This window comes from Peromyscus leucopus, chromosome 5, assembly GCF_004664715.2.
Source record: "Peromyscus leucopus breed LL Stock chromosome 5, UCI_PerLeu_2.1, whole genome shotgun sequence".
NCBI lineage: Eukaryota > Metazoa > Chordata > Mammalia > Rodentia > Cricetidae > Peromyscus > Peromyscus leucopus.
The window spans coordinates 85,753,398-85,824,082 of record NC_051067.1 but is presented as its reverse complement, the minus strand read 5'-3'; the positions used below and the strand labels follow the sequence as shown (position 1 = coordinate 85,824,082).

Sequence of the window (70,685 nt, the reverse complement as noted above, 5' to 3'; positions counted from 1 at the left end):
CTGGCCTTGAACTCACTATGGGGCTGAGGCTAGCCTTGGACTCCTAATCCCCCTAAGTGCTGGTATTGCAGGTATGCATCACCACGCAATCTGAGAGCTTTTAAAACTGAGAATTATAATTGTATTCAGATTAGGAAGCCTGCAGTCTAGCCAGCAATGTGAGCCAATGAGGGACCACTGTTTCAGAACCACGGAGAGCGACATGCGGTTTATACATTTGGCTATGCTGGTACCTCCGCAGTGTTGTCCATCCATCCATCCATGCATCTTTATCTACTTATTAAGCACCAGACCTGAGCAAGAGTCTAGATGTGAGTTAAGCTGACTCTGGCGTGCACACACAGACCTCTTACGCTAGGGACTTCCTCCTCACTCCCTGCCCCTTCCTTTTCCCCAAGACCTTGAAGAGCTAGCTGCTCACCTGACCTGCAGCTTTCTGACAGTAGGGCACGTGATGGCCACCTTCACCAAGGACAGTAGAGTTGACATGGAGAAGCTGTTTCTGCTCAGGCTGCACAATGGTGGCAAAGTGTCAGGGGTGGATGCCCTGGACCCAGTCGGCAGAGAAAAGTGACTTGGGCCAGGAGAGGGACTTGGCGGGAGTAAAGATCACTTACTCAAGCTTCTGGAGCTTTGGCAGGCAAGGGAGCAGCTCCGCAAGGCTCAGCACTTCTGGGTCCTTGAGCTGGTTGTCATGCAAACTGTAGGGAGACCAAGGCCCAATACCTCAGGTCGGGGGATGGGCACGAGGAAGCCCCAGGTGGTGGGTGACAGTCTTTTTTTTTTTTTTTTTTTTTTTTTTTTTTTTTTTTTTTTTTTTTTTTGGTTTTTTGAGACAGGGTTTCTCTGTGTAGCTTTGTGCCTTTCCTGGAACTTGCTTTGTAGCCCAGGCTAGCCTCAAACTCACAGAGATCCACCTGACTCTGCCTCCCGAGTGCTGGGATTAAAGGCGTGCGCCACCACTGCCTGGCAGGTGACAGTCTTATGAAGTGAGGTGAGGTGATCCTGAGGCCTGCTCCCAGGGCTTAGATGTACCATGTGCCTGCATCCGGAGTTCACTAATGTCCCAGGAGACTAGTGAAGTCTCTCTAGGGGGCTGAAGACTCTACTTCCGGTCTCAGCTCTGGTCACAGCTCCCCAGAGCCCAGGACAACCTCTCTGACCTCACTGTCTCTACCTGGAATCCCAGATGGAGGGACAGATGGATATATGGTGTGAGAATGGCTGAGAGCAACAGGGGAAATTAAAAATAAACAAATAAAGGGGGTGATGGGGGCCAAGATTAAATATTAAAGTTACTCAAATCATCGAGAAAGAGAGTTTTAATAAGATCAATGGTTTAAATCTTCATCTCAACCAGAGTGACCACTGCCCAAAGGCATGCATCAGTGGGAGACAGCGGGGGCTGGCAAGCTTGTGTTCCGTCCTGTAAGTGCTGTATCCTACTTCCTGGGTGAGCCTGCTTAGATTCAGTGGTTGCCTTTCTGGATCTCAGGAAGGAGCTATCTAAGACTGTAGCAGACCAAGGATTTTGTTGAGACTGTGTCTCCTAGTAATATCAGAAGCTGTACCCATAAAGTACACCAACATGACCGCCTAAACATGAGCTGAACAAGCACAGCATCAACAGACATGTTAAAGTGGATGGGAGAAAGCCCACGACACCTCAACCGTACACCATGAACTACAGGCAACTGAATGCTAAGAGTGGGAGAAATAGTCTTCCCCAGGGAAGAGCACATCAATTGGTTATCCAATACCAAATGGTCAGCCCTAGAAACATACATTAAAGTGACATTTACAGACTGAGTGGGTTATATTTAAGAATATATATGCATACACATATATACATATGTGTATACAGTAACAATTAATGAAGAAAGAGGCCATGAATCTGAAAGATATCAAGGAGGGGTGTAGGAGAGTTTGGAGGGACAGAAGGGAAGAGAGAAATGATGTAATTATGTTATAATCTCAAAAATAAAATAAAAAAAATATTTTTAAAAAGATTGTAGCAGAGGGTCCCTGGCTCCACCTTTCCCTGAAGCAATCAATTCCAGACACAAGCAAGAGGTATATTGTGCAGATGTGCTCAGCCAGTGTGTGCTGCATCTCAGTGTGCCTGTGTGAGCCACACATGTACCCATCTGTGAATAGGCATGTGACACACCCTTGAGTTAGATGAGTGTGTACTTCTGTGCAAGTGAATACCCAAGTGTAGGAATGTGAAGTTGTACATTGTATGCATTAATGTATCCCCATAATACCTGCTTTCTGCCTAGACACTAAATCCCTTTTCCTAGAGTTACAGAATGAGAGGAGGGAGCCCCAAACTCATGATCCTTGAAGATAACCCCAAATGTATGCCCTGCTGGAGTCTGGGAGGCATTCTTTTGGATTTGGCTCACCTCATCCTTGGACTGATTGGCTGTTTCTCTGGTAGTCCCCGAAGGAATATGCAGGCCCCAGGGGTGTCCTAAGAGCTGGGAACTGACCCTTCTTCCAGGCAAGGTAGCCCTCCCAGTGATCACTCACCTGACTTCCTCCAGCTGGGAACAGAGGGGCAAAGTCTGTACCAGGTGGCTGATGCCTTGGGCTGTGATCTTACTTCCTGTTAACCTACAGGACAAGCAAAGATGGTAGAGGAATGGGAATGGAGAAGAGGGCTGGCCAGGAATCTGTCTGTTCAGAACTAAGCAGGGAAAAGTGTGCCAGACATCCTTAGTTGCATATCTTGCTTGCAAGCCTTGGCTTACCCTAAGGTCTTCAGACTCCCCAGAGTAGGCAAGCTTCTGCCCAGGGCTTCTGCAAAGGCGTCCCCACACTTTCTGCTTTTAAAGCTGCAGGAGAGAAGCAAGTCAGTGCTGGGCAGGGCTTAGTGATTGGCAGGACATCATTGGCAGTGTCCATGGGGACAGACGGGGCATCATAGTAACACGAGTCATCATTGTGGTTGTTGGAGTAGCTGCTTACAGCGTTAGCTTCTTTATCTGCCAAATCATTCTCCACTTCACCCATAGAAATATAGTCATATATAGTTCAAATCATGGCAAGAAAGCATCGTGCATGTTTTTGCTCATGTGCACATGCAGCAGCCAGAGGTCCTTATCACTTTTTGTTTGTTTGTTTGTTTGTTCGTTTGTCTCCCACTGGTCCTGAAACTCACTCTAGCCTAGGGTGGGCTGCCTGACAGTGAGCTCTGGGGATCCACCTGTCTCTGCCCCTCAATTCTACTGCTCCAGACATGAGAAGATAGGCTCAGCCTTTACATGGGTGCTGGGGACTTGAACTCAGGTCCTGTTGTTTTAAAGCAATCCCTCTTAGACACTGAGCTATCTTCCCAGACCCAAGAAACTTTCCTTAGAAAAAGAAACAACCACAAAGAGTTAATTATCAAAATGGGTAGAGACTTTAGCAGAGGTACAATTTCACCTCACAAATGGGTAAAAAAAAAATTCAATTTTATATCATTTCAAAAATAAGATTGTGGCCGGGCGGTGGTGGCGCACGCCTTTAATCCCAGCACTCGGGAGGCAGAGCCAGGCGGATCTCTGTGAGTTCGAGGCCAGCCTGGGCTACCAAGTGAGCTCCAGGAAAGGCGCAAAGCTACACAGAGAAACCCTGTCTCGAAAAACAAAACAAAACAAAAAAAAAAAAAAATCAAAAATAAGATTGTCACCATACCTTAGCCTCTTTCTTTAAAAATGAATGTTACCTGGTGTGCTTTTTTAATTGGGGGGGGGTATTCCTTTTACTTGATTATTTTGTTTTCTATGCTGTTCATGTTTCTTTCTTGTGTTCAGTGTTTCAAATATGGTTTGTATTAAAAGATTTTAAGTGATAAAACTGTAACTCAGAGGGCTGGACTGCCTTGTTACAATGTTAATATTATATACTGAAATGTATAAAGTGTTTTCAGTCTATTGACACATATAACATGTTTGTAAATTAAACCTGGTGTTGATTTGAAGGAAGAGAACAAGAAATGGAGCTCTAGCAGGAAGTAGTTTACCAGTCAGAAGTGACATTTCCAGCTTATCTTGCAACCCAAAGTGGCTGTGTGGCCATGTTCTCAGTGATGCAATGTGACTGCAAGGGATGTGTCCTATTTCCATGGTGACTTTTAAACACATTCCTCCATGGTCACCCTTTCCCTTCCTCCAAGTCAGCACCCATGGTTTAGCATTGATCCTATAGCTAGGATGTCTGAGAGGATGCTGAAAGAAGGGCTGGGGTCTCTGCATGACCACATGAAATAGAGCAAGCTACCACCTTGGACCACCTACTTCTGACTTGTCCATCACAGAGACATACACTCCAACAGGACTGCCCCCATAGTATCCCAGGAGGCTTGCACTGGGACTACACCTTTGTTCTTTGCAGCTGATAGATACAGAGCCTTGGCTCTGGACCAGATGCCATATCGAGAAGCCTGTTGGGCATCATCCCATCTCATTCTCCCATATCCCCACGACTTGTGTACGCATTGCAAGTATGGAGAAACACCCTCAAGGGAGGTAATGCGTAACTTGTCCAAGGTGAAACAGCCTTGAACAGCATAACCCAGATCCAACACTCCAGTCCCTGACTGACAGAGAGATACGAGAGTCAAGGAGCCACAGGCAAGAGAAAGGTACACCTGGACTCCAGAGGCCTGATCAAGGCGCATGGTTACCCCGCCAGCGTTACACACTGGATGAAGATGGGACATTCTTTTCAGATAGTCAAGACTTGAACCCAGTCTCTCAGGACCAGTGGGGCTCCTGCTTTCCCAGAGCACAGTGCCCTCCCCCACCCTTCCCTCCCTCCCTTCTGATCTGACTCACCTGAGATTCTCAACCTGCCCACACCCTATCAGAGCCTCTGGGCAGTGGGGCTCCAGTGGGCAGCCATCAAAATCCAGGTGAATGGGGGCCGCCTTGTGTTCCAGAACATTGGCCAGCGCAGCCAGGTCTGCACGGGTCAGTGGGAAATTGTGGAAGGAAAGTCGGAAGGGGAGGCTTTGGGCCATGAACCTCGCCAGCTCCAGCTCCTGGGTCTCAGCCACACAGTGACACAATTCTATCATCTTTGGCCCTGTAAGCTTCCGGCTAGCCAACTTCCTCAGCACCTGAACAACAGCAGCCTGCCTGGAGCCCACCCAGGCTTCGTCCTGCCGAGCCAGGTGGCAGAGGAATGGACGGCAAGTGTGGGATGCCAAGCCTGCCAGGAAGGTAGGGAGATTGTCGGAGAGGTCCAGCCTAGCTTTGGTCCGCAGTACCCAGTGGGAATTGAGGGTGACATAGCAGATGAGCGTGTCTTTGTCCACTGTGTCACTGGCCATCAGATACAGAGCAGCAAAGAACTCTTGAAGGCTTAGGTGGGCAAAGGCATAGCCTATTTTTTGGTGCTCAGGATCGGTACGGATACAGAAGGAGGTCAGGAGGCCGTGGACAGCTCCAAAAGCCATCAGGGGAGGAGGGATGTCTGCCATAGAGAAGATGACCTTCCCAGTGTCCAGTCCCTTAAGGGCCACCTTTCCAAGGTCCAACAAAGATGTGGCAGGCAGAGTCCCATTGGGGTTAAAAGTCTCCACCATCTGCAGGTACAGCTGGGTTACCGTGGACAGCAGGACCGTAGATTGGCCTGGGGGGCTTCCTGGAAGCAGACGGCGGAGGCAGAAGCAGGCAACTCCGCACAGTGCAGGTACTGCACACATACCCCGGAGACGCTCATTGCTTCTCACTTCTGCCAGGGCCAGCTCCCGAGACAGCAGATCACTGAAGAAGTGGCTGACATACTTCTCTACCCGCAGCCCATCAAAGCCCCACATGTACACCATGGCTGCCTCTGTGGGCACACAGGCAGGCAGTTTCCCAGGACGAGAGGTGGCCATCACCCAGCAGCCTGGCAGAAGGGTCCCACGGCAGAGGTCAGAGAACAGGGAGAGGACCGAGCCTGCACTGTCAGGACCCATGGAACCAGCATGGAGTGCCTCATCCAGCCCATCAAAGATCAGTAGCACTTGATGGGCATTCTCCCCCAGGTACTGAAAAACAGCATCAGACTCTGACTCCGGGCTCAGGTACACATCAAAAAGGAGCTGGGGCAGTGTCAGCAAATGTGTGATTGTGTTGAGCTGGCGGAACTCAAAGAGGAACAGAGCCTGGAAGCGGTCCAGCTGGCCGTTAGCCCACTTCCAGCAGAGTCGATGGGCCAGAGTGGTCTTGCCCATCCCAGCCTTTCCCAGCAGTACTGTCACTCGAGGGCCCTTGTGGGCCCTGAAGTTGAAGAGATCTTCGATGCTCACATCGACGTCATCTGCTGCCTCCGGGTCTCCGATAGTGGCTCCCTCCTGAGCATCCAAGGGTGCTGCAGCCCGGCTCCACTGCAGAATTGGGGGGACATAGGCCAGTGGGGAGGCCTGAGGACGTCCTGCTCCCATGCACACACCACCGTGGTACTGTTGGGCAGAGGTCTTTAGGAGTTTCAGGTACTTCTTAGCCAGCTCTGCAAGGGGCACAGTAAGGGCATGAAGGCAGGATCTCTCACACTCGATACACGTCCTGGGACCCCGTGATCAGGCTGTTACGTGTGCATGGGGGCAAGTATCAAGGGCACAATGAAGGTTCTTAGGCCATCCATACTCCCGGAAGGAGTGGTCGTACAGCAACATGGGCTCTGAAGCCACTTACCCAGGGAGGTGAGGATGGGCCCTTGGGTTACAACTCTCTCTTCCAGGGCAATACAGGCGAGGTCTTTTTCAGTCAGCTAGGGGAGGTTGCTCGCTTTGCAACATCTATGGGGACCAGCTCTAAGACAGCAGAGGCAACTGCATCTTTCCCTTGAGAGTGAGTGGGCACCAACAAACTACAGACTTTGTACCTGTCAATCAGACCATGGGAACTGGGCTCCTCCTATGCCAAGTGTTGCTTTCTTCCTTCCTGGGTCATTGGGAAGACTCAGCCTCCACCCCTACTCCAAGGAGGACTGCAGTAGTGGCCTATTTTGCACAGATGTGAATTTTCCAGTTATGCCCACGATTGGTGGAGTGTATGTGCATGTGAGGGCTGGGCCAAGGACTGCTCCAGATCACTGATAGAAGATGAAGGAAGTTTCCCCTCTCCTCTTCCCCTTGGCCTAGCCTCAGTGCCCTGTGTCTCCATGGACCTCCTATCTGGGGGTTCTCCAAGGCACCTTCATCGCCTCTATCCTCACTCACCCCCAAGATGGCCACTGAGGGCTCAGGCCTGAGGTCACACTGGTTACCACCCTGGTGTTCCCACAACCTGGAGGACAGTCTGGAAAAGTCAAATGACGAACTTGTCCTTGAGATACCCTGTCTCCTCTCCTGTTCACTCAGGACCTTCAGTATTTCTCTCCTAGAGGCTTGGAAAACAAGCCACTGGGCCTCAGAAGCTTCTCATCCAGGGCCAAGGCCTAGAATCTGTCTGCGATCAACGTCAGGGCAACCCAGTCTTAGGTGGGGCTCCCTACTCCCGTGACCCACCTAGCTGCTCTTTCCTGCAGTGCTTCCGGCGGGGGGAGGACCCACAGCTCTGAGAAGGGCGCTTGACACCTGGAAAGAGAGAAGTTAGGGCATGGGGGAGAAAATGGGGACCCAGGCAACAACTTTGGGGTGCTCTATTCCACAAGTGGGCCCAGACAGAGAAGAACGAGACACCCTAGGATTATGAGAAGGCCATTTCCATAGCTTCACCAGCAAGCTTCAGGCCCTGGTCCAGGACAGAGCAAGTAGGCCCATAGCAGGGCATTCTAAGCCCCATGTCCACCAGGGAAGGGGCAGGCTCTGTGAGAGTGAAGCTTTCGATTACTTGGTTGAGCCTGCAGCTGGTCCTTGTTAATACACATCAACACCATGACATGATACCTGCCTTCCTATAATGTCACAAAGTGGGGACAGGGACATGAGAACAGGCTTCCTGGGTGATACCTGACAGTGGATCTATAGGGCTGAGACCAGCCACACAGTCTCTTCCAGGGCCCCAAACTAGATCTCTGGTAAAAGACAGTGGGGCAGGTCTTGAAAGTCACAGAGAAGGAGGAGGTGGGACTTGGTCCATGTGCTGAGGAAGAAATGGTGGTCACTAGCCAGCACTAGCTTAAGGTGAAGACTGAGCATATCAGCTGGCACCCCAAAGCCCTATCAGCCGGCACCCCAAGCCCTAGCCCCAGATCTCACCATGGTGCAGCGGAGGTCCAGGATGGCTGTCCTCACCAGCTCCTATCTGCTTAGAGAATTCTGTAAGACAGAGCAGAATGCATGCCACCAGGGATGTGGGATACAGTGTCATGGTGGTGCCTGGGTAGCGCTGAGTGGTGTCTGCTCTGGGGACAGCCGTAGGTTCCAGAAACTGACACCCAAGCCATCTGCCGGGGAAGCAGGCCATGCACTCTGCATGCAGCAATGTGCAGATGTATACATGTATGTATACAAGTGCACACGTCAGTGAGGATGTATGTCTGCACACACATCTGTGTGTGTATGTGTTCACGTGCGTGTATGTGCAGTCTGCTCATGTGTGCACGAGTCTGTGTCCCCACCTCCACACTGGTAGAGCTCATGGTTGAGTTTCCACTTTCTATCCAAGGGCTCCTCCTCAGTGCTACACTCAAGAAGGTGCCGAATGGAATACTCAACCCCCTGCTTATTAGTAGGGGCTGAGGTCTTCTGACTGAACCATAGAAGGAAGCCTCTTGGTCACTGCAGGCATTTGGAATGTATGGCTCTTCTATGTCCTCTCTGTGTGACCAGATGGGTCACTGGGCAGTGGGGGGGCGGGGGGCGGAGCTCTGCATGTCACAAGGCTGTGCTGGCAGCCTTGTACCTCCCATATGGGCCCTTACCATCTTTCTGGCCCCAGATGCTCAGCAGTGGTACTTCCAGGTCTAGAGGCACAGTAAGCTCCATGCACAGACTATAGATGAAAGACTGCCACGTTTCCAGGCCCTGGGTGTACAGCCTCCTGAGCTGATGACGAATGATCTCAGGATCGGGGACCTTGCTGCTGGAGTCCAGGTCCACGGTCGGGAGGTAGAACCTAACCTGGGCGTCCAGCCATGCTGAGTTTTCACTCAGCAGCCTCACAAGCCAGGCCCACAGGTTCTCAGTGCCCAGTTGAAGGCTCTCAGGGTCCATCAGAAGCTGGCCCTGTGGAGATGAGGGGAAATGGTGAACTTGAGGGTAGGAGAGTGGGGGGGCAGGCAGGCTGGAGTTGTGTTAATTGGCAACCTGACAGAATTGAGAATCGTCTGGGAGATGAGCCTCTGGCCGTACTTGAGAGGGATCATCTGCACTACATGAATTGATAGGAAGGATCCATCTCAACTGTGGATGGAACAATTCCCTGGGATCCTGGGCTGTAGGGAGTGAAGGGAGGGAGCCGAGCACTGGCATTGGTCACTCCCTGCTTCCTGACAGTGGATGCGACTGTAACCAACAACTTCACACTCCTGCCACCCTGACTTTCCCACGTGATGGACTGTACCCTTGGGCTGTGAGCGTATTTTATCTCTGTTGTCAGTTTATTTTATCACAGCAACAGAAAGTAACCTGGCCTCTCCACGTTGTGCTAATGTATCTGCTCACGATCAGCTTCAGAGACGGGCCTGCTTCCACACCCTCCCTCATCTGTAACTATACCCCGGCTAACCAGGTCTACCAGCTCTTCAAAGTGTATAGGGCTCTAAGGATGCTGTTTCCATGGACCATATGTGCTGTTTTCAGTCTGAATTAATTTCATGACGGAGACATCTAGCCACTGCTAATTCTGTTCTTTCTTTCTTAGTACTGGAACTCCCAGCTATTCCCTGATTATCCAGAATAGACTGGATCCCCCAGCCTCCCTAATAGTTAGACACAGCCACACCATGGGGGGTAGGGTTGGCCAGTGGGATGCAAGTGGAATGTGATCTGCCTTCTTTTGCTTCTTCCTGGTGGCTGGAATGTTAACAGGATGGCTAGACCTTGGGCAGCTATGTTGGGTCACAAGGTAGAAAAGCCAATGCTTTGAGGAATGTGTGGGTAAAGTTGCTCACCTTCCCGGGACTCTGTGCCTTTAGCCCTCTATTATATGACTGAGAAATAAATTTTTATTTGGTTCAAAATACTGTCACTTAAGGAATTCTGCGTATAGTGGGCCCACATCTTAGCTACTACAAACCATCTGCTCTCTCTCTCTCTCTCTCTCTCTCTCTCTCTCTCTCTCTCTCTCTCTCTCTCTCTCTCTCTCTTCTCTCTCTCTCTCAGCTAATTCTCTCTTTCCAAAGATTGAGTTTTATTATTTATGTGTCTGTGTCTGTGTGACTGTTTGCCACATGTGTGTGGGCGCCTGCACAGGCCAGAAGAGGTCATGGGGTTCCCTGGATTACAAGCAGTTCTAAGCTGCCTGATGTGGGTGCTGGGATCCTGACCTGGGACTTGTAGAAGAGCAGCAAGAACTCTTAACTGCTGAACCATCTCTCCAGCCCAATTTCCCCCCTCTAGATGGAAGCTTATGAAAGCCTGCTGGGAAGAGTTCCAATAGCAGGCAAAGGGCGTTTCCAAAGCAGAACCCTAAAATAATGAGCGATGGTTCCAATCTAGTAACTCCACATGCAGTAGGAAGCCATCATGGATACACAACTTTTTTTAAATTATAAAACTGTTCACTGCACAATTATTTATAATAATTAAAAATCAGAAGTAACATGAGTAGCAAACAGATGGGTTAATTAAATGGTGGTCTATATGTTGAAATAAGCTGTTGGGAAATATTTCTCCATCAACACTTACAAAATACATACTGTGTTAGGCATGGTATTCTCTGGGTGTACTACAGGTTAGCTAATCCTCACATCTGCAGAGATATCACCTCTAACTCTAGAAGGAGTGGGAGGCCCACCCAGGAGCTGGCCTTGCTACATCCACTGTATATCCTGGGCACTTGGGGGGGCGGCTGGCTGGGCATTCGTGCCAGCTCCTCGCAGGCTCCTTTCCTTCATTAGACCTGCATCACTTGTCCAGAGTTTAGAAGTGTGCTCACATTCATGATCCTTAGGCTGAGACAACTGTCCCTGGAGGAGACTGAATGACTCAGGCCAAAGAAGAGAGAAGGAGGTACCCAAGGCCAAATATCAAGTTCATGGCAGAGGCAGGATCAGAAAGAAGAGTTTTTGGCTCCCAGGTCAGTGAACTTCCAAAGCTTGGAGTTTCTGGTAGCAGGAGACAAGGGCTTTGTGTGATTTTTGTCCTAAGGACGTGTCCACACAAGAGCATGGCTTCCTTACTGGGCTATGCTGTCCGGCAGTCATGCTGCCTGGGAAAGGATCACCCAGGGCAGTGGGTGACAGATGAAAAGAAGGTCTGGACAGGTGGCGCTGGGGCAGTTCCTCATCCTCACACCAGCCTGACATGGAGCCTTTGTTTCACTACAGGGGTCCCAGCTCTTGAGATAAGACACCAAGCTCTTCAAGCAACCTCGATGGGAAACAGGGCACATCTCACCATTATAGACATGGTGACTTCTGTGGGAAATGGCCTCTGGGACACGATTTCAGCCCAAAGATCCATGGTCCAGAGCCAGGAGATGATTACTGGCCCAGCTTACAACTTATTCTCCATGGTAGGCCTTTACAGATGCCCTGCTCCCCTTTCTGGGCCCTTGATGGTATCATAGGAAACCATCCCTTTGCATTTGGGTGTGGCTGTGAAACTTGATTTGTCTGGTAAAACATGTCAAAAATGACACAGGTCACATTTTGTACAGATATTTCAAGAGCCAGTATGTGACTCACCTTGATGTCTGCTCCCCTGTTCCTTTTCAGATCATGGCTGTTCCTTTAACCTGAGTCTGGGCTAGAGGACAATGTGGACCAGAGCTCTTCTGTGAGACAGAAGTCAGTACTCAACTATCCCTAAGGGTACTTGGCCAGGTGTTACACTTTGTTAAGTATTGTAAGAATGTTAATGTTCAGCCTTTGGCGATTGCGCACATCTTTAATCCTAGCACTTGAGAGGCAGAGGCAGGTGGATCTCTGAGTTCAAGGCCAGCCTGGTCTACAGAGTGAGTTCCAGGACAGCCAGAGCTACACACCACAGAGAAACCCTGTCTTGGAAAACCAACCAAACAAAAAAAAAGAATGATAATGTTCCACAACTGAACAATGTGTAGAGAATGAGAGACTTGGAATACTTGGTCCTAGATAGAATGTTATCATCAAACCTCTCCCCTCAAGGCTCAGGGATCTATGCAAAAAGGGAGGGGGTGGAAAGATGGTAAGAGCCAGAGGTGGTGGATGACTCCAAGTAAACAGTGTCTTCCAGACACAACAGGACTGGTACTCATGAAATCACAGAGACTGTGGCGGCATGCACAGGGCCTGTGCCGGCTCAAGCCAGACAAGGTCCCAGCACTGAGAGGGGTAAATGGACACAGGCTCCCATCCCTAACCAAGAACTATCTCTAATTGGTGTCTGCTGGCAAAGGAAGACTCCCTTGTCTCCCATGGAGTGTCACTGAGTGTATCCACCACATCCCAGGGCAGTCCCAGGCCCCAGCGTAGTTGGCCAGCACAAAAGGAACTCTGTGTTTTTTTTTAAATGTGGGGTTTTGTTTTGGTTTTGCATTTTTTTTTTTTTTTTTTTGGTTTTTCGAGACAGGGTTTCTTGTGTAGCTTTGTGCCTTTCCTGGAACTCACTTGGTAGCCCAGGCTGGCCTTGAACTCACAGAGATCCGCCTGCCTCTGCCTCCCGAGTGCTGGGATTAAAGGCGTGCGCCACCAACGCCCGGCTTTTTTTTTTTTTTTTTAAACTTTTTTTTTTTTTTTTTTTGGTTTTTCGAGACAGGGTTTCTCTGTGTAGCTTTGCGCCTTTCCTGGAACTCACTTGGTAGCCCAGGCTGGCCTCGAACTCACAGAGATCCGCCTGCCTCTGCCTCCCAAGTGCTGGGATTAAAGGCGTGCGCCACCACCGCCCGGCGGTTTTGCATTTTTTTTATCTGATTGGTTTTTGCTTATTTTGATATTTTATTTGTGTGGACTTTTTTTTTTTCTTTTTGAGAAAGAACACAAAGTTGGGTGGGTAGGGAGGTGGGGAAGATTTGGTGGGAATTGGAGGAAGGTAAACATGATCAAAATATATTACATGAAAAAAATTAAATTAAAAAAAAGGAAGGGAAAAGGGATGTTAATGTTAAAAAAAAATAAGCTGAGTGGATGGGGAGCCTTGCTTGTCAGGTTCCTCCTCGGGCCTGGCTGCTTTGAGTGGGAACCTGTCTATTTTTTTTAAAGTCTTTTTTTTATTTTAGTTTTTAAATTTTATTTATTTTGTTTTACAATACCATTCAGTTCTACATATCAGCCATGGGTTCCCCTATTCTCCCCCTCCCACTCTCTCCCCTTACCCCCAGCCCACCCCCCATTCCCACCTCCTCCAGGGCAAGTCCTCCCCCGAGGACTGTGATCAACTTGGTAGACTCAGTCCAGGGAGGTCCAGTCCCTTCCTCCCAGACTGAGCCAAGTGTCCCTGCATAAGCCCCAGGTTTCAAACAGCCAACTCATGCAACGAGCACAGGACTTGGTCCCACTGCCTAGTTTCCTCCCAAACTGATCAAGCCAATCAACTGTCTCACCTATTCAGGGGGCCTGATCCAGTTGGGGGCCCCTCAGCCTTTGGTTCATAGTTCATGTGTTTCCATTCATTTGTCTATTTTTTTTTCCAATAATTGAGTAAAACCAAAATTTATTATAAGCCACAGTCATCCTAGGGACCTCCATGCTATATATATATAGCCTCCATGGTTCTATGGGCTGTGGTCTGATTATTCTTTATTTTATATCTAGAATCCACTTATGAGTGAGTACATACCATGACTGTCTTTCTGGGTTTGGGTTACCTCACTCAGGATGATTTTTTTCTAGTTCCATCCATTTGCCTGCAAATTTCATGCTTTCATTGTTTTTCTCTGCTGAGTAGTACTCCATTGTGTATATGTACCACATTTTTTTCATCCATTCTTCCGTTGATGGGCATCTAGGTTGTTTCCAGGTTCTGGCTATTACAAATAGTGCTGCTATGAACATAGCTGAGCATGTATCTTTATGGTATGAATCAGCATTCCTTGGGTATATGCCCAAGAGTGGGATGGCTGGGTCTTGAGGTAGTTTGATTCCTAATTTTCTGAGAAACCGCCATACTGATTTCCACAGTGGTTGTACAAGTTTACATTCCCACTAACAGTGGAGGAGTGGGGAACCTGTCTATTGAGCAACGCTTCTCTTGGCAACCAGCAGGATTGCCATCATGGAAGCCTGCTTGCTTGAAAACTCCCCAGACGCCTGGAGGACAGTGTAGTCCAGCTCCTGCTCCAGCCACAGCTGCCTCCACAGTCCTGTGTCATCTCTGCACCCTGCTGTCTCTGTCCCAGCCTCTGTCTGGGACTCTTCAGCAGCCTTCCCGACGGTCCCGCTGTCACTGGTGCCCGCCAAGCCTGCAGCTGCTGCCACCTCCAAGTCTACCTGGCTGCCATATCCCCTCTCCGTGCTGCCGGCTCAGATCTCTCTACCAATGATAATGACCACCGTAGGCAAGAAAGGGTCGCTCCGGGGAAGCCTTTATTGAAGCCTAACGTTATGCTGGGGGCAGCATGAGATAGTGTCTCCCCTCTGACTCAAGGTAAGTTTAACAAGCATCTCTAAATGGGTAGATTAGAAGCTGGAAGCTCCTCCGTATAGTCTGTGCCAATAATTTTCATTCTCATGCTGAGTAGTGGCCAAGGGCAAGTTTGTTGGGTCTGGATTAATTGGGAATGCTAACACTGGCTGCCACTAAAAGGCTGAGAGTCCTTATGTCTGAGGCTCAGGGGCTATATATAACATTACCGAAAGCCAGGTGACACTTTCAGAACTGTTAACACTGACACCAACTATACCTCAGCTGCTGCTGAGGGCTGAGGGCTACACCAGCTGCCTAGCACCCAGCGCCCACGCCCTGAGCCAAAGCCTCTACTCCGAATACATAGGACCCCAAGTCTCTGGCTCCTCCTGCTCTAGTTCTCGGGGCCTGGAGCTGTAAGCCCTATCTATGCCTGTCAGACCTGACCAGAGATCTCTGGCGCCCCAGGGCCTGGGACTGCCCCCCCCACCCCCCCTGCCCTCCCTATCAGAACTCCTAGCCCACTCTTGGCTACCACCCACGGCAGCCAAAGGGTACAGCTGACTGTTGATACAGGGATGTGGGACATGACACTCTTGGCCACAGGAAGGGAGAGAAGGAATGGATAGCAGGGGAAAGGGAAGGAGAGAAGAGGAGGAAAAACACCTACCTGACTTCCTGGATCATGATAGATGGTCTAGTGTCCCCACGCACAGGGTCTCCGGAGTGTCTGTGCCTTGTCCTCTGGCCTTCCATTTATAGCCTGTTTCCATAGTGCAGGTCCTAACGGGAGAGAAGACGTGGTGATCTCCTCCTCTTCCAAAGCCAAGAGGAACACTGCTGTGTCGAGGACTCCAGCCCCTGCCCCTGCCTTAGAGATATCTCTGAGGACACAGCCCACCAAGTCCCCAGGAGGGTCAGCATTTGTACCCTTCTTTCTTCCTACTTTAAAGCGTTACTTTCATGGTTTCAATCATCAGAAAGTTCTGAGCATGGTGATACGTGCATGTGTGTGGTCCTAGCACTAGCAAGGTGAAAGCAGCAAGGTGAAAGGTCAGGAGTTCAAGACTATCCTCAGATACAGAGTGAGTTTAAAGTCAGCTTGGGCTACGTAAGACCCTGTCTAAAAGAAGAGCGGGAGGGTGAAGCCTGAGCATGGTAACCTTACTGTGATCCAAAGTTAATGTTCTTCCCAATGCACAGGGTGCCAGCAAAACACCAGTGCGGAGACTCAGAGGGGCTACTGAGATGTAAGGAAGTTGTGAGGCGGATCTCCAAGTGTCCCTAGAAGAAGATGCAGGAAGCCACTGTCTCTTTCTTCCCCATGAAAACACAGCAGGGGGCTGGGAAGCCCTCACCACACAGCAGATGTGCTGGCATGCAGATCTGGGTCTTCCCAGCTTCGGAGAGTGTGAGCAACAGTTGACACCCAGGCTGTGCTATTCTGTTACAGCCACACAAAGTGACTAAGACACACCTGTCTGTAACCACAGAAAGTAGAAGGGAAAAAAAATCTCTACACGGACGTCAGGCAGAGGGCAACTTAAAGTCCATCTGGCCACCCCCGAGTCCTTGATGAGATGACAAGAACAGTCATTTGGGGAAAAAAAAGGCAAACAGGATGTGTGTTAAATGCAACAGTGCAAGGCATTTTCAGTTAGAACTGGACAGTTCAGGGCTCAGGCTGCAGCTCTGTGTACAGCATGTGTGCATGTATTTAGCAACCACAAGATCTTAGAGTCAATTCACAGGGACACACAAGACAGAAGAACTTAAGGCAATTTTACCCAAGGGCCATTTAGGGGATAGGCAGCCGGTATGTTGGGAAAGCTTCCAAATATAGTAAAACATCTTCTAGTGGTCACCACTGTAAGGAACTTGGGTTAAAAATAGAAAACAGTGACCAAAGGAATGGTATAGAACCCAAATGAGCCTCATATCCATGCAAAACTCACTAGTCAATGGTATTTGCCACCACAGTCCATTAAAGAACAATTATGAAAGATTTATTTTGCTTTTTATTTATGTGTGTGTGTGTGTGTGTGAGTGTGTGTGTGTGTGTGTGTGTATGTGTGTGCACATGCATGTAGGGTGCTCTTGGATGTCAGAAAAGGGCCTCAGATCCCCTGGAGCTGGAGTTACAGGCATTAGTGAGCTTCCAAACATAAATTTTGGAAACTTAACTCCGATCCTCTACAAGAGCAACAAATGTTTTTAAACACTGAGCCCATTGTTAGCTCCTAAATAATTATTTTTAATTAAGTGCATTTTAAATGTTTTGCTTAGGACTGGGGAGATGGCTCAGCAGGCAAAGGTGCTTGTCAAGTACCTGGGTTTGATTCCCAGAGCCCACATAAAGGTGGAAAGAGAGAGAGTGACTCTGAAAAGTTGTCCTCTGAGCTCCACGTGCTCGCCATGGCCCCCACATGTCAAATTCCCCCCCCCCCTAATAATAAACAATAATTTAAGAAACTGCTTGGAGCTCACAAACCTGGGAACACAGCATTTCACACCCTTTGGCTGTGAGGAAAAAGATGGACTCTGTTGATATGGATTTGGAGAAACTGGAGCTCTCTATATTGCTGTCAGGAATGATGCCACTACTTTGGAAACCAGTTTGGAAGTTTATCATAAACCCTGTTATGCCATTCCTAGGTCTAGACCCAAGAGATATGAAAATATTGCCCACACACAACTGGTCCCTGAATGCTCACACCAGGACTGATTATTTTCATAAGGAAGTGCCCTGCACCTGAATAAAGTTACTGAAAACAATGTATACAAAAAATGTGTTACAATGAAACATTCTTTATCATCCACTAATTTTCTATTGGGGGAAAAAGTCAATGATAAAATGAAAGCAACACTCTGGAAAAGGTGTTACATATGAGAATCAGCTGATTTTCCTAATAGACCAATGACTCTAACAAAACATGGAAAAGACTAACAACTACACCAAGAATACGGCCAAGGACAAGCAATGGCAGTATTTAGGGGAAAACAAATACAGGTATTGCTTTACATTTGTGGATAGAGACCTGTTAAAAGTACTCCAGGGAAAAGGTCTGTAAGTTATCATTACATGTAAATTACCCCAGTCACAAGGTCACAGGCCCCAGGGGTTATTGACCCTCTGAAGTGGATGGCTGAAGCAAGCTTGCTTGCCTGTCCTCCATTGATGGGTGAGTCTGTGGTTCCTTTCCTTGGAGGATGTCCTAAAATCCCTGTGGCCCCTCCCAGGCCCCCACCTTCACCTTCATGTACTTGGTTCACATCTGACTTCACACGTGCCTCAGCTGGAGGCCAAGGATTTAATTTGTTTCCTTAGGCAAAGGATGCTGAGAGTTGGTGTGTAAACACCCAGCTCCCTCTTCATTAGGCAGGCTCCCATTACCCATAGTGTGAACTTGACCTCCCCTGCCTCCACTTCCTGTCCCCAGAGTGCTTGCTGGGACCACCTCCTCAGTGAATGAGCTGTGTTTGTCTCCAGGTTTGCTCATGAAGGAATCCAAACCAGGACAGGAACTCGGCAACACAGACAGCCACACTCTCCTCCACTTAGCGTTTGCTTTGTCGCACTGTCAGTGTGTGTGGCAGAAAAATTAAAATGTCATTAGTGACTTACACTTATTAGGACGAAGTAGGGCACACAGGCTGTCCTGCAAAATGTTTGAACTATCCTTGGGACATAGCGACAGGACTCTCAGGGACAGGGGCAGGGATGCTCACCAGCTGGCCTTCACGGTGAGTATTCACAGCGTGTCGTTCAGCTGGGAACAGGGGAATAAGCTAAATAGCTTGCCCCAATTCGAAAGGATTGGAGTCCAGGTTGTGAGAATTCCAGTACGCACCGACAAGAATAGCGATTGCTCTCCTGCTACTGCATCTGAGAACTGAGGGAAAGGCCAGGGTCCATCAACAGGAGATGGGTTATGATGCACACATAGGAAGCAGCGACCCAAAAGGTATCGCTAGATGAGTCATGGTTGCTAAAGAAATACAAATTTTTAAAAAGCTTTGGCCTCATGTAGGCTCTACTAATACCAGCATAATTCCTACCTGCATTCTAAATACTCCTCCTTATACCCACAGATGAGTGTAGCTGTCACCCGGAAGAAGCTTCTCTTCACAGCAGACAGAGACCATTACATAACTGGTCAAAATGTATAGAACAACTGATTGTACAATGCTCAGACTTAATTGATACATCTGCAGCACAACTCTAAGGCTCTGGGAACGTTGTGGAGGAAGGCTGTGGTGGTTTGAATGAGAACAGCCCCCTGGAGGCTTGCATGTTTGAATGTTTGGTTGGTCCCTAGTTAGTGGAACTGTTTGGAAAGGATTACAAGGTGCAGCCTTGTTGGAGTATGTGTGCCATTGGGGTGGGGTGAGTTTTATGGTTTCAAAAGCCTATGCCAAACTCTCTCTCTCTCTCTCTCTCTCTCTCTCTCTCTCTCTCTCTCTATCTATCTATCTATCTATCTATCTATCTATCTATCTATCTCTGCCTGTAGATCAGGATATAAAGCTCTCAGCTCCCACTCCAGCACCAGCAGCATGCTGGTCTGCTTCCCACCATAATGATAATGGGCTAACTCTTGGAAACTGGAGTTGCCTTGGTGTGTTCTCACAGCAATAGAGCAGTAACTAAACGGGAAGAGAGATTGTAAGAGACTGTGTCTCCTAGAAATGACAGGGAAGCTACAGCCATGGTACCTCAACAACATGCCTGCTAAACAAGACCTGATCAAGTTATACCACCAACAGACATGCTAACATGGAAGGGGGAATCTCACAGGGACGGAGACAAAGAACTGCCGGCAATGAAGAAATGTGGGAGTCGGAGTGTGGTGGTTTGAATGAAAATGGCCTCCGTAGGTTCATAGGAAGTGGCATTATTAGGAGGTGTGGCCTTGTTGGGAGTAGGTGTGGCCTTGTTTGAGGAAGTGTGTCACGGGGGGTGGGCTTTAAGATTTCAAATGCTCAAGCCAGGCTCAGTGTCACTATCGCTGCCTGCTGCCTGAGGATCCAGATGTAGAACTCTCAGCTACCTCTCCAGCACCTTGTTTGCCTATATGCCACCATGCTTCCCACCATGATGATAATGGACTAAACCTCTGAACTGTAGCCTTAGCTATGTAGATCAGGCTGGCCTCAAACTCACAGAGGTCTGCCTGCCTTTGCCTCCCAAGTGCTGAGATTAAAGGCGTGCACCACCACTTCCACTGAGACCATGAATTTGAGAGGAAGCAAGTGCGCATGCGTGCACCCGTGTGTGTGTGTGTGTGTGTGTGTGTGTGTGTGTGTGTGTGTGTGTGTGTGTGTGTGTGTGTATGGGGAGGGGACGTGTTTGGAGAGCTTGGCAAGAGGAGGGAGGGGAAATAATGTAATTCTATTTAATTGAAATGTTTGGAAGAAAAAAGCTTTGACAATTGACTTATTGATTGAATTTGAAATAGAGTCCCCTTAAATAACTCAGGTTGCCTGGAACTTGCTATACAGCACAGATAAAGCTTTGAACTCACAACCTGCCTTCTGCATCCCAAGTGCTGGGATTACAGGTATGTGTATCATACCCATAACAACTATATTTTTCAAATGTGTCTGTATACATGGACAACAACTCTGGACAGCTACACAGGAAACTAGTGACAAATTATATCTGAAGATGGGACCTGAGGGACAACAGAGGGAGGACAGTCTTTTATTACGCTGTACTCTTTTTTGTTTGTTTTAAGACATGTAGCCCAGGCTGGCCTCTAACCCTCTGTGTTGTTGAGGATGACTTTGAACTCCAGATCCTCCTGCCTCCACTGCCCAGAAGCTGGGGTGACAGACTGCACCCCCTTGCCTGGCTTCCACTGTACTCTTCCGGTCACTTTGCACCATTTATTTTATTTTGTTTTATTATTTAATCGTGTGTGTGTGTGTGTGTGTGTGTGTGTGTGTGTGCCCAAGTGTTTGTCTGTACACCACATGCATGCAAGAAGCCACGGAGGTGAGAAGAGGGCATTAGATCCCCTGGAACTGGAGTTACAGGCAGTTGTCAGCCACTATGTGGGTGCTGGGAACCAAATCTTGATCTTCTGAAAGAGCAGTAAGAGATCTAAACCACTGAGGCGTTTTCTCCAGCCTAGCCCCGGCCCCCCACCATTTTGATATGTACCTCTTGATTTTAAAATCATATAATCATCAACATTAAAAAAAACTAGGGTATCAGCCAGGAGTGGCAGTTGACTGCTTTAATCCCAGCCCTCAAGAGGCAGAGGCAGGAGGATCTCTATGAGTTTGAGGCCAGCCTGGTCTCCAGAGTGAGTTCCAGGACAAAAACCAAACAACAAACAGAAACAAAAGCTAGAATACTCATTTCCTCAATGCATAAAGAAGGGAAATGATGGTAAGCACAGGAAATGATGGGTGATGCTTCTAAAAAATGAAAGTCCCCTAAACACTGAAGTCCTAAAATGTGTGCATGAAGGTAGTGATAGAGATAAGAATTTGGACTGACTAGGAAGGAATATTTAAACTAAAAAATAACTCAAACCTATTGAGAAAATACTTTATTCTACTTGTAGTAGTTATAGTAGTAGTAGTAGTGTGTGTGTGTGAGAGAGAGAGAGAGAGACAGAGACAGAGACAGAGAGACAGAGAGACAGGGAAATGAATGATATTACATTTCATTGAAAATGAGGTTAACAAATGTAAATAAACAACATGGGGAATATTTGCTGAACACCAGGCAAATGTCCTTTGGGATTACCTCTTTTAATTCTCAGTACTCCATTTCAAATATTTACTTCTCATGAAGGTAATTTATTTTGAGTCTGTCATGTACTTTGACCAGGAGATGAAGTTCAGATGGCCAATAAGCATGTGAAAAAATTGTTCAACATCCTTAACGAGCAAAGAAATGCTAATTAAAACTACCCTGAAGCCAGGTGGTGCACGCCTTTAATTCCAGCACTGGGGAGGCAGAGGCAGGTGAATCTCTCTGAGTTCGAGGCCAGCCTTGGCTATACAGCAAGTTCCAGGACACCCAGGGCTATACAGAGAAACCCTGTCTTGAAAAACAAAAAGACAAAACCAAACAAAAAACCTACACACTGGAGGCTGGAGAGATGGCTCAGTGGTTAAGAGCACTGGTTACTCTTCCATGGGACCTGGGTTCAATTCCCAGTATCCTCTGCATGTGGCTCACACTCACCTGCAACCCCAGTTTCTACTGACTCAGTACCCTCTTACCAGGATGCAGATGCACCACTCAGACACACACATATACACACAATTAAAATAAACACACGAATCTTTTAAAAAAGTCTCTCTTTGTATTGGTTGTCTTCCACTTACTTTTAATTAATGGCTAGCAATTTCTGTTTTTTTAATAATTGCTCATTTTTCAGGATATTTAAATTAGTATAGTACACAGTTGTGTGATATTTTCTTGAAATTTTGCTTTTTCTTTATTTAGTTAGCTTTTTTGTTTTGTTTTGTTTGAGACATTCTCATTAAGAAGCTCCTCACATTCACAATCCTCCTGCCTCAGCCTCCTAAGCTGATGGCTCCTGTGAGTCTGAATCACTTCAAGCCTTCATATTTAACGCAGTGAACTTTACTGTGTTCTTTTCTCATTATGGTGGTACTTGCTATTTCTTATGTATATAAAGATAATCTTTCATTGTTATTTTGATTATTCATATTATGCTATACGATTTGATCTTTTGATACTGGCCTGAACTTCCGGCTGGTGGGCACCAGCTGTGAGACTTCATGGGTTACTCAGCTTTTTGGAATCTCAATGTCTTATTCTGCAAATTGGGGGATGTTATAGGTCCGATTCCTAGAAGCAGAGCCCAAGACAGGTCCTTATGGAAGTTGTTTATGAAGGGCCGAGGTAAACAGGATGGGGTGGTCACAAAGGCTAGGCAAAAGAGTGGGAGAAAGCCTGACTCTATATCGGGGTGTGGGTGACTGCTCCTGCCAGGAGACACAGGCTCGTGGACATCCAGGTCAGCCACGGTTTCTGGCCAGGCTTATTAAGGGAAGGCAAGGCACCAGGTCTCTCTAGTGAGGTGAGACCATCAGCTAAGGGTCACCTTTTGGATACAGACGTGAGCAGCCCAGTGCCGTGGATGTGGCAGGCGTGCACAGTAGTTTCTATCACTGGATCACGATTCCAGGCTCTTGGTCAGGCTGCCATGAGGTATGTCCTGTCTGACATGGTGGTACCTGCTGTGTGAGAATAATTGCTCCTGCTAACTCTTCTCACCGCTGGCATTGTTGTTATTTCCTCGGTACCGCCCCACCCCCAGCCCGGTGCTGGGTTTGAAGAAGAAAGGGAGGGACGTGAGAGGAGACAGGTGTGCATTGCAGACTGCTGGCTACAATTCCACTGACTTCTCTCTCGCCTGGGGCCCTAGACTTGTGGAGGGATGTATGAGCTGGGAAACAGAACCTTGTGTCTTCATTTGATTAAGGGGGTTTCCACCTTCCTTCTTTCTGCTAAGGACCCGCTGAGAGGGCCAAGATGAGAAGCTCTGACCCTGTGGTGCCGGCTGGAAAGAGGACATAGGGTAGAAAGAGGAGGGTAGAAATAAAAGGGCATGGAATGCTAACCTCAGGAGCAGGAAGAATATGGCCCCGGGGAGACCAGAAAGCCACCTCTAGTCATGGCGACAGTCACTTGGACAGAAGTACCTCAGCAGAGGAAGTGTTGCTGGCGTTAGTTTCTCAAGATTGGGTAGACAAGTCAGGGTCCGGGGACCCGGACATGAACTCAAGTCACAGAGGCCAGACGGTCCCCTCAGAACCCCTCATATCAAGCTCAGCTCACAAAAAGTCAAGACAGAGAACCAGAGTTTCTGCCTTCCCCCAAGGGCGGCTAATGCTGTTGGACATTGGAGAATCAAAGGGGTGACAAAGCTGGAGGTGCCCTGGCTGCGAGGGGCACAGATGGGTAAGTGGGTCCTAAGAGGGGAAGGTAATGTTGGTACAATGGGGCCAGGCCTGGTCCACAAGACTCTCCCTCCTTCGTGGTCCCTTGGGGGGGGGGGCGATGCCAGCAATCCTTTCCCTTTATTCACAGAAGCTAGAAGAGCAGGTAAGAAACATCTGTGATCCATACACTTTAGTAGGTAATGATAATGTGTGCAGGTGTGTGAATGTTCGCTTTAGAAAAGTTACCTCAAGCCAGGCAAGGAGCCCGAGGCAGAAAAATGAGTTCGAAGACAGGCCTGGAGATGTAGCTGCCATTGAGTGCTTGCCTAGCATGCTTGAGGCCTTGGGATCAACCCCTAGGGGTTGGGAGGGAAGGAGGGAGGGAATGAAAGAGGGAGGGAGAGAGAGAGAAAGAACAACCTAAGCTACATAGTAATGCACTATATAAATAAAACCCAAACCCCCAAATCAACCTACCAAAAAAACCCTGCAGGTAAACCATGTGGTCACAGTGCTTTACAGAGGAGGGAATGGAAACCTCATCCCCAAAGAAAGGACCCCTTGTGCCTCAGAGCTGTAAGTAAGGGACATTTCTCACCTCACAATGCTCTGGATAGCTGTTGCCATCTAGAGATAGGTTCTGCACCCACTCCAGACCTGGGCTTCAACCTAACATTTCCATCAATAAAGGCCTGGGAATCTGACTCCCAGCTCAGCACATGTCATGGAGTTGCCTCCTTCTCAAGGATCAGACTCTCCACTGAGGCCCCTAGGGAATCCAAATGAGCCTTCCTTTGGGACCAGGGTGCTGGAGCAGCAGATAGCTGGGGAGGGAAGGTCTCTACCACTCAGCCCTGGGTTCTTGGGCCCATCATTCAGAGGAGAGGCCCCACATGTGTCTGGGTGCTGTAACCCTCTCCCTGGCCTCTCCAGACCAGAGGCCTGCACTTGTCTGTACATCTGAAATACGCAGGGGCGGGGTGAGCTATCTATTAGCATAGTCTCAAGGGTGGAGTTCATGCAGTGGAAAGTCCCCTGGTGGCTGCTACAGCAACTATCTAGGGACCATAGCCAGACCATGATGACACCAGTTCTCCATTCCTGGGAATAAACTGGTTCTTTATGCATATATCTAACGCTGTTCCTCCAGCAATCCAAGTCCTGGTTATGCCAACCTTCTGTGAGGCTCCAAAGGCCCCGGGGACTGGAAGGTCACATGGGCAGCTATGTCCGCGTAAAGACCCCGAGGGGGTGTCTCCAAGGGAGATGCCTACCTTAGCCTCTCTTCTTTCACACCTTAGGTCCTCACAGGGTGGCTCTGTCAGGTTCTCTATCCTGCAGGCAGGGCCCAGAATGCCACACACAAACAAGAACGAAACTAAAGTTTGAAAATCTTAGCTCCCAGGGCAGGGAGTCAGCTTGCCCAGAAGAATCCAGTCCTGCTGTGGGAGGCTAAGCAGAGAGCAAGGAACAGGTCAGATGTGAGAGGAAGAGGGGTAAATTCCCAGGTGAGGTTCATCCGCAGGATCGCTTGCTCACTTTAACATCTAGGCACACGTCCGTTCTAGGACCTCGCCACTTCACTTGGCGGAAAGCGAGACAATGCCAATGGCTAGAGCATGTGGGACTACGATCACAGTATTTCCGTCATCCCCCAAGTCATATGTTGAAACCCTAACCCCCAAGGGTTTGGGGTGGATGTGGGGGAGGAGTAGGGCTTGTTCCTTATTGAAATGCCCAGCATGCTCTACAGTACTCTTTCCATCATACAAGCATACAAAAATAAGTTGGCAGTATGCAGCTCAGAGAAGGGACCCCTGGAACATACCATGTTAGTATCATAACCTTAGACTTTAGCCTCTTGAACAGTGATAAATACATTCTTGTAGCATAGAAAGCCACTTGAGCTATGGAACCAACTCGGGCACCTGATTCTGGGGTAGGGAGATTCCTGCAGTCGTGTTTGAACAACCCAGACACCCACAATAAGTTGTTACCATACTGCGTCATTCTGGGTGTGAAGGTGGTGGATTATGGATGGACACAGCTATATTGGTAGAATGCTGCCCCACCACCAATGAGCTATGCTGTATAAAAACGCACATGGCATGCCGGCCAGCTCCTGGTTCAATCTCTAGCATCATATAATAATAATAATAATAATAATAATAATAATAATAATAATAAAGCCTAAGCCTCGGGATGAACCTGGGGCTGTGCCCAAATGGAAAGACAATGGTCTTCTCTTAAAACGAAATGCTTGTTTCAGCAGATTTATATTACTTTCTGCTTACAGACAAAGCCTCAGTCACTTGGAAGGTTCTAAGAACTGCAGAAATAAACTGCAGGACGTTCCCTCACAGCCTGCTCTTCAAGGATGTGTGCAATTTCCTAGATTTTTTTTTTTTACCCATTTGTCATATGAAGACTACCTGGTATGACAACCTGAGCGTCACTTCCCAAAGTTTTGGAGACCATCTCCCATTTAACCTTTTTTTTTTTTTTTTTTTTTTTTTTTTTTTTAAGTATTACTCACCAAACTGAAGAAATTCCCTAAAAGAAACCCCCAGAAGCAAACCAGATGAGGCTGTGGAACTGGAGCTGGTGTTGCTCCCAGCTCTGACCTGAGGTCTGGCCCCCCTCATGACTGTGCTGATCCTTCCTAATGTAGCGCTCCCCAGACACCTGACACCGGCTGAGAGGTTTCTCTGTGACTAAGAAGGGCATGGGACACAGGAACCGAAAAGAGAACAATGAACGTTTCCCTTTACGATTTGACTTAACCCAAAGCCCGGTCCCCGAGCCTCCTGAGCTCACTGGGTGGACACCTCCTGCGTGAGTCCTCAGCTAGAGGATCTCTGACCTCTCCATGTCAGCGAGAGGACGTAAAACAGTCAGTGGTTTCTTTCCCAGCACAAGACCTTGAGACCACTAATGCCGACTGCGGTGGGATCGGCTCATATTTCTGCCCATAAGATGGGCCTCTGGGCTACTCACAGCAGCCATCTATTAATACAGTTTTCAGGATTTAGCAACAGGGTTTCAAGCATTTTAAAAATAAAGGCGCCGACCGCCTTTAATCCCAGCACTCGGGAGGCAGAGCCAGGCGGATCTCTGTGAGTTCAAGGCCAGCCTGGTCTACAGCGCGAGATCCAGGACAGGCACCAAAACTACACAGAGAAACCTTGTCTTGAAAAACAAAAACAAAAAAAAAATAAAATAAAATAATAAATAAAGGCCAACCTCTTCCTTGAGAAGTCTACCTTTAGAACGAGCCTGAGGAAGCAATCCAGCATCGGAGCCAAGCTCTGGCTGCCAGGAAGAATGTTCACAGCAACCACATCCATGCCTGGATGTCAGCAGGGTGCATCTGCCGTTTCTGAGAGGGAGAATGCACTGGGACACCAAGCCACCGGCCACACCACCACTCTGAGGAAGCTGTGGCCTCCCCACAGGGCTCTGGAACTCCTGTGGGAGGGGTGGCAACATTACCCAGCCCTGCTTCCCTCTTCCTCCAGTCACCACGGTTCACAGCTCCTTGTCTCTCCTCTCCCAAACGTTACAAGTGTCCCTCATGAGAAGGTGATATCCAGCTTTTCTCCCAAACACAGACTTCCTCGGGTCTTTCAGTAATTAAAGAAATCAGATTCACCAGCCAACAGCGTAGGCAATAAACTCACAAAAATCGAACACTCTAGAAGCTGGGGAAGAAATGTCCAGATGAAAGCCCAAATTCAGATTAATGCTGCTGTCAGCCTGGGTCAAAGGAACTCCATCTTTACAGTGGTCAGTGGTGACCACAGAGCCTCGCTGGTCAAAGCACTGAGGACAAATGGATGGTGAGTGCCCGGCCATAAACAGGACATCTATACTTGTACTGGAAGGCTTAGGGAGCATTGTAAAAGCAGAGGTGGAAAGAATGTATGAGTCAGAGAAAGCAGGGGTGGGGAAGTGGTGTTGATGGGGCCCCGCCCCTCCCTGAGTCAATGGCAGATGGGGTGGGGAAGATGACACTGATCAGTGCTGCTGTGTAAAGCCTCACATGTGCTCCTGTAAACAACCCTAATGAAACTCACTGGGACATACACCAGTAGAAAGGCTAATTGGGAAGAAGAACGTGATTAATGGGTAGAAGGGAGATAAAGGATAACTTGTGTGTAGATATGACCACTATATAAATGTATGAATATGTCCTAATGAAACTCATTATTATGTATAATTACTATAGACTAATAAAAATATTTTTAAAAGAAATAGAGCCAGCAAGATGGCTGAAAAGGTACAAGTCTGATGAACTGAGTTTGATTTTCAAAATCCACATAACGATGGAAGGAAAGAACCAATTCCACAAAACTGTCCTCTGACTTGCACACACATGCTGTGGCATGCACCCACACATGCATCATATGCACACACAATTATAATAAATAAAGGGTTTTTTTTTAAAAAAAAATATCTCCCAAAAAAGTCAAAGCAGAAAATCTAGGAAGCTAGATGGTCATTCAGGTAGACACACCTCCCCACATCGTACTACAGTTAAAACAGTGAGTGTATATACCCAAACAAACAAACAAACAACCCAAAACAACACTGAAAGCCACAGAGAGTATCATCAAGTCATATAAAAAGGCAAACCATGAGAATAACAACAGATTTCTGAACAGAAACTCTAAACGCCAGGAGGATATGGAAAGATGCAGTTCCAGCTCTGCAAGACAATTCCTACCAATCCAGATTATTATATCCTGCAAAACTATCCTGCAAAATCGACGGAGAAACACAAAGAAAAACCTTGTATAACAAATACCAAAGGAATTTATGAACGCCATACAAGCACTACAGAAGACACTTGAGGGAATTCTATACACGTGGAGGGGAATAAACACATTGAGGAGACCACGGAAAAGAATAAACTATGTTAGAAAAGTGGACTAGGGGTCTGGAGAGATGGCTCCGTGGGTAAAAGCACCCAGTGCTCTTGCAGAGGACCTGGGTTCAGTTCCCAGCATTCTGTAGGCTGTCTCACACTTGGAACTCTAGCTCTGAGAGATCTGATGCCCTCTTCTGGATCCCAAGGGCACCTTTGCTCATGTGGTATGCACATGAATGCATATGCTTGCACATGCACCAACACACACAAATTATAACAACTATAATAACATTCTGTCCACCAAAGAATCATAAAAATCAAATACACAAAGCAAATATGAAATATATTTTTTAAAGTTGCTCAACTGAAAAAAAAAAAAGCCACAGACTCAGAGGGATTTACTGCTGAGTCTACCAGACCTTTAAAGAAGAACGAACATCAACACTCCTCAAAATACTCCATAATACAACAAGGGGAAGAGTAAACAAAATAATGCATGAGACTGTGATGTAGATCAGTGGCAGAGAACTTGCTCAGCATAGATGAAGACCTAGGTTCAATTCCCAGGACCCAAACAAAACAAACAGAAACCTTAGGCCCTGTCTCAAAATATAAAACCAAAAGCCAGTAGTGCTTAGACACCAAACCTATACAAACACAGAACTGTTGTAAAATATTATTTTTAGATGTGTTTATGCTGTGGAACACTTGTTTAATGGTGCAAAGATGTGTTGCATTCTTTTATGTTGCATTTGTTTAACTCTGCGAAGCTGTGTTACTGTGCCTGTCTAAAACACCTGATGGTCTAATAAAGAGCTGAACAGGGGAAAGGATAGGTGGGGCTGGCAGGCAGAGAGAATAAATAGGAGGAGAAATCTGGGAAGAAAAGATCGAGGAGCAAGAAAAGGAGGAGGACACCAGGGGCCAGCCACCCAGCTACACAGGAAGCCACAGAGTAAGAAGTAAAGAAAGGTGTACAGAAATAGAGAAAGGTAAAAGCCCAGAGGCAAAAGATAGATGAGATAATTTTTTAAAAGGGGGCCAGAAATAAGCCAAGCTAAGGCAGAACATTCATAATGTCTCCTCTGTGGTTATTTGGGAACTGGGTGGCGGGCCCACCAAAAAGAGCAAAAAGAGTTTTTTTTTTTTTTAAAAGCCAACAACATTTACTTCACAGAACAAAACAGAAAACTATGGGCTAATCTCTGTAATGAACATAGGTGCAAAAATTCTTAACAAATACTAGCAAACCACAGTTATTGACTCATCAAAAAGTACATTCACCATGATCAAGCTGTCTTCACTCGCGTACGCAGCAATGGCTCAGCAAACACAATCAACACATTTAATACAGCCATAGTCTCAAGGACAGAAATTGCAGGATTCTATCAACACATAGAGAAAAAGCCTTGGGCAGATCCAACATCTCTTCATGATAAAAACCACGAGGAAATTAAGAATAAGAGGAACATATCTCAGCATAATAAAGCCATAAATGACAAACCTACAGCAAACCTGATATGACAAATTAAAAATATTTCTGCTAAAGCCAGGAACAAAATAATGGCGTCTACTTTCTCCACTCAATCCACATAGTACTGGATGTCTTGGCTGGAACAATAACACAAGAGAAAGGGAAAAAAAGCATGCAGATCAGAAAGAAGTAAAGCTATCCCAATTTGAAGATGACATGATCTCATGTATGAGCCTTCCCGAATGCATCTGAAGCTCCCGAAAGCTCTTAGAACCCATAAATACTGGGCAGAGGGCAGGAGGCAAACGACACAGAAGTCAGCAGACTTTGTATCCAATAATGAACACCCTGAGAAAGAAAGTTTTTAAAAATCCATTCACAATAGCCTTAAAAAATAAAACTTTAGACTAAATTTAACCAAGACAGTGGAATAAGACTTCTACACTGCTAATTTTAAAATACCAAAGAAAGAAATCAAAGACACTAGAATATGGAAAAACTTCCTTTGCTCATGGATTGGTAGACTTAATATTGGAAACTGGCTATATTACTGAGAGTAATCTATAGCTTCAAGGCAATCCTCATCAAAATTCCGTTAACATTCTTCACAAAATTAAAAAAAAAAAATTATAAAATTTTGGAAGTACAAAAGATCCCTAAGAGCCAAAGCAACCCTGAGCAAAAAGAATGAGCTAAAAGCATCACAAACCTGATTTCAATATACACTATGGAGCCATAGTAGTAAAAACAACATGTTACTGGTATGTACATACACACACACACACACACACACACACACACACACACACACGGTGGATAAAATAGAGGATCCAGAAATAAACCCATACAACAACGGCTACCTGATTTCTGACAAAGACACATTCTATAAACATATGTTGGAATGAAAACAGCCTCATGAACAAATGGTGCTGGATATCCACATAGAGAAGAATGAAACTGGGTAGTTATCTCTTCCCTCGCACAGAAATCAATTAGCATTGGAATGAAGACTTTAATGAAAGACCTGAATTCTGAAATAAATGCCTAGAGAAAACACAAACCAAACACTTCAAGATACGGCTTTAGGCAAAGGCTTTCTGAAAAGAATTCTGCTAGCATGGGAATCAATACTAGCAAGTGAAAACTAGGCTCATCCGAAATGTAAAAGCCTCTGTGCAACCAAAGAAACAATTAAGTAAAAACAAACAAACAAACAAAACCAAAACCTGACAGGAGACAAGCTTTCTCACCTGTACGTGTGGCAGCAGATTAATAGCTAGAATATATAAAGAACTCAAAACACTAAATACTAGAAAACCAAACAACAGGATCAACAAACTAAGAAAATGAGCACAGCTCCAGAAGCTGAAGTACCAAAGACCAACGGGCATTCAAGGAAGGTTCGATTCCTTAGCCACCAGAATTCTCGCCGAAACAACAATGAATCCCATCTCACCGCAGTCAGAATAGCTCTCATTCAGAAAACATCAAGTCCTTTGAGGATTCAAGAATAAAGGAGTGTGTGTGTGTGTGTGTGTGTGTGTGTGTGTGTGTGTGTGTGTGTGTGTGTGTGTAGTCACTGGGAGTATAAAATTAGCTTAGCCAGTTAGAAATTAATACAGAGGCACTTCAGAAAACAAACAAACAAACACCAGAGTGAGATCCAGGAAAGGCGCAAAGCTACATAGAGAAACCCTGTCTTGAAAAACCAAAAAAAAAGAAAAAAGAAAGAAAACCAAAAAAAAAAAAAAAAAAATAGAATTACCATATGACCCAACTGTACCACTTCCTGAATACCTGAAGGACTCCAAACCCATATACCCCAGAGATACTTGGATATTCATGTTAGGGCAGCATCTCACAATAGTCAAGTTGTGGAATCAGCTTGGGTGTTCTGTCAACAGAGGAATGGATAAAGAAAATGTAGTATACACACACACACACACACACACATACGTACATACACACACATACAAACATACACACATACACATACAAAATGGTATTTTGTTCACCAATAAAGAAAAGTAAATGATGGTGTTTGCAAGAAAACAGACACAACTAGAGATCACCAGATTAAGTGAACACAAGACAGACTCAGAAAGACAGATATTGAATGTTTTCTTTCATTTGTGCATCCTGGATTTTTATATAGATGTATAAAATAATATACATATTACTTTATGCATTTATTATATGGTCAAAGTACAGGATATACTTGCATAAACAGGTCTCTCTATTCACAGAGTATACATCCATAAAGACTGCTGAAAACATGACTCAGTGGGAAACCACTCACTTGTCATGCCCCAGGCCCTGCATTTGATCCCTAGCAGCAAAATAATAAATATAGAGAGAAAATAAAGATTATTTATTGCATTAAACAAAAAAAACCTTGTGTGCCCACCATACAGTACATTCTCATCATAAGAGAGGGAATACATGTGTGTGTATGTGCATATGGGTATGGAACACATATGTACATGTCTGTTTATTTGTATACATATATATGTGCATAATCTAAAGTCTATTTAATGAAACTAACTATGCAGGGAAAACACTGGATACTCTTGTCTGTAAAGGCCTGGTTAGACTCTGGAAGAAGACACAGAAACCCAATGACACTGGGTGATTAGATGAATATATTAATTACTTAACTAAATTAAATGATTTATTTAAAAAAAAATTTGGAGACAGGGTCTCACCACATAGGTCAGTCTGGGCCCCACCTCTCATAAGCCTTCTGCCTCAGCCTCCTACGTACTGGGTGCATGCCACCGTGCCTGGGACTTGGTTTTGTTTTAATGTTGTCCATACTATTTCGTTTAACAAGTGAGATTTTTTTTTTTTAAACATCTGAGCCCATTAAAATACGGGTACACACATGGGACAACCTAGTGCTAGAGGCCTCCGCATATGCGCTCCATGTGGTTCCCTTCACCAGGGTAGGTGCCAGTGGAGGGTGGTCAAGCCCCTGTGGAGAAGAGCCCGTGGAGGAGCGACAGAGGAGTGATCCAAGCAGCACCTGGGATGTTGTTCAGTCTGGCTTCGACAGGAAGAACCAGTTAAATCAGGTTTCCCCCGGCCTCCAACCCAGAGACGCGGTTATGTCCTTGGCTCAGGACAATGACTGTGACAGAGAGGAGGAAGACTGCAGTCACAGGTGACCAGGAAAACCGAGCCTGCCACCCTCATCTCCAAGATCCATACAGCAGAAGACTCAGGGTTCCCCTCCAGAGAAGAATGGGGGCTACAACAACTCTCCCAGCTTTTGGGGACCTAGAGACTGAAGCTAACATGCCAGTTACACAATCACACCCATTTATGGGGGGCAAGTCCCACAAGTAGTCGGCGGCACCTGCTTCCCGCTTCTGCCTGTCTTACACAGGATTCTCTGAGGGCCTGTCAAGGCCAGAGATCCCATTCTCGGAGCCTCCTGCCCCAGCAGCCAGTAGGATCTATTCTGTTTTGCTTCTAAATTATGTTTCTTCCACAGAATTAGTTCCAGCCAAACAGGGTTTAGGCTATCAACTACACTCACAGGAACAGATCTGGCAAAGAGAAACCATGCTTTGCACCCCCAAGAACACCTACAAAGAGGTTTTGGCTTGTCTTCTGTGGTAAGGATAGAGCCCAAATCTTCTGCAACCAGGCAAACTCTTGACTTCTAAGCCACACCCCTCCCCTAAAATTTCTTAAGTGTGTGCACTTCCTCAGCCCAGTTCTCTGCAGGTGACTGAGGAGAGATGCTGAGATGATGTGGTAACAGTCCCAGCAAGAACTGACGGAAACAGTCGTGCTTGGCTCTCTGCTGGCTGCAGCCTGGAAGTCTGCACCCAGGAGTGGCCAGAGGCCCTCCACAGCACTAGGAAAGGAGCCCCCCTTCTTCCAGTTGGGGTGGTTGCTGGGATTTTGGACATTTCTCGGCTTGTGCCTGCCGTCCTTGCCTCCCCAAGATGGCTGCCTGCCCCAAGGTGTCTGTTTTGACATGCTGCTCTCCCCTATTACCAGGCAGAAGTTGTGCTGGGCCCCCACCACTACCTCCTCTTAACTGTCTGCAGCCACCTTATGTCCAAATAAGGTCACATTCAGAGGCAGTGGAGGTCAGGACTTCATGCCTTCCTTAAGGGACCCAACACACCGCCCAACACAGGGGAGAAGACATTCGCCAAAGTTTTGTTGGGTTCTCTTCAGAGGAGAGAGGGAGGTGTGCTAGGGTACAAGGACACTGGCCAAGCCCTGCCACTCTCCAGCTAGCCTGGGACAAGCCTAAGCAAACTTTGCCAACCAAGAGCTACCTAGGCCTGATCACACTTAGCTTCTGAGACCAGGCCAACCTGTGCCTTGGGGGCAGTCAGGACCTTAGGCCCAGCAGACTGGGGCATTCCCTAAGCTTCTGCATTTGTCCTATCAGGAACCAGAGCTCGTTGATCTTGTGGCCAAGCACTATTTCTGCTTTGTCTCATTGAATCCAGGAGACAAAATTTGAACTCTCCATTATGCCTATATTATAGATGGGAACTCAAGCTTCCAAGACATGTAATTGTTAGCTCATGGTCAACCAGCAAGTGCACAGTGCTGAGGGCCCCAGGGGGTCCCCACTCCAGGACAGGTGGGGGCTGGTTCTGGAGACAGGGCAGGCAGGCATAAACTCTGGAGACTGGTCTGAAGGAAGCACCCAGCAGGAGCCTTACGAACTTCAAGTCACCGGCTGCCACCCTGCTCTGTTCTCTGGTGGGAGAACAGGCCTGGTGCATTGTTTTTGTGGTGCTGAGAACTCAACCCAGGGTCTGACCTACCACTGGGATAGAAGCTGGTGGTTTTCCAGGTTTCCTTGTCCTTCGGAGAGAAAGAAAGTGACTCGGAACGAGGACGTTCCAGATATGGCTTGGCTACACCCATCTTTACCATTCCCTGGCCTTCTTCCCAATCATGGGAAGTCAGTTTTCAAAAGACCTTTTTATATACAAAGCCCCCCACTCCACCTTTTCGGAAGAATCCCAGCAACACACGCAAACAGGACTGAAGACCCAAGGCTCTGCAGGACGGTCCCAAATGGCCGCTCCCGCGACTCCCAGCTCCGGCTTTTCGGAGTGAGAAAATGGTTTGAAACCCACATGGCAACGTGGGAGGCCAGGAACAAAGGACTACCCCTTGTGATGGTGGGTTTCAATGATCATTAGAAATAGAAATGATGATGTTAAAGAATAGTTGGGTTTTTTTTAACGCAATATTCTCTCTCTCTCTCTATATATATATATTATATATTATATATTATATATTATATATTATATATTATATATTATATATTATATATTATATGTTATATATTATATGTTATATATTATATATTGTATATTATATATTATATATTATATATTAAGGATTCCTGTCTTTTCGTACACTCTGAGATGTTTCTGTTGAGATTCTCTACCTGGCATTTGTTTCAAAACAAAGCCGCTGGTGAAAAACCTGAGGTTGGCGACTGTTGGAGGCTGGCAGGAGGAGGCATTCTTCTATAAAAACAGCAAGTTGTCAAGGCTCAGCCAAACTCATCTCTTCTACTGTATAATGAAAGGGTTGTTGTTGTTGTTTGGGGCTGAAAATTCGGAGTCGTGTGTAACAAACAGGGGACTTCTGTGATCATTAATAAGGCAATGGAAGTTGAAAAGGAAAAGGGGAAAAAAAAAAGCAAGAAAGGCTGGCTCCAGAGGATGACTGGGGCGGCTCCAGGAGAAGGGGAGCGCAGACACATAGCACACTCCCCAAACTGAGTCGCTCCCCAACTTGCCACTTTCTGTGGCCCCCAAACTGCAGAGTGGCTGACTGCATTTTGCTAAGCCACCAGTGCCCACCCGCCCATCTGTCCATGTGTCCATACGCCCGGCCTCTGGCACCCCTCCTCCCTCTCGGCGCAGAATCCGAACCCATAATCTCCATCCGCGCCCCCACCTGGGCAGGTAACTCACCGACTCCGCTCCTGCTCCGCCGCCGTGCTCTGCATGAAACTGAAAGTGGCCACTGAGCGCTGTTGGCTTGTTCATGGAACCCGCCGCCGCTGCCGAGAAATCACGTGGATTCTAAGTGCCAGCCCCAAGGCACGCGGGGAGGGTGCCCGGAACCCGCAGCCGCTTGGCAAAGGCAGACGGAGACGCTGGGGTGTGCCTCTGTGCCTGCCAGTAAGGCAGGGTAAGGTGGGCATCTGCCGGGCGGAGGGTGGGGCCAGGGCGCCGCAGGACCCGCGCAGGTTTTCTTTCCCCGCCTCATCAGGAGGAAGGCAGGAGGAGCCACTGAGCAAAACTTCACGGAATTGGGTCCCGGGTCCTGACTCCCGGCTGGCTCCCGCGCTCTGCAGGATGACAACTGTTCATCACCTGAACCCTGACCTGGACAAGCACGGTCTCCAGCTGCCTCTCCTCCAGACACTGAGGAGCCCCAAGAACCAGGTGAAAGGGTTGCCTAGTTAGCCTACAGAAGAAAGCTGGGGCGCAGAGCTGAGGCGGCATGGGAAGAGGTGGGCGGTGAGGAAGGGATTCGAAGGCCAGGGTCCGTCCTGGAAACCACTGGCCTTGGTTCTGTTTCAAGTTCTACTTGCTGCCCTGCCCCTTGTCCTTGTCCCAGAACAGGAGGCCAGGCTCCTGCTGGGGATGGCTCTGGCTTCCATAGAGGGGATCCCTGTGACATCCCACAATGAAGCAACTCTCCCATGAGTGCTCTGGGGAGGAGGGGAGAGACAAGTCACGTGAGCACTGATGGCAGTCAGGAGCACAGCCATGACCCCCAACACCCCAGGCTCAAGTCCTCTTTAAGTGCTGGTTACATCACCCCAGACCAGTGGGTCTCAACCTTCCTGATGCTGCGACCCTCTAATACAGTTCTTCATGTTGTGGTGACTCCAAACTATAAAATTATTTTTGTTGCCACTTCATAACTGTATGTTTGCTACTGTTATGAATCAAATGCAAATATCTGATATGTAGGATATCTGATATGTGACCCCTGTGAAAGGACCGTTCAACCCCAATGGGTCAAGATCCATATGTTGAGAACCACTCTCCTAGACCAAAAACCCTGACTCCCCGAGTCTCTGCTCCAGCATCTGTCTTGTGGCAGACAATGACTGTAGCACCTTCCCATGCCTCCATGAGAAGGCAGGACCAGAAGTTACAGCAGATGTAGCCTGTGCCAGAAACGCTTAAGAAACCCTTCTACTTCTGTTCCCTTCTTTGGGTCTTGAATTCCTGTGACCTCTAACCTCCTCCCTCCCAGGACCAAACCAGGAATGTAGAAAGTTCTTGACAGGCAGACGCAGGTGGCATTATTTTTGCGGTGACTACTTGGCTGTGATTCCCAATTTTCCCACCCCTCCTGGTTCACCTCTTAACACACGCCTTGATTTTAGCCAGACTCCGTTTCCTGTAGTCAGGTGGTGGAGTCCCCGCCTGTGGTACATGGTGGGATGTCAGCTGTGTCTGTGAAAGGAATTACAGTCCAACAGTAGGACTCAGCTCACATTTCTCCAACCGTTATGTGTGGCTGGACCTCCACCTTTCGGTGCTGGCAGAGGGGTGTCAGTGGATACAAACAATTAGCCGCCACCCAGAAAGACAAGCACAGGCCATATTTAGATGCACTTAAACCCACAAAGCCCAATGAAGGGTCAGGACAGAGGTTAACATCTTATTAGGCACAAGGAGAAGATCCAGAGAGGTCGAGAGTCAAAGGTCCTGTGGCAATGAGAACTGGGTCTTGTGGAACCAGCCTGCCAAGAAGGGTTCTGGGAGACCTGTTTTCCCAGACTCACCATATGTTCTGCCTGTGTTATAAGCCATTATCCTATGAGCCAAAGTGCTACCATCTTCATGAGATCAGAAGGACACCGGGAGGGTCACTGGACCCTCACCCGAGTTCCTGGCCCCTCCTCCCAGGCAACTCTGCCCTAATTGCATAAGGTCTCTAGAAAGGGCAAGAGTGTACAGACTGTGGAGGACGAGGGAGGACGGCTTCCCTATGCAGCAGCGGGGGGGGGGGGGCATCCATGCTGGGTGAAGACGTTCCAGTGCAGCTGCTTTGGGGTCACCAGCACTCTGTAAGTAAGCCCAATAAGCTCACTGGTTTCCCAGGGTGAATTGTGCTGAAACAGTATTTCGGTTTGTGTCGGGACCTTGGGAGGAAAGGACAGATGTTCTCATCTCCCCAGGGAAAGACTTTTCACAACAGCCCAACCAATGGCCTGAGGCCTCCATCAACACCAGGTTCCTCTGGCCAAAGCGCACACAGTCCTTCTCTGGTGAAGCTTACATGGTTATCTGCTTTGGAAAGCCGGGTCCTTGTGTGTGAGAACTGGCCCAAGGTGCTAGGAGACTGAAGAAACAGTGAACAGACCCAGGTCTGGACAGAGTACAGTTTACTGGGGACTTATGGGTAAAAGTATTCCGGGGATAGGAGTGGGGGCTGGAGAGATGACTCTGCTCTCCCAGAGGTTCTGAGTTCAATTCCCAGAACCACATGGTGGCTCACAACCATCTATAGTGGGATCTGATGCCCTCCTCTGGCATAAAGTCGTATTGCAGATAGTGCACTCATATACATAAAATAAATAAATCCAAAAAAAAAAAAAAAAAAAGGCATCCCTTGGATGACTGTAAGACAAATGGTTCTCCACACCCCAAGGAGGTGGGAAGGGTTCCTTGTTTGGCAAAAACATCTCACTCATCTTCCTAAGGCCTAGTCCCTACTCAGCCTGGTGCCAACATCTGTGGTGGCAAGATACGCCCTCAGGGCCCTGGCCAGGGGAAGCACTGTTTGCTGTCTGGATAGAGCAGAAGGTACAGCCTCCAGGCAATGGATTCTAATCAGGTCTGCCAGCATCTGGCCTGGGCCATGATTGTCCTGATCTTTAGAGATCAGCCCACGCAGAGCTTCTGAACTGGGAGTTGGGGGGTGGGGGGGTGGGGAGTAGGTTTGTGAGAGAGTCTGGCTCTTTGCTTCTGTTCTAACAAGCCTCTGCTCTCTGAGCTGCCATAGGTCCTGCTACATGCTCTCCCGGCACCTTTTGGTGACCTGTAAGTGCCTCCCCCCACTGTCACAGGAGACCTGTTCTACAGTGACAGAGAAGGATGCTGGGGGGCTACATCTGCTTTCCATTATGGCTCAAGGATTCGCTCCCGGGTCCCAGCTAGGGTGGGATTGCAGGAGTGACACTCTAGAGGACTTCTCAGAATGCCCTTGGCGGTGCAAGAATTTCTGGGCAGGGGAGGGGAGCTGCCTGGGTGGCAAGATCTCCCGTTTTTGCTCTGTGGCATTAAGGGAAGGCCTTGGGTTTTGGGGGCCCCTTAAGGGAGAAGTTTCGGTCCACCGCGGCTTCTAACTTGGTTTCGCTGCCCTAGAAGACAACAGTGTAAATAAAGCCTGGAATTCCCTGTTGGACCTCTGGGGCTGGTGCACACTTTCCTTTTCTTAAGACATGTTTATTTTATGTGTAGGAGTGCTTTGCCTGTATGTATGTATGTATGTATGTATGTATGTATGTATGCTACATGCATGCCTGGTGCCCTCAGAGACCAGAAGATGGCATTGGATCCCCTGGAATTGGAGTTAGGGGCAGCTGTGAGCCACCATGAGGAAGCTTAGAGCCAAACCTGGGCCCTCTGCTGGAGCAGCAAGAGCTCTTCATGGCGGAGCCATCTCTCCAGCCCCTAGAAAGCGTTTTTGCGGGGGGCCTTTCAAGAACCCTCCCCACGTTCCTGGCTGCTTCTGGTCTCAGACTCTTGCTCTGAGATCGAAGGGCAGAAGAGAACAGGGATGCTGTGGACTCAGGCTGTGGAAAAGAGGGAGGATGCCTGGGCTTTACTGGCAAACAGTCTAGCCTAACTGGTGAGTTCCAGGCCAGTGAGAGACCCGGTCAAAGAGAGAGAGACAGCATTTCTGTAGACAAGCGAATTCACCCTCTGGCCTCTACATGCAGGCACACACACACACACACACACACACACCTGCACACAGATGAACACATAGATTCATGAATGCATGTACATGCATTTTAAAAATGTCAAATTTACTTTGCTCATGGTAAACTTAATAGCCTAAAGTCCTAGAGCAGTGGTTCTCAGCCTTCCTAAGGCTGCAGACCTTTAATACAGTATGTTGTGGTGACCCCAACCTTAAAATTATTTTGTTGTGCTGGGCAGCGGTGGTGCACACCTTTAATCTCAGCATTTGGGAGGCAGAGCCAGGTGGATCTCTGTGAGTTCGAGGCCAGCCTGGTCTAACAGTGAGATCTAGGACAGGTACCAAAACTACACAGAGAAACCCTGTCTCAAAAAACCAAAACCAAAACAAAAAAATTTATTTGTTGTTCCTTCATAATTGTAGTTTGCTACTGAGCAGTTTCTCAGTTCCTAAGACCACAAGAAAGATATATTTTCTGACGATCATGACCCCAGGTTGAGAGCCGCTGTCTTCGAGTACGGCTTTAAAGAAGGCATCACACTGCTTCAACTCCCAATAGGAAAAACAGGCATGGAGCCCCAGATGAGGGGGCAGAAGACAAGGGTGGCCCAGCTTTCTAACAGTCTGCTCTGGGAGTCCCCAGTGCACTCCTGATTGACAGGAGCTCACGACCCTTCAGCCGAGTCTCTGAAAAACGCATGAGTTCCTCTCAAACAGCCAATCACTTCTCAATACTGCCACAACGTGCGTTCTGAGGGGTGGGAGACGGCAGGACAAGCCACCCACTGGGCCAGTGGAGTGGTCATATGCCTGGAGAAAACCTTCCAAGACTGAGATGGAAGAACCTTTGTGCTGGAGCCTAGGGGCGGGGAGGACGGGAAGTCTGCCGAGAGGACCTTCTCTTCGGCGTTAAAGTTGAGTTGACTTGCCTATTCAGGGCCCTGTCTTTCTCTTCAGTGGAAAGCCAGACTCCTACAAGGCCCTTGTGCTCCCTACCCACCTCGGAGTCTCCCGTCCTCTTCACTTCCTGCCCCCCTCACCCTGCAGGGTGGGAACCACATGGGACGGGATGAATCAGATACTCCACTTGGACTCAGGCAGGAAGCTAGTCAGAGGAGGGGATGGAAACGTCAATGAACAAAATGATTAGTGTGTCACCAAGTTAGGGAGTGACATTTCCGGATCCCACATGTCCGCTCTGGCTCTAGCATCTTTTCTCATATGGCTACTTAGTAAATTCCTACTCAGCCTTTAAAATGTGACTCAAATAGCCCCTCCGTCCCTGGCTACTAGAAGATGAAGGTGTGTGTTCAGGTATGGCTTCCACCCTGGCTGTGATCTTCCCTGGTGTGAAAGCCTGCTGTCCATCAAAGTAGCTGAGTCAGGATTTGGGCATTTCACCCAGGCTTAGCCATTTAGGACTTCGTACCCTGTAGGGGGAGTGGACACCTGCTGGAATGGAGTGTTCCTTCTATGACATCTCATGTGTGTGGGGGGTTCCTGCTGCTTGGGCGGCACCCCAGGATATCACTGTGACAAGTCTGCCACTGGTATTCTGCTCAGCCAGTCTCTGAACTACTCACAGTCCCCAACACGTTGCCTTTTCTTCTCTGTATCCAGATTAGAGTGTGTGCCTTGCTCCTGAGGAAATGCATGGATGTGTTCTGTGTGTCTTGGCCACTTGGTGTCCCTCAGGCTTCCAGTCTGAATTAAGGCCCTTGAGTGGTGCACATACGCTATATGAGCTAGGAAAGCAGTTGCTAGAGGGTGGGGGTGACGTCCACAGATTCCACAGCAGATGGCCCTGGAGGGTCGTAAGTAGGGGTACCTACCAGAGGGGCATTGTTACAGATTGATTCAGCACATGGGCACGGTGGGTAAGACGTGTCCCTCCCATGCTCTGTCCCCTTGTTCCCCTTCCTAAGAAGGACATTCCCAGATCCTGGACAGAACATTTAATGGCAGCAGGACTTAAAAATTGGGAAGGCAGGGGCACCCCATCTCCTTGCCCCCACTCTGAGCCACACACAAGAGATGCCAGCATTCGGATGTTCCTGTTCCATTGTGAGTTGGATGCATGCCTTTGGTCCCAGCCCTACCGGCCTCCTAGCTCAGGCTCTGCAGGAAGTCCACCAGCAGGTGCTCTGGGAAGCCGAAGTCCATCTGCAGCATCAGGAAGCCCTGCAGGAGACAGGGGCAGGCCATGCTGGCTCCTGAGTCGCCAGGAGAGAGCCGCTTTCTAGTAGCTACCGATCACTCCAAGGTGGTTATCTGGTTGACACAGTCTAGAGTCGTCCGAGAGAAACCTCAACCAGGAATGGCCTAGTTCAGATTAGCATGTGGACATGTCTGGGTGGGGGTGGGAGGCTGTCTTGATTGTTAATTGATGTAAGTTGGCCCAGCACAGTGTGGGCAGCACCATTTCCTGGGTGGATTGTCCTGGGCTATATAAGACAGTTATCTAAGTAAGCATGAGCCTGAGTGACCCAGCAAGCGGCATTCCTCCACAGTTTCTGTCTCAAGTTCCCGCCCTGACTCCTACAGTAACAGACTATAACCTGAAAGCTGAGATGAACCTCTCCTCCTCTGAGTTGCTTTTGGCCAGAGCGCTTCATCACAGCACAGAAACCAAACGTGAACAGCTCTCTGACCGCCCAAGAGATGGGGCTAGGGACGACTTCATACTCACATCACGAGTGATGATCTCGGGGTTGATGATGTCGAAAAGGTCCAAGCCTTTGTTGTTCATGAGGGTTGTCAATGCCACCTCCAGCCCTAGGCAGGGGAGGGAGCCAAGTCAGCTCATTTTAGGGAGCAGGGCCAAGCCCCAGGCCTTGGTTGGAGCGCCTGGGCAGCCCCAGAGGGAAATGTTGGAACTGATGGCATTCGGGGAGCCTCTCTTAGCCAGCTGCTGCAGCTCTCACTCCCTAGTGGTCCACGCCTCACACCCGGAGCTTCTCAGTGCTCTTTGCGGTCACACAGAAAATCTCCCTATCCATCTACTTCACCATCTGTGGTATTCATTTGTTTAGTTTTTATAGTACCGGTGTTTGAACCTGGGGTCTCACAATACTAGTTTCTCTCTCTGTCTCTCTGTCTCTCCTCTCTCCTCTCTCCTCTCTTCTCTCCTAGGTCTCGATAAGTTGCCTAGGCAATGCCTGAACTGAACTTGCTCCATAGCTCAGGCAAGGGTTTGCTCTTGTGATCCCCCTGCCTCAGCCTCCCAAATAGATGTCTTTTTTTTTTAAAGATTTATTTTATTATGTATACAATGTTCTGCCTGCATGTATACCTGCATACCAGAAGAGGGCACCAGATCTCATTACAGATGGTTGTGAGCCACCATGTGGTTACTGGGAATTGAACTCAGGACCTCTGGAAGATCTAGAAGAGCAGCCAGTGCTCTTAACCTCTGAGCCATCTCTCCAGCCCCCAAATAGATGTCTTTATAGGCTGGCACCAGCATATGCAGTTTCCCTATAGCTTTAGCATCATCATATTGATGGGGGAAACTGAGGCTGAGCAAGACCAAGACACACAGTCAGTTTCTCTTCTTTCTGTGTCTTACCAAAGCCATGTAGATAAGCAGATATTCAAAATGAAGGTGCAGCCAACTAAATATTCCTATGTGGAAGGGAACACAGTTCCTCACAGGCTCTCTTTGGAGTGTCCTCTGCACACCCCTGTGTGAGATGCCACCAGGGGAGTGGCTACATATGGACAGAGACCCTACAGTGTCAAGGTTCCCAGGGAATCTGGGGAGCAGTAAATCTGATGCTCTCATTTTGTAGGAAGTTTTGGAAACTGAGGCTTGTCCCAGGCTCCCATTGAGTGGCTGCCCCCAGCTGTCAGGATTTTTTCTGACATATCTAGTTGCCATTGGGAGACCTGTGTCCTTATTTCTTATTTTATTTTATTTTTCAGACAGGGTCTCTCTACATATTCCTGGTTGTCCTGGAACTCATTTTGCAGACCAGGCTGACCTTGAACCCTTGGAGATCTACCTGCTTCTGCCTTCCAAGCACTGAGAATAAAGGTGTGCACCACCACCCCTGGCTGAGACCTGGGTTCCTAAAGTCGGTTTAGACAGCAGTGAGGTGGCAGATCCAGTGCTTTCAGTGTGAGCCAGAATCAAGGGTCTGTGTACCTGATCACCGTTGTTACACATTGTCAGCCGGGAAGAGACTGGGGACACCCAACCGGCTTGAGAACCAGAGCTACTTCAGGCTCTGCTTGGGAGGGGGCCTCTGCGATGAACAATCTGGAGGTGGGGACAAGGTAAAGCCAGACACCCCACCCCGTCCTTTCCTGGGGCCCACACTTACGAGACATGACCTCAGGGATGCCTACTGTGGTGATCAGCAGCTGCAGGAAGCTCTGGATGGACTCGGAGGTCTGTCAAGCAGAGGCCCGTGGTGAGTGCTCTTCAGATCACAGAAGTGACCCGTGAGGCAGACGGCCACAAAGCTCTGACAAGCACTCATCATTCACACGCCATAAGAATGTGCATCTGAACCCAGACCCTCTGCTCCTTCCCAGAGGTCCCTTCTAGGCTAGGGTTGTTGTCCCATTCCACAGAAGGGAAACTGGTGTCCAGGGAGAGGCTACCTATCCAGTATTCCCCTGCCTTCTTTCTCATTTAAGTTTACCCTGATCCCATTTCTGCAAAAACAATGTTTCATCTGTCAGAGAGCAGAAGAAAAGTTATAGAAGAGACCCAGGAGGGTCCTATTGCCCCTTTTCTTTTACAGCCTCTGCCTGTTTTTCCCCAGAACTTAGCTCTTCCAAGACTACCTACCTCAGCCGTGTTGGAGGTTGTCTTCGGTTTAATCCTGAAATAAGATTGGAGAAGAAAAAGGGAGTTAGACCTTAGCTGAACATGCTGACATATACCTGTAACCTAGTCCTCTTGAGGCTCAGGCAAAAAAGATCACAAGTTCCTGGCCAGCTTGGAGTATACCACGAGATCCTGTCTCAAAAAAGCAATGGCCTGAAGCATAACCCCTCAGTAGAACGCTTGCCTAGCAAATGAAAGGCCCTCGGCCTCATCCTCAGCACCCAACCACATGCACAAAGAAAAGAAGGGGAGGGGGGCGTGGAGATCTAGCCCTGCTTTGGGCAGCAACCCACAACACCCTCCTTTCTCAGAGCTCGTCTCTTACGTCCAAGGTCTCCACCCTCCAGAAGCCTCTCTATATATTTGCCTTTGCACAGGTCAAGCCAGGCTCACTCTCCATGCTGATGCTTCCTCCTCCCAGTGCTGACACTAAGGAGGGCTCTTCTCTCCCTGCAGATATTCCTAAGTTCTCAAAAGGACTGGCCACAGACCCCCACCCAGGTCCCAGCACCATGCTTGGCCCTACAGGCCAAAGACCTTTTCGAGTCCACCCACTCTCTTCCCCCAAACCATAAGACATACTGGAAATCCACCAGGCTTAAGAAGAGCTTTTTCTTGGAATAGGAGGCCTGGATGGTAGCGACAATATCCTGGGGAGAGAAGCCAGATGCTGTGAGCCGAGCCCTCCTGGAAGCCGAGCTCTCTGCCCTCTGCACTGAGGCATAAGGAACAGTGGGTCTGGGGAATTCTAGGAGCAGGCTGAGCTACTGGTCTTCTGAAAATTAATGGAAGTTGGAGACACAGTTAGTGATAGAGTGCTTTACTAGCATGCCTCAGGTTCCATCCTCAGCACTAGAAATGGAAATAAAAACCAAACGTGAGGAAAAGACTTCTAAGAAAAGAATCAAAAGGAGCTATGTTAGAGAATTAAGTGACAGCAAAGTGACAATATGCGACATCTTGCATCAAATGCATCCTATAAAGCAATTGTGTTAAAAAAGAAAAGAAAAGAAAAGAAAGGAAGGAAGGAAGGAAGGAAGGAAGGAAGGAAGGAAGGAAATGGTACAGAACAGTAGAGAAAATACTGGATGTCAACATCTAGCACCTAGGTATACACACGTGTGTGCAACCAGGAGCACATACATGTGAGTATACCGCATACACACAGATGAAGCGAGGTGCGTGGGGGGTGATAGGGCTGGGGTAGTTCTGTGATGGGGCACCTGCCGAGGACACACAGGTCCTGAGTTCCACAGCAGAGGCGGGGTTGGGGGTGGGAGATTGAAAAGACAAAACTGAAGAATGTCCCCAGCACCTGCAGCTTTGGACTCAGGACCCTGGTCCTGTCCACTTGCTCATCTGCTTCTTCCTGGTAGGTCTGAAATGACCAACGACCAGGACTTGGGCGAATCGCTTCCCTTCTCCACCTCCAAAGCAAAGCCACCCTTCAGGAGAGCCGAGGCGTCCTCTGCTGGTAGCTGGATGTGTTTGCATTTTCACACTCAGATCCAGGATCCTGGAGAGCGGCATCTCCAGGACTGTTCCATGGTCAGAAGCACCAGGAACCAGGAGTGTGTTGGGAATGCACGTTCCTGGGGTCTGCCTAATGGTTATGAGCCAGACACTCTGGAGATGGGCCCAGAAATCTGTGCCCTGCCAGCCTTCCTGGGTCATGCTCAAAACATGTCTACCTGGGAGACCCAGGTACCAAATGGCCTTCAAATAACCTTGATGTTGAGTCAAAGTTACCTAAGCACCTTTATTGGGCGTACTTTTCAATTTTATAGCTCCAGGCAAAATTTTAAAAGTGTAGTCTTTTGCTTGGATGGTCAGTTACTCTTTCTCTGCCCACTAGGCTATGTGCTTCATGAGGTCGGGATTCATATGGCCTGGGCCATGGTAGGAATTCATGATGCTGAAAAGAATTCGTGTATAGCGAATGCAGAAGTTGACTCAAGGACAAATGTGAGCTGAGGCCCTGAGAAAATGCCCCCTTGCTCCATGCCCCCAGACCTACCTCTGTCCAGGAAGGGGTAAGCCCACTATTTCTTTAGGGCTACTCCCACCAGAACTCAGTTTAATGTCCCCTCAGTCTAGCCAGCATACAGTGCCAGCCATGCATTCTCCTCCCACCCCACCCAATAGCCTTCTGTGCCCCAGCTTCCTCCTTTGCCCTCTGAGCTTACGGGCACAGTCTCAGCCTACCTCCAGCCTCACCTGAAACCCTCACTCACCCCAAACATCCACACTGGGATGTCTCAAGCCACCAAGACACCAGCCTGTGGTCCCTGAGGCTCTAACTAGCTCAGTTTTCTGGAAGCTTTCCCATCCAACATCCTGGGTAACAGCAGTTCATGGAGGCCGCTAATGTGCAGAGCCAAGTTCGTAAACAAGAGGGGCGTCCAGGAGTGGAGAGGGAGAAAAGGACTGGGGAGTCGGGGAAGGAGGATAAAGAGTGACATGGGAGGGGCTTGATAGGGGCCTCCCGTGCTCTGACCAAAGGTTGTGGCTTGGCCGAACTTCAGTCACATTCCCAAACATCCTCTTAGAACCACGGCATACCCTCAGTATCAGGCCTCCCTCCCATCTGACCAGGGGACTCATCCTCCACCTGCTCCTGTGAGGGTGATACCCTGACCACCATCAGCAAGAATCCTGTTAGGTCGGTTCCTTCACACTCTTCCCTGACTCCCTGCTCTTACCCTTGGCTGTCAATTCCCCCTTGGCCAAGCCTTATTTGGAGTTGAGCCCAGTACCCATGTCTACTACCCGCTTCCTTAAAGATACACTGTAGTGGCCCCTGTCCTTGCGGACACCGGCCTCTTCCAGCATTAACAAATGTCATTGAATAATTTTTTTTCCTTGAATGACTACTCTGAACTTCTCGGGTTCTTAAAGACACAAAAAGGTTAAACAAACAGATCAAGACAAAAACCTGAGGACTTTTGAAATGTCTGAAGGCCATATGCTCCGTGGACTGGATCTTGCTTGGCACAAAAGGAGATGAGTGGGGGAAATGCATAAGGTTCAGGTGAAGTCTAGAGCCAGCCACTAAGGGCTCAGCCATGGTGATCTCTTTGTCGCATTTGTGGAAAGATTAACATTGTACAAGCAGGACTGCGGCGATAGACACTTTGTCCTAGCTTGGTGACTTTTGTTCAAATCTGAAGTTATTAGAAAAAAAATAAGGCGTTTGGGCTGGCAAGATGGAGCAGTGTGTAAACGCGTCTCTCACGGAGCCAGACACCTGAGTTCAGTCCCTGGGATCCACATGGCGAAAGGAGAGACCCAGCTCCTAAAAGCTGCTCTCTGACTCCAGATGTAGACTGTGCACTTGTGCATATGTATACGTGTGTGTGTGTGTGTGTGTGTGTGTGTGCTGGTGCGCACGCGCGCGTATGTGTGTGTGCACACATGCATAAGTTCACCAAATGTTCAACGTTTCATTACGTTTTTATTTACTTGGTGTGTGTCCATCCATGTGCACGCTGTGGTGAGTGTGTAGAGGTCAGAGAACAACTCCTGGGAGTTGATTTTCTCCTTCCACTGCATGGGTCTCAGGAATTGAACTTGGTCATCTCTCTGGACTAATTAAAATATTCTGAAGAAATTGAAATGTAAAACTAAGGAGTTGGTTTGTTTTTAAGGGACTCGTCTGAAGGAAACCTATCCACGCTCCTTGTGAGGTGGGTGTGACCCTGGGCACTGGGTCTGTCGGTACTGTGCTTCCTTCAAATGTCAGCATTTCTGTGATAGGCTTCACTGCTTTTGCCTTTAGGATTTTGGGGGGGGGATTTTTTATTTGGGGTATGGATTTTTTTCAGACAGGGTTCCCTGTGTAACTCAGGATTACTTTTAACCCACAACCCTCCTGCCCAGCTTTCCAAAATTGCGATTGTAGGAGTAGATGTCATGCCTGCTCTCTTTAGAACTTGAGGTACTAAAAAGCATTGAGGATATCTTGAAGAGCCTTGGAAACCAGACTGGCCCTCGGCTCCTTCGTTACAACTGCCCTAGCATCTAAGCTCGTGTTTCTGAGTTGATGAAACCTAGCCCCTCAGAGGGGGCTTGGTACCCAGTCCTGGCCTTGCTTCATGTGGCTATGAAACAGGAGAAATGCCAGTGTGTACTTGATCCTGGGTGCCACCCCAGACCCTACATGGGACTCTCAGCGACAAGTCCAGCACATACACACACTATGCTTCTTTCCTAAAACCCACAACATGGGGAAACTGGAAATCCATATGGTCTAGAGGATGTGGACAGAGGCAGATGGTGGCAGTGTTTTAGACCTAAATGACAAATATCTATGTGCCAACGCTCCACGTAGGAGGACATTAGTAAAGCTGAGGCATCTTGTCGACACCTCCTGGCTCACATCCCACAATTGTGAGGAACAGGAGCCATGGGTAGGAAACAATGGATCCCAGCAGACAGGGCGAAAAGAATGGATAGATTCTGACGACCACCACGCTCCAAACCCCGGCACCCATCTCACCTCTTCAAAAGTGTGAGTCGCAGAATCTTGCCCATCCTTATGTGGGAAGAGAAAGTCCACCATGACGGGAGAACTGACCACCACACCCTTGTTCTGGCAGGAGATTGTGGGCCTCCTCGGGCAGTGGACAGTGACTCGGCCTGGGCTGCCGAGGAAGCCACGGAACAGCTGTGGAGAGACAGGGATCCTGTGATTGGAACAGGGGCCATCAGAAGGGCTCTGGCCACTGCCCTCAGAGACTGGAGGGATCAGACTGGAGTTCCGGGTGGGTAAAAACAGCTTGGGGCAGTGCCTCTGGGCTATTCCTCAACACCAACTAACAGTGATGCAGCAAGATGTTAGGACTCGGGCTGGAGAGACGGCCCACCAGTTAAGAGTGCTGCTGCTCTTCAGGAGGACCCTGACTTGATTCCCAGCACCCACAGGGTGGCTCACAATAGTCTGTAATTCCATTCCAGGGGATCTGACGCCCTCTTCTGAACTCCATGGGCACCAGGCACACATATGGTGCACATACAGACATGCAGACAAAACATTCATATACATAAAATTAAATAAATAAACAAAAAATTTAAAAAGAAGTTAAGACTCTTCGGGCCCTGAGTTTTGTTATCTGTATGGGGGAGAGCAGAAGCTCTTGTTTCCCTGCCCATCCCCAGGGGCGTGGGAGGGACACAGTCACTTAGGTTTGTGGTCTCACTTTCCTGGTCTGTGAAATGGGGGTGACAGCAGTGAGGAATATATGAGAACACCCACACGCAGAGCCGAGGGCTGGTCCTACTGGGGATCCAGTAGGGGTGATAAAAAGAATAGAGAGTTTTGTTGTTGTTCTTAAAGCCAGGCATGGTGGCACATGCCTTTAATCCCAGAACTCAAGAGCCAGAGGCAGGTGAATCTCTGAGTTTGAGGCCAGCCTGGGCTACAGAGCAAGTTCCAGGACAGCCAGGACTACACAGGGAAACCCTGTCTTGAAAACACAAACACACACACACACACACACACACACACACACACACACACACACACACACACACACGAGAAAGAGGAGGGGCAGAAAGATTTGACAGCCTGCTGATGCTTCTAATATCTATGGGGACCTTATTAACTTGAGCTCTGACCAGGAGCTGGATTCAGCAGACAACCAAACACGCATGGTCTGCCAGCAAAGCCCAACACTGGTTAGAGCATCCCCAAACAAAGTGTACAATTGCAAGCAAAGAGTGGGTGAAAGGAGAGAGGAACCAGGCCGGGGTACAAGTCTGTGACTTAGACCAGGAGGTAGGAGAGGGCTACCCTGTAGATGGAAAAGAATCAGATGCGAAGGGGGTGGGGAACACTCTGGTGGCCAGCTAGCAGAGGCCCTGTGGGTGGAGCTTAGCCCACACAAGGAAGGAAGTCGAGCAGGTCAGCTGGGCAGAGCTACAGGACCTGCAGCCTGTGGGACTGGGCCAGCAGCTTGTCCTAAATGCACCACTCAGCCAGTGAGCACCCCAGATAAGAGCTTTACTTAACATATAGCTGAGCTCAAAATAAAGGGACGATCCTAGGTTCCGGAGACAGGCTTTGTGGGGAGCCAGCTGAGAGGTGAAACTGTACGCAGCGAAGCCCTGAGACACCAGAGAGGATGTGGCACTGAGGTAGGGGCATGTCTCTGGGCTTTGGTGCCCTCAGAAATCGATGAGATGTACAACTCGGAGAAAGATATTTCCTGTCTGTGGAAAGAACACTGAAAAGTACCCTCACCAAAGGAAGCCACAAGGAGGTTCAGGCAGGGCGAATGGTGTAGATTAAAGGCCGAGCCATGGTGTGAACACTTGCAATCCCAGCTGTAGCAAGATAAAAGTTGGAGAGCAGCCTGGGCTACATGATGAATTTGAGGCTAGCGTGATCCATGCATATGGCGGCAAAGCCCTGTCTCCAAACAGCAGCAGCAGCAGCAGCAGCACAAAAAGCAACCGGAGCAAAGAGCAATCCCTGAACACAGGGACTGAAGGATACATTTGTAACTGAGTCTAGCAAGGTGCAGGACTTCCTGAGCGGAACATTTAACACAAAAATAGACCTCATCATGAACATTTAACACAAAAATAGACCTCATCATGAACATTTAACACAAAAATAGACCTCATCATGATTTTTTCCCTCTCAATCTATAGAGAACCAAGTCGTGTCTGATCTGTATTTAGCTTACTTTGTTCCTCAAGGAGATGTATGTATGCTTTGTTTTGCACATGGGACTGAGTTAATTATTAGCAGAATAGTTTTCATCAAATTGTGCTATGCTTCAATATGCAAAAAATAAACCCTCAGAGTCCGACTCCAGAAGTTTGAAGCAACACCGACTACTGAGTTGTGTTGACCATCTCTCTGCAGCCTTTGAGGTCGCAGAGACCCCCATAGTAGCTGGGCCTGGGCTTGGCAATGAAAGCAGGGAGAAGTGGACAGACCTTACAGTGGTGTGGACACCACGGTGGACCTCGGTGTGGGGATGAGGAGGACAAGTCAGGGGTGTGGACACCACAATGGCCCTCAGTGTGGGGATGAGGAGGACAAGTCGGAGGTGTGGACATCACGGTGGCCCTCAGTGTGGGGATGAGGAGGACAACTCAGGGGTGTGGACATCACGGTGGCCCTCAGTGTGGGGATGAGGAGGACAAGTCAGGGGTGTGGACACCACAATGGCCCTCAGTGTGGGGATGAGGAGGACAAGTCAGGGGTGTGGACACCACGGTGGCCCTCAGTGTGGGGATGAGGAGGACAAGTCGGAGGTGTGGACATCACGATGGCACTCAGTGTGAGGATGAGGAGGACAAGTCAGAGGTTTGCCTATGTTCTGAGTTGTATCTCTGGAAGGAGGAAGCAGTCTAGGCTGGGAAGGGAAGGCAGGAATTTCAGAAGGGAAGGGCCATCACTGCTAGGCCAGGAATACTCCCCACTTCTCCAAGGAGGAGCAGGCGGGGGTGAGTGGGGTGTGCATCAGAGGTGAGCTCTGTTGGGGCCTCTCTGGGAGAAGCAGCTGCATAGAGTTACTGAGTTTGTGGGAAGGGGGTGGTACGAAGCTGGGAGAGCATCTGGAGAGTTTAGGGTGGTATGAAAATACCCAAGCAGCCACCACAGGAGGCTGGAGGGGTTCACCCAGAAAGGGCAATGGTCCCTTCAAGACTAGGACCTCACCTTGAGAAACAGGTTTACAGACATCATCACCGCTTAGCAGAGGAGAAGCTGGGACGTCCAGAAAGCCCATCTGAGGCTGGGTTCAGAGTCAATGGTGAGTAGTGACAGCCCGTTGTCTAGGCCCTCTGAGAGAGCCTGGGGCTAATCCTGGGGTTCCATCCCCCCAGACCCTATGGACTTGGTATGGAGCAGGGGTGTGGGGAATAATCTTCAGAGTCATCGTGGCTGCCCCAAGGGTAGTGCTGCCATTCACTAGGCTGCCCCGTGTGAGACTGGCACTCAGAACAGTGTCTGGCCCTCAGGCTTATACAAAGTTCCAAATGACATAATCAGCAGAAAGCTTTAGCTCGGGCTGGACACCCAGGAGCTCGTCCTTGTTCGTATACATGTCCCCACTGCTGAGACTGGCTGGGGACAGGAGAGCTCCTGAAGCAGGGGCACGATCGAGTGCATAAACTAAACTCCAGGCGACAAGAACTTACCTCCGGAATGATTTCCTGGCTAGGGTGGAAGTGCCACGTCTCTAGAACTGCCTACAAGAGAAAGGGTGAGTGTGGGCGCCGTTACTCCTCAGAAAGACACGTCAGACGTGGGCGCAATGTCGTGGACTGGACCCCTCCCTGAAACACAACCCCCAGAGAAGATCTGGGAAGGGTAGAGTATAAGAAACCCTGACCTCGCTGGAGGCTCGGGACGCCCAGGCTTCGGGACCTTGCGGTCTTCCCTCTAGGAGCCCAGTTTCCCCCATTAATTCACTGGAAAGCGTGGACTGGAAGCCGGCTAAGCGGCTGTGGAAGGTGCTGGCTGTGGGTCACTCTTCTGATCTGGGCTGTCTGGGACAAGCCACCTATCCTCTCAGGCTTCTTTGTATTCCGTATTTTTGGTTGAATGCGTTTGCCTATTGAAAGTGGCAGCACTACTCACCTACAGGCGGTGCAACAAAAATGCATCAGCGCCGATGTTAAAAGCAGGTAATTTGTGAAATTACCATGTGCCGAAAATATCTGCAATTAATCTATTGTTTCATGGATCGGTGACTCTTACACACTACACGTAGTGGGCACCAATAACTGCTAGAATTTAATATTATGGCTGCAGCTTCAGTGGTTCATGGCTCCTTTGACCGACACCCAGACCATCACACCTGGGTTGTCCCTGAAGCCCACCCTGCCCCTTACCCTGAACTCTGCCTCTTCCAGGCTGAGCTGGAGGCGGCCATCCTGGAAGGCGACCTTGGCTAAGGAGTCGAGGACTTGCTCAGAGAACCAGAAGTAGAGCATTCGGGCGTCCCCCAGCAGTGTGGGCGAGAAGGCCGGGAGAGGGAGGACCTCGGAGATGTTCTTGTAGATGAAATGACCCTGGAAGAAACTGGTGTAGTGGATGCCCTTCTCCTTAGCCCTGCTGGGCTCAGCAGCCGGCCTCAGGGAGAAGAGTGGAGCTTTAGAAAGCAAAGCGTCTAGTTGAAGACAGATGGGGAAACTGAGGGACAGTCGCACTCAATTTCCTCCCAGCCAGACATCCATTCATTCAATGAACACAGCTAAATTGCCTGAAATGCTCCGAGAGCAGTGTGAGGCGAGGCAGGTGGGCATGGTCACCACTTCCCAGGCCGACACTCCAGAGACGACAATCAGAGCAGCTGGACGGTGGTTCTCCATGCTCCCACCCTGGCCACCAGCCCTGCACCTCAGGGAGCTGACAGTCAATGGCCACTAGTCCCAGCCAACAGAGTGAGAAAGACAAGCCACTCTTAGTTCCTTGCCCACTGACCATGGCCACCCACATGTTTTAGAGGGTCTTCATCGGCGTCCACACCCTCCTGAAGTATTCCTTTTGGTCACTTTCCTAGGGACAAGCCCCATTGGAGAGATAATTGCCTCTCTCTCTTTCTTTCTCTCTCTCTTTCTCTCTCTCTCTCTCTCTCTCTCTCTCTCTCTCTCTCTCTCTCTCTCTCTCTCTCTCAGTTCTATAACACCCAGGTCTTAGCCAGGGTCACAGTGTCATGGAATAACCTTCTCAGCCAGGTGACCCTGTGATAGAGGCCAGGCCCGTAGGGTGTGAGAAGAGTGGGTGTGTCATTCAGGTCACAGCACGGTTGTATTGTGCACACTAACACTGCATCGGCCAGATACCCCAGGGAAGCTGAACTGCTGTGGCCTTCAAGCTGTTCTCTAGGGTCTCTTTGTTACAGTTGTCCAACCCATGTCTCAGGTGATAGGGGGTCCAGGGCTTTCACCAGATCCTACGAGAGGGCGTGGCTACCCTGAGTGAGTGCTATTGAGGAGGACAGAAGGGAAATAAGCATTTTGTAATGGAGCCAGTGCTGGACAGGGTGTGGGGTACCCTAGCACCTGCAGAGGGCATGGGCACATGAACTGAGGCCCTGCTTTCTGTTCATGTCATAAAATGTCTTGCAGAGGTGTGGTGAGGGATTACTTGGCTTCTGTGGGTAGGGAGTAGAGGGTAAGGGCCAAACCCACGAGTACAGCAGGAAAAGTCCTGCTCCCTCCTAACACGCCTACCTTATGATGGGACTCAAGGTAGGTGGCCGTGATGACAGGTGATCTTGTCAAGGAAATGTCCACCTCGATGTCTCCATCTGAGAGGATGCTGGCTGTGGGGAAGCAAAGGTCAATGGACCCTGTGGATGGGGCTGGCCCTGGCTGAGGGGTTCTTTGCTCCAAATGCTCCAGAGAGGCGCTCCCGTCTGTGGAACAGGGCTAAGGGTGGACACTGCTTTACTCTCTTTTCCCAGCTACTGTCTGTCTGGGCAGTTCCATGCTGAGGAAGATCTTGTGGGAGAAGGGTTCGGAGTCCAAGTCCAGGCTGTAACCCCAGATCCAAACTGCGAGTGGCAACAGCAGATGATGACATGACCTGACCTCCTTAGGGACTCTTGTCCTCACCTCCGAGGACAACATCTACCTCAGGGCTGTGTTCATTTAATTCATCTGTGCAAAAGCATGAGAGAGTGAGCTCGCAACACTGTGAGCAAGTCTACTAATCTTTTTTCCCAGTAGTCTTCTCCCAGGTCCAACAGGGGGCTGCAGTTGTTTCTCACAAAGGAGTCGACAGCAAATACTTGTTCCTCTGCAGTCCCTAAGGGCTCTGTAGCCACCAGTCCCACTAGTCAGCGTGGGCTCAGAGGTAGGTATGGGACCCAGCCCAGTTGAGTTCTGTGTCTCTATCCCACCTCCACTCCTGTGGGCTCTCACTCTACTCCCTGATGGACAGGGCCTCCTCATGTTCCCCCAGAAGCTCAAAGGTTCCTAATCCAGGTTTCCCCGGTGATGGTGGTGGTGGGGAAGGCAGCTGGCTGTCCCATACTGTGTGGCTGCTCTGCATCCTGGACAGAAGGCTGGGATGTTGCCAGGGTACCTGGGGCGATGGAGGTCTCCCTTCCTGACTCATCCTGCGGAAGTCCCCAAGGCTCTTGACCTGGAGCTTCATTGCTCTTCTTTGCCCTTCTTCAGGGAGCAAGGACTAGGTGGCCAGGTCCAGTGCTCAGCGGCTAAAGGACCAATTGTTTGAATCCTCTCTTCCACTTCTTGTTTGGAGTGTGGGGAGTGTCCTGTCAGCTTATAAACTAGTCATCATTAGTAAAACGGGGCTAGGAGGACTGCCTAGCTAGAAGCCAACTGTTGGGTGAGTAGTAGGTCAACCAACGGTGACTCTGTCCGTTAGTACCCGACAGGACAGGACCACCTACTCCTCACAGCACCCAGGCCTCTCTGTGTTCCTCCCAGTGACACAGGAATGTCCTTACTGGACAACACAGTCCCGATGGTTCCTTCCACAGTGCACAGGCTCGTGGGAGCTCCCCCTTAGCTCAAGGCCTGATGGGAAGTAGGGATGAGATTGCAGCCCCCCTCAGGGAGGTCTCCATCTCCTCATCCATCCATTTGCTGTTGAATATGTAGTTGCTGCTGGGCTTAGCAGCAGGAGAATGGGATGCTGAGAAATCTAGGTGCGAAAATAAGCGCTGGCGAAGGCCCAGCTACTGTCTTACGTTCTTTACATTTCCACTTGTTTTTCAGTCAATTTTCTTGCTACCCTGTGGGGTAAAGTGCTATTATTACCTCTATATTACCAACAGGGAAACTGAGGTTCAGGGGTTCAGTGCCTCACCCAAGGTCAGCTTAAAAAGCTGCATCTCCAAGAGGAAATGACTCTCAGGTTAGTAAAAGCCACATAAAGGAGTGGCTGCCCCAATGGCACACAATAAAACCATGAAGACAGAACTCACCAGCCCTTGTCTGGACAAAGTCAGCCATGATGTTGGAGATGACGTTGATTTCCTTGCAGACCTGGAGTAGACAGCTCAAGCTGTTTATCAGGCAGGCAAGGAGGCCAGATAAGAGGCAGGTGATGCCTCTGTCTAGCTGTGTCTGAATGGCTGCACTGGGAATGGGTACCGGGGATGAAGAGACAGGGGACGAGGAGGCCTGGTTCCCGGGCGTGACTCTGGTCTGGCTTCACCTACCTGTCCCTTCAGGACCAGCTTCAGGGTGAAGGAGATGATATTTGTGAACAGCTGCTTAATCCACCCAGGCCTGAAGGGACCAAGCATCACAGTGGGTCTCCACGTAGTCGTGTGCATGCATTGAGTACCTACTGCATGCTAAGCAGCCTTCAGGGTTCCTCTGCCCTCAGAATCCTCCAGGAGCCCAGGAAGCAGACATTAGCACACCCCCCCCCACACCTCACAGCAGAGAATACTGAACTCAGGAGGCCTGGAACCCATGTCAACCACATTGCTACCATAGGCTTTCCCCAGAGGTCCCACTTCCTGTCACACTTTTATTTTCCATGCATGTGGACATGCCGGAGTCTGCACCCATGCATGAACCCATTTGCTGAAGGGCGGAGAGATGACTCTCTGCAGTTCCCAGACTCCAGCTGCCCCCTGCTATCCACATTTGTCCTTGATTATGTTCCTGGAGCTTCTCTGAACCTTAGGCTTCTCTCTGTGCAGTGAGGTTAGAACACTCTTTATCACATAGTGTATGCTCAGTAACGGAGCTGTTGTTGCTGTTGCTGGGTTTTAAGGGTTCACTAATGGGAAGGGGCTGGGAATGACCCCTCGGAGGAGGGAGCACACTGACAGGCCTGGGGTATAAGAAGGAGTTCTCAGAGGTGGTGACTTACTCACGCTCCCCGTGGAGGTGCAGAAGCAGCTTATGGAAGGAGATGGAGCAGTCAGGGGCATCAGTCCGTACATTGCCAGAGTCACAGGCTGTAAAAGCCCAACACCCATCAGGGCAGCCTGGGCTACAAGGCAGCACCCATGGGCAGCCCAGGCCAGCCGGAAGCGTGGCCAGCTCTGGCCTTCCTGTCCCAGCTTGCCCCTCCTGAGGCCTCAGAACACCCATGGACTCGGTCTTCCATCCCTGTAGCCTGGCCTCCCACCTTCCCAGAGTAGCCAACATACTCAGCTGCGTATTGATCTGGAGGTCAATGGCCGCCTCGATCTCCAAGTCCACAGACTGTTCAATGTTCAACCTGCAAAAAGCCAAGTCCCAACACCCTCACAAAACTGCCCCTGTGTTCCTTTATAGTCACTGAGAGGCCAGCAGGTGGCTCAAGAGCTAATGCGAATGCTCACCCCCAGGTGCCCTTGTAGCCATAGTTCAGGGTCCCCTTGAAGATCACGGATGCGTTCTGAATGGAGACATCAACAGATTTGGCCTCCACCAGCTCAACCTGGCTGTTGGCAATGGACAGGTGGCTGATCTGGATGCTGTGAGGACAGACGGTAGGTAGTAAGGAGGCGCACTATGGGCAGGGAGGGGCTATCGCTGCCTCTCCACATGCTCGAGAGGTCCAGCCCTGTCTGCCATCCTGGGGGTAAATGCACCCTGGAGTCACCCCCAGGAACCTGGGTCTCCCAGAAAGCTGCCTATGGGACTGGGGAAGGGTATTAGACAGGACAACGACCCCCACCTGAAATGTTCACCTCCTAATCCACAGAGGGGACCATGCAGGTGTGGGGATATGAAAGTGGGGGAGACCTATGTCACCGGCTGAGGTAGAGTGGCCCAGAGAATCGGGGTGGCTTCACAAGGCTTTTATGGAGCTGGAATTTCATCTTTGGCCTGCCCCACCTCAAAGCCTGCATTATATAAGTCTCTGTGATAGATGCTAGCAGTGAAAAACAAGTATTAAAGCTTCGCCTTTGGGTGTTCTCTCTCTCTCTCTCTCTCTCTCTCTCTCCCTGTCTCCCCCCCCCCCCGTGTTCTCTCTGTCTGGTGTGTGTGTGTGGGGGGAGCTGTGAGTCTCTGTGTGTGTTCCTGTGTACCCAGGTGCATACGTACACATGTATGGATGTGGGGACCAGAGGACAACCTCTGGTGGCACTCCTCTGATGCCGTCTGCCCTTTTTTGTTGGTTGGTTTGAGACAGAGTCTCTCACTGGTCAAGAACTGACCACCCAGGCTAGGCTGGCTGATCACTGAGCCTCAGGGGTCTTCCTATCTTCATTACAAGTGTGTGCCACCACACCTGGTGTGTGTGTGTGTGTGTGTGTGTGTGTGTGTGTGTGTGTGTGTTCATGTGGGTGTGTGCATATATGCATGTGTGCACATGTGTGGAGGCCAGAGATCAATGTCAGGTGTTTTCTTTGGTCATTCTCAACATTGTTTAGAAGACAGGGTCTCTCTCTAAACCTGGAACTCAACAGTTGTCTAGACTAGTTGGCCAATGCACTCCGGCCAATGAGCTCCAGGGATCTGCCTGATTCTCCTCCAGCACTGTGGTTACAGGTTGTACTGGCTAGTTTTATGTTAACACATGCTAAAAAGTCATCAGAGAGGAGGGAGCCTCAGTTGAGAAAAATAAGATCGGGGGTGGGGTGTGTGTGTGGGGGGGGGGTTGGGAGATGGCTCAGAGGTTAAGAGCACTGACTGCCCTTCCAGAGGTCCTGAGTTCAATTCCCAGCAACCAACCACATGGTAGCTCACAACCATCTGTAATGAGATCTGGTGCCCTCTTCTGGCCTGTAGGCATATATGCTGTATACATAATAAATAAATAAATCTTTAAAAAAAAAGAAAAAGAAAAATAAGATCGGGCTGTATAGGACAGCCGAGGCTATACAAAGAAACCCTGTCTGGAAAAACAAAAACAAACAAACAAACAAAAAGGTCAGGCTGTATGCAAGCCCATATGGCATTTTCATAATTAGTCATTCATTGATAAGGGAGGGCCCAGCCCATTGTGGGTGGGGCCACCCCTGGGCTAGTGGTTCTGTAAGAAAGCAGAGTGAGAAAGCCACAAGGAGCAAGCCAGTAAGCAGCACCCTTCCATGGCCTGTGCATCAGCTCCTGCCTCCGTGTTCCTGTCCTGTTTGAGATCCTGCCCTGACTTCCTTCAGTGATGGGCTGTGATGCAGAAGTGTGAGCTAAATGAGCCCCGTCCTCCCCGAGTTGCTTTGGCCATGGTGTTTCATCATAGCGATAGGGACCCTGACTAAGACGCAGGTACGTGCCGCCATGCTCGGCTTCTGCTTGAGTGTTCGCGACCTGAACTCAGGTCCTCTTGCATGTGTGGTAGGCTCTTTACAGACTCAGCCTTCTCCCCAGACCTTTCTTTCCCATTACATTTTATTCTGCTCCTTTCGTAGACAATGGGGTAAAGAATCCCCATTGTACGCAGTGATTTCAGTCACAGCCAATCCCCAGTCCCTGATTATCGAGCCATGGTAGTGTGGGCAACACTTACATTGAAATGAAATCTATTCTTGGGCAATCTGGTCTGGTCTGCTGCTAATGTGTTAAAGGGTCTCTCTCTCTCTCTCTCTCTCTCTCTCTCTCTCTCTCTCTCTCCAAAGTTTCTCTGTGTAACCCTGGCTGTCCTGGAACTCGCTCTGTAGACCAGGCTGGCCTCAAACTCACAGAGATCCTCCTGCCTCTGCCTCCTGAGTGCTGGGATTAAAGGCGTGTGCCACCACACCTGGTAAAGTCATGTCTCTTTTAACAGTTCCCAGGACAGCCTGTCTGTTTCGCAGTGTCTGGCCTGTTGTGACATAGGACATGAATGTCATTGTCCTCATTATACAGAAAGAGAAACTGACACTCAAGATCAAACAGAGCCCTGGCTGCCTCCTGGCCCCTCTCCACCAGTAACTGTCCTCAGGGAGGCATTCCAGCACCACCAGCGCCCCCTAGTGGCTCTAAAGAGGGACAGGTGACTGTCCTGGGTCTGTTTTAGGGGTCTGGGGAAGAGGATGTTGGTTTTAAAACAAAGATACGGTCTGAGAACAGTCTCTTCCCTGGGTTTGGGGCCTGAGACACACAGAAAGTTGAGTCCCAGGAGCTGCACTGAGGACTCAGGCGCGCCTGCTGCGCAGCGTGACCTCTAAACAGCCTGACCTGCACACTCTCCTCCCTCTTATTGGCCAAGCTGGGCCCTTGGGGAGATGCAATAATAAAAACATAAAACACAGCTTAAAAGCATCAGGCCCACACAGCCTGATCTTGGGCCTGACCACGATCCCATTCAAGTCAGGAGACTCGTTTGGCCAAGAAATCTCAGCGTACTGCCTCTCTTTGCCTCGTCTTCCTATCCCAGATGAAAGAGGTCCTCGAGGCCCGACTCCTACAGAGGCTGCTGTGGAGGGGAGTACAGGCCGGTCACCCTGGGGTCCCCTGCACTTGGACAGAAGCAGGGGAAAGCACATCAGGTCGGGGCCTCGATCCTGCTGCTCCCCCTCCCTGGGTCCACAGTATGTCCCAAGCTCCTCCCCTCCAGCCCCCCCCCCCCGTCCCGCCACTCACTTGTGCAGACCATACTTGACTCGGCCAAGGAGCATCATGGACCTCTCCCCCTTGATGTCTGGGTAGGAGGCTCTCTGGAAGGCCGTCTGGATGACCTTGCCTGTCTCCTGGTTCACTGGAAGGAGAGCTGAGTGGTGGGGAGCTGCACACTGGGCAAAGCTCACCTTCCACCAGCCGAGTCTGGACCATTCACTGTCCAGCCTCTCTGGGATGAGCCCCCCACCAACAGGCCTCTGGGTGGGAGCGGGGTGGGGTAGTCCTCAGGAAACACAGAACCCCTTCCACAGACCCTGCTCATATTCTAGGCTATACTTCCCAACACTTGGGAACTTCATGATTCTAGTCAAAAATGATATCCCCCAGCTCCAGCCGCACCCAGACCCCTGGCTCCCAGTACGAATACTATGGAATATTCTGTGTAGATAACACAACTTAACCTCCGCATATCATCCTCAGGCCGAGTCACAGAGAAAGCAGGAGAGCGAAGGTCACACAGCCTGACTCTGGCCACAGGTTGGCTTCTATCACCAAGGACACATAATCCCTAGCTTTGTCCCTAACCTGGTTCCCTCAGGTTACAGGGACTGTAACTACAGATTGACTCAGGGTCCTCCGCAAACCTGACTATTTGACATCTAGCGGGCACCAGCAACCTTGATCTTGAATGTGTAGTCGGAGGAGAAAGGCTGCCCCTCACCTCACTCTCACAGCTCATCTCTTTCTCCCTCCCTCTCTTCCTCCCCCACCTCCCTCCACCCTTGCCCCCAAGCTGCCAGGGTGCAGCCCTGATCCAGTGCTGGCTGGCTTCTGACCACAGCAGACGTCCCGAGAGAAAGCCCCGCTGCACAGAGATAGGCAGGCACTTACACACCAGAAGGGCAGATTTGGTGATGCGGCACACAATGCCCGCCTCATACGAGGTGCTGGTGGAGCAGGCGCAGGCGCTTCCCAGCAGGGCCAGGCTCAGGAGCGTCACAGCTGTCATGATGCTCCAGCAGCGGGGGCCAGTGGCCTGGCTGGACACCTACACTCTGCCTATATATGTGTTTGCCCAGCCCCCACGAGGTTCTTCCGGGAAGCAGAGTTTTTCTGGCTCCAAGGGTCCAACTCCTTCCTGCCCAGTACCTCTGACCTCCTCTGGGGTCAGTGCTGGCCGTATGACCAGGGTGCCCCACCCTCTGCTCATCCGCCCTCAAGCACCCGCACCCTCCTGTAGTACACTTCCTTTAATTTATGCCCCCTCCATCCTTAAGTGTGCCTGAACTTTATCTCTCGCTTGTCATAAGTAAAGAAATCAAAATACAATGGTCGTTAAATAACGGCATCCAGCTCTTGGCGGATCCTGCGGCCCCACAGTGACCTAAACTGGAGGTCTGCTGCTGCATGCCAAAGGGGCAGAGGCCTGTCTGGTAGGGACCTGGATCCCAGTCTCTCCTTTGCTGTCTTCTGAAAGACCAAGAACCTCTGATAGTCTGACAGGAGCTTTCTGGAGCATTCAAACCGTCCCTGGGTACCATTACAGCACCTCCCACCTCCGGCGGCCGTTCCTGGAATCAAATTTTTCTGGATTCTGAATCATTAGGGCTGTGAAGCTTTCATGTCCTTAGCTCCAGATGCCAGAGAAGGAACGAGAGAGAACATCATCAGACCCAGGCTCATGCCAGCTGTTCTGGAAGCCCCAAAGAGTCCCCACGAGGCAAAGAAGAAGGTCTGTGTCCAGCGGAACATAGCTTCAGAATGCCTACTCCAAGGGACAGGGAGCCAGGGGACCCAACGTTCAGTGTCTGCCTGCCCACTTAAACTCGGCTCCACGTGCTCTGGGATAGTAGCAGGAGCCTGGCAGCTGCGGTGGGGGCTGGCAGTGCCCAGACCTCAGCTACTGCAGCGGTGGTTCCTATGGTCAGGGCCCACCCTGGCCTCCCTCCCTCCTCTGCCACTCACCTGACACAACATCATTCGCCTCGGGGAGTTCTGGTGCTCCCGAAAATGTCTCATAGTCATCATATTATTTTAAAAATATCAAATGGGAGCTGGGTGGTGGTGGCGCACACCTTTAATTCCAGCACTCGGGAGGCAGAGGCAGGTGGATCTCTGTGAGTTCCAGGCCAGCCTGGTCTACAGAGCGAGTTCCAGAACAGCCAGGACTGTTACACAGAGAAACCCTATAATGGGGGCCTGCAAATGTGGCTCAGGGTTTGGTCCTTAGGACCTGCAAAAAACCGGGTGTGACGGCACATGCTTGTAACCACTCGTGTGGCAGAGTCGAGAGGATTGGAAAGTCAAGGCTGTCCATAGGCTGTGTAGCAAGCTTAGGACCAGCCAGGGTTACATGAAACCTTGTCTGTCTATCTATCTATCTACCATCCATCCATCCATCCATCCATCCACCCATCCATCTATCCATCTACCCATCCATCATCTATCATCTATCTGTGTGTCCATATATGGACGATGTATATCTGTACATATATAGGATTTATGTAGTAGAGAAGATGTACAGGGGAAAAAAATGTCGATTCACTTGGGGCTGACAAGATGGTTCAGTGCTTTAAAAGGTATACTGCTCTCGCTGAAGACCCGAGTTTGATTTCCAGCACTCATGTCAAGAGGCTTATAACCGCCTATAAATCCAGCTCCAAGGAATCTCATGCCTCTAGTTTCTGTGAGCACCAACACATGCACATACCTAGACATACAGACACATACCCACAGACACACACAGATACACATGGGCACACACACAAATACACATACACAGACACACATGGACATGCCCATGGACACACACACAGACACACACACACACAGATACACATGTGGACACACACACAGATACATACACAGATACACACAAATTAAAAAATATATCTTTTTTTAAGAAAAGAGATCAATTCATTTGCTAATCCTTCCATTCCAAAACCAACTTATTGGGTAGGGGTGTGTGTGAGAAGCCTTTAGTGTCTCTGAACATTTAGTCAACGGATGAATATTCCTAATCACCCACCGTAAGCAGGTCTGGGATGAGAGACGGGAAACAAGACAGCTTGGCCTTCTCTCCTGGACCCTGAGGTTCACATGCAGAGGTAGTTTCCACCTCTCAGGCCCAGGCAGTCTCGTGATTGCTGACCGTCTAACTCCCCACTGCTCTGAGAGATCTTGCTAAAAGCCCCTGCTCAGCGGTCAGCATATGCATCTGAGATCATAGCTGAGGTGAGTCTTCACACTGTAGGATCTCATGGTAAATGCCGGTTGAATTGGGTGTGAACTGGCAAGCATGGGAACTCACTCTTCATACATGTCTTAGTCCATTCTCATGATAACTGGGAGTAATTACCTCCAATTCTCCATTCCCATCCAACAGTCTGAGTGCAGCAAGATTCCTCCGGGTAACACAGCTGAAGGACGTTATAGTCCTTTAAACCCCAAAGGCCACATTCTGCAGCCGTCTATGAAGTGCCAGAGACAGTCATCCTCATCTTCTAAGAGCAGCCACCAGGTTTCTGACACACTGTGGGCAGTGAGACGGGCTGCTCGCACCCTCCCACGCTCCCATCCAGCTCTCCCTGGTGGCAGGCAAGACTGGCCACTAGCCAAGAGTCCGCTGACCGTGTAGTGCCACATTCTCCACAGCACAGGCCCCCACAAGTCTCTGACACCGGAGAAAGGTCTGTGTGGCCACTGTGAGCCTCTGCTTCTTCATCTGTCAAATGAGATGGCCCTCCCTGCCTTTTGTTCTATAGGACCAAAGGGGCAGGCTTCTATAAAGAGCCCAACAGACAGACTCTGTGACGTTTGAATTTCAAGTGCTGTGGGTGTGTTAGCTTTCCAAAAATTACAACATATGACATCTGATCCACAGGGGCCAATAACTGCCTGCTCTGTTTTCACTGGGACCAACTCACTGATTGCTGCCACTCACAGCCCCTGGGAAGGAGCCAGGGATTCAGGGACTTGGACAGGACAGCCCATATAAGGAAGGCCCAAAGAAATGGAGGGCAGGAGTAGACTCACTTGGCACTGTCTCAAGAGTCACTCCAACGTCAAGAGTTCAAAGCTGCTCAGGAACAGGAGCAAGCCAAGCCTCACAGTTTCCAGGATTCGGAGAGGCCAGTCTGCTGCTCCTGGGCATACTACCCTCAAGGTTCATACATACCCACAGCCATGGTGAGGACCCCCCTCAGCTGAGAGGGTGGGTGAGTGGAATGTAGCCTTTAGCCCAGACATCGCTTCCTGGGTATCCCACCCACACAGGAGCCTCCAGTGTTAGGGTCATGAGGACTTCCTGGGGCTATTGTCCTAGCTGCTGTTTGTGTACAACTCCAGGGCAACAGAGGGCAATGACCCAGGGTGCCCCATCAGGGTACTAGCGGTCACTGGACTAAGGAGAGAGGCAAACTCCACACTCTAGTACAAGGGCCTCACACCAGTGAAGTAGTGTGATGGGGAGGGTAATGGGTTAAAAATAAAACAAAACAAACCAGTCAAACCCATAAACGCCCACCCTTCAAGCTTGGGAGACTATCTCAGTCCTTACAGCTGAAGGTCAGGAAAAGCATATGCCTGTACCTCCAGAACCTGGGAAGCAGAGTCAGGAATTCTAGGCTATCATCAGCTGCATAGTAAGTTTGAGGTCAACCCTGGCTACGTGAGCCTTTGCCTTAAAAACAAAACCAAACCTCTCAACCAGACATGCCTGCTTCAGCTGTTTGTTTAGCTCGCTGGTGGCCCTTCACCTTTGAGCAGGCCCAGAGGCAGCAAAATTGGCATCGTGGTCACCTGTGGTAGTCCGGGACTTCTGATGGGTCTCCAGGGCCCTTTCTCCTCTCCCCTGAGGCTAGTCCTGCTGCTGGGGCCCTTCAGGATCAGCCACAGACAGCTGCAGCCACAGCACTGGTCATGATGCTCCAGGACTTCTCCTGGAGTATGTGAGAAGATGTCTATTCCCTCTTCATAGATAGGGCCAAAGAAATGATCCCGGCCAAGTCTAGGTTGTTGAACCCATGAGTTGGGGCAGAGGAAGGGGTTTACTTACGGGAGCATGAATGACTCAAAGGCTTCCATATCACTTAAAAGCCCATGCCAGGACTCCCACGGGACTCTTCCAAGCCCAGGACACCTCAGTGACTGACAGAGAGCTGGCAAGGTCACAAGGCCCTGGCAAAGGCTCTTTTCACCCTTCATCAGGGAAGCCCCTCTTTGCAGTGAATGATAATAAATACAGAGACCGTAACTCCTTAAAGTGCTGGTAGTCAGTGATGGTTGAGTGCTCAGCCCTAAACAAGACATTCTTACTGTCCGTCTAAAACTCGGAAAACACTGAGGGGTGGGGCAGAAAAAAACCTAAGAGCCAGGATAAGGAGGAGGGCTACAAAATGCCATCTTCTGGGTAAGACACAACTGTAATCACAAACGCAGAGCAGCTGGGGCTGCCGGCCAGTGGCCAGGCATGGATCGGAGAGGCTCGGGTAGAGTCTGGGAGGCAGGGAGTTATTTTCTAGGTTGTCTTCCCACCAGAGCCTACCAGAGTCCCGTGAATAACTTCAAATCAATACTCAACAGATGGCCTTGGTTAAAGCGTCTCTCACAAATAAAGAAGACGTGCATCTTAGGAAGGGTCTTGTGGGGAGGAGGCAGGGGGTTGATAGGGATGGTAGAGAGGTAAGAGACAGTGTGTGGGGGAAATAATCAGAATGCCTTAGGTACGTATACAAAATGGTCATAAAATAAACTTCACTAAACGTTAGAAATCATCATGATAAATAAATAGTATTTTTTAGAGTTAAAAAGATACCCGAGTGGAGAGCAGAGCAACTTGCTCTGTGCACTGAATCACGTCAGCAATATTGTCTCCTTCTTTGAAAGAACTTGACTTTGAGAACATGGTACCACTCTGCCTGCAGGGACCGGAAGTTTATATATTACATTTCGTTACAAGAACTCTGATACATGAAACTGTGAGGAATCCTTGAAGCCTGCATATCCACTGTGAAATTTTATTCATCTTACCTGGAAAAAAAAAATGAAAAATCCTGGATAATCCATTTAATTTTACTAGTGCTGTCAGAGTGAGGGGGCGGGGCTGGGGGCGGAGATGGGGATGGGGCGGGGCGGGGCTGGGGATGGGGCGGGACGGGGGCGGAGATGGGGGATAGGGGCGGGGACGGGGGCTGGGATGGGGGCGGAGATGGGATAGGGGCGGGACGGGCCTGGGATGGGGCGGGTACAGGGGCAGGGGCGGGTACAGGGGCAGGGGCGGGTGGGACAGGGCAGGGACAAGGATGGTTGGGGAGAAGGGGGTGTGGGCTCAGGGTGAGGGCAAGGGCAGCCTGACCCAGCATGGACAGTGACTTACAGAAACGGCCTCCCTGGAGCTCCCTGCCCAGCTCACAGGCCTCCTACCCCTAATGCAACCTTGAAGAGAGGGTTCGGAAATTTCACAAGTTTTCACTCCCTCTGCAGCCTTCATAATATTCGAGACCAGAGGCCCAGAAGAGAAGCTATCAATGGCGAGAAATATTTTTGGGAAAAGAATCTAAGTACACAGAGCTCTTTGTCCGTCTACTTCATTCCTCTAGGATAAAATCCTGTCTACACAGCTTCAGTTCTGTTCTCGTGCCTAGCTCCTTTCTTGCCTGATTTCTCTCTACCTTTATCTGCAGTCCCTCTAAGTTCTATCTTAATTCTCTCATCTTAATTCTGCCTCATCTAGGTTCTTCTCATCTCGTTCTTACCCATCTAGTACTTTCCCATCTGGCTCCTCCTCATCTTCCATCTCATTCTTCTAGTTCAAAATCTAGTTTGTTCTCCAGTCAAAATCCTCAAAAAAAAAAAAAAAAATCCTAATTCTCTGAGGTTTACGGGTATATACCCATGCAATAGCAGTGCTCTAGCTAAAGCCAGGTCACCAGGCTTGAATTCTGACAGGGTCATAAAGGCAGGTAAGAATTTTCCTCAGGCAGTGACTGTCAGGCTTTCCTTTACAACCTAAAAAGGGAGTGGTAAAGGAGGAGGTCAACTGAGAGCTAATATTGGTTAGTATATCAAAAAGGGAGTCTATGTGCTCAGTCCACATTCCTAGAAGTGGTTAGGTAAGAAGTTAGGAGTCTATAATGTTAGTAAGGCTGTATAAGAAAGGAGGGTCTCAGCTTAAATTGCACAAGAAATAAAGCTATCCGCGTGACCTAGGAGACAGGCGTTGTTTCCATAAGGGTGTTACCTTAGTTCAGGAGATCGTTTGGCCTTGGATGCTTGATAGGTATTTTAGATAAATACACTGTTAGGAGTTCTTGGAAGTACATAGCATACAAGAAAACCATTGTAGAAACCAGCTAATATATATATATATGTATATGTATATATATATATATAGTATATACATACAATACAAAAGCTAAAATATCACCAAGACTTCTTAAGCCATGGCTTGACTTTGGAAAAGTCCTTGACTTTTCCAAGTAGTAGCTTTTGTGATAGTAGCTGGATTCCATTACATTTTCCTGCAGCTTGCTCCACTCTGGGTCTTGTAAGTTTTGTGAACTTTTGTTTTCTTAGTCTTATAAATCTCTCTCACCACTGCAAAAGGAAATGTTTCAGTTTGGAGGAAACTCTACACTCCACTCCACTCCTTCCTCCTGTCCTTACATATTTTCTTTCCTCTTCAGCAATGCTCCCTGGGCCCTGGAAGGAAGAGGGTAAGATAAGTGTCTGATTCTTTTCTTCCATTTGTAGCTGAGCATTGGGTTACTCCACCACAGCAACAATCGTTTATCCTCAGCAACTTGACCAGTCACAGGTCTCCACAGCATCCACTGTCCTATAAAAAAGAAATTGCTCCCTGTGCAGAGGCTGACGGCAGTATTCCATGGGCACAAACACAAATGTTTGGAAGACAGTTTAACAAGAATCCCAGATAAATACTAACAATGGACCAAAGCAAACTTCCCCCCAGGCCCAGTTTTGTGAATCAATGAGTTTATTGGAGTCACTTACAGGATCACAGATAACTGAAAGGGAAGTCCACCCATGTTGGGCCCACTGAGCTCCTCTCCATCTTTTAGTGATAGAAAAATCACAGTCCTAGAACGTAAACCCAGAAGGAGGACTCTGCAGCATATCTGGACCCAGAATCCAGGAAGAAAATTCTTATCCCACTAACTCAGATGTCCAGTGATCTTTCGTGGTTGATATCAGCCAAGGACACAGTAACAAGAACTAGTAATGAAGGGAAATCACTCAGTTGGTTAAAATGCTTTACCTTACAAGCAAGAAGACCTGGTTTGATCCCTGAACCCACATGAAAATGACGGACATGGTGGTGTGTGCCTGTAATCCCAGTGCTAGGGAGGTGGAGACAGAAGAATCCAGGGGATTTGCTGTCGAGCCACTCTAGCCTAATTGGTATGCTTCAGGCTAATTAATGAAAGACTGTCCCAAAAGAGGTGGAACCAGCTGTGGTGGTGCATGTCTTTAATCCTAGCACTTGAAAGGTAAAAACAAGCAAGTCTCTGTAAGCTCAAGACCAGCCTGGTCTACACAGTGAGTTCTAGGCCAGTCAGAACTGCATGAAGGAAGAGACCTTGTCTCAAAGTTATACACAAATCAAAGGGGGTGGTTTTCCCTAAGATGACAGCTGAGGTTGTCCTCTGGCCTCCAAATGCTTCCATACATCCACATGTAAAGAAATAAAAAATAAATTTGAAAAAAAAAAGAGCTAGTAATGAATTTCCTTCCTAAAATAAAAGTTGACTGTGGGGGAAGAATGTGGACATCAGGGAGGAGCAAGAGCAGGCACCAGGGAGGAGGGAGAGCAGGCACCAGGGAGGAGGAGAGTGAACATCAGGGAGGAGGGAGAGCAGGCATCAGGGAGGAGAGTGAACATTAGGGAGGAGGGAGAATGAACGTCAGGGAAGAGGGAGAACAGGCATCAGGGAGGAGCAAGAGCAGGCACCAGGGATGAGGGAGAGCAGGCACCAGGGAGGAGGGAGAGCAGGCACCAGGGAGGAGGGAGAGCAGGCACCAGGGAGGAGGGAGAGCAGGCACCAGGGAGGAGGGAGAACAGGCACCAGGGAGGAGGGAGAGCAGGAATCAGGGAGGAGGAGAGTGAACATCAGGGAGGTGGGAGAGTGAACATCAGGGAAGAGGGAGAACAGGCATCAGGGAGGAGGGAGAGCAGGCACCAGGAGGAAAAATAAACCAAGACACTGGGGAAAGAATGATGTCATCGTTTACTGGCAGATGAGGCATTTTGTGTCCATTGCTCTAGGATGCCAGGCCTGTACCCCATGACTGGAGGGAGCTTGGGTGACATTAGTGTCCTATTCTAGGAGACTGTTGTAATGACCTCTGATGGGAATCATGAACCTGTCTTACAGGACTATCCATGGAGGTTTGAATAAGGTCTGTCCCCTCTGAAACCATGTTAGGGTCTAACCCCCAGCACGGGCTATTAATACAGCAAGGCGGAGCCTCTGCAGAATTAGAATTGGATCAAATCATCAGAATAGAAACCATGTGACTGAATCCTGGTGGCTTTATAAGAAGA

The 70,685-nt window shown here is 49.1% G+C and overlaps 2 protein-coding genes across 8 annotated transcripts in view; both read right to left on the bottom strand.

Annotated features, from left to right (window-relative positions):
• The window catches only part of Nlrc5 (NLR family CARD domain containing 5), an 83,408-nt gene extending 46,998 nt beyond the window's left edge, over positions 1–36,410 (bottom strand). For 2 of the 7 annotated variants that reach the window (XM_037206095.1, XM_037206096.1), the window contains exons 1-10: positions 35,880–36,408; positions 15,303–15,415; positions 8,848–9,151; positions 8,183–8,242; positions 7,490–7,558; positions 4,827–6,489; positions 2,757–2,840; positions 2,536–2,619; positions 618–701; positions 422–511 (exon numbers count right to left, since the gene is read on the bottom strand). In XM_037206095.1, the coding sequence (XP_037061990.1) occupies positions 422–511; positions 618–701; positions 2,536–2,619; positions 2,757–2,840; positions 4,827–6,489; positions 7,490–7,558; positions 8,183–8,242; positions 8,848–9,139 (2,426 nt within the window). In that variant the 5' untranslated portion in view covers positions 9,140–9,151; positions 15,303–15,415; positions 35,880–36,408. Of the gene's footprint in view, positions 1–421; positions 512–617; positions 702–2,535; positions 2,620–2,756; positions 2,841–4,826; positions 6,490–7,489; positions 7,559–8,182; positions 8,243–8,847; positions 9,152–15,302; positions 15,416–18,361; positions 18,775–35,879 lie in introns of those variants that run through there. The other 5 variants (XM_037206093.1, XM_028871464.2, XM_037206097.1 and 2 more) reach the window with 4 other exon arrangements.
• Positions 36,411–41,801: 5,391 nt separating this feature from the next.
• LOC114694505 (cholesteryl ester transfer protein) lies at positions 41,802–62,176 on the bottom strand. The gene is made up of 16 exons (XM_028871465.2): positions 62,012–62,176; positions 61,145–61,259; positions 57,976–58,110; positions 57,802–57,872; positions 57,519–57,606; positions 56,854–56,923; positions 56,617–56,677; positions 54,893–54,984; positions 53,549–53,728; positions 52,853–52,903; positions 49,197–49,364; positions 45,281–45,348; positions 44,660–44,693; positions 44,187–44,256; positions 42,551–42,636; positions 41,802–42,042 (listed from the first exon to the last, which is right to left on the bottom strand). Exons 1-16 carry the CDS (start codon positions 62,127–62,129, stop codon positions 41,968–41,970), a joined length of 1,482 nt encoding a protein of 493 aa, XP_028727298.1. The 5' UTR covers positions 62,130–62,176; the 3' UTR covers positions 41,802–41,967.
• Positions 62,177–70,685: the final 8,509 nt, after the last annotated feature.

Bases quoted from the DNA above. Each gene is read 5' to 3' on its own strand.
- LOC114694505 (XM_028871465.2), bottom strand. From the start codon at position 62,129: ATGACAGCTGTGACGCTCCTGAGCCTGGCCCTGCTGGGAAGCGCCTGC. The intron at 57,873-57,975 runs GTGAGCATTCGC...GGCTTTTTGCAG, and splicing joins GGCTACAAGGGCACCTGGGG to GTTGAACATTGAACAGTCTG. The intron at 56,678-56,853 runs GTAGGTGAAGCC...TGTCTACTCCAG, and splicing joins AGCTGGTCCTGAAGGGACAG to GTCTGCAAGGAAATCAACGT.